The following is a 72,089-nucleotide window of genomic DNA, read 5'->3' on the forward strand; positions in this document are numbered from 1 at the left end:
ATACTTAAACAAATAATCTAAAATCGTAACCAATAACGGTATTTTAACTTTTTATTGCACTAAAACAAAAACTTCGCTAATATACCTTACAAATACCACGTTATCGAAAAAAGCAGTTAGTTTTAACTGAGGTTTAATTGTGAAACATCAAAGATAAGCCGGCGCCGTTTACTAGGCGGCACGTTTGACAGTTACCGTATAGCCGTCATTAACAATTTACCGCTATACAATATTTTTATTGGTTTTCAAGGTTTTTGAGTGAGTATTACAATGTAAAAGGTTTTTCTCGTGGGTTAGGTAAAGATAATTAGTTTTAATGGCGTTAGTGTAAATTTAAAATAATTGTGAAATAAATATGCGATATAATTTTGTTTTCAAACATCTTGTCTTTTTTTCAGATCATATTATTATAAAATGGCTAAAATTCCTATTAATTATAAATTAAGAAAAAGATGCGATTGAAACTTATTAGTCCCTACTAATAGAGTGGAATTTATGAGTAATTAGAAGGAATTTGAAATGTCTAAAATAATTATTTATCTTAGAAAAAAATATTAGATCTGTGTGTCGCAAACCTAATTAGTTGCTGCTATCCTTCACTTTTGTAATCAATAAAATAAATGATTTCGTATTATAATTTAAATGAATATTAAAATTTATCGTTTTAAATTTTCGAAGACTTTGTAGTATATATTTTTTTTTTTTAATATTTGTGGTTTTTATATACCGTCGGCGGACATTCAGCCACGGAAATCGATATACTGTTTTTAATAAAAATAACTATCTTACCGTGCGGTCTATCATCGACGCCGTCGCTATCCACCTCGCTCCTGACACTCCCGGGGCTGGCCCTCTTCAGCTCCTCCTGCTGCCCTCCCTGCTCACTCTGGAACCCTCCCATCCTCTTATCATAAGACATGAAAAACGGGAAATTCGGGACTCGATTCTGCTGAAAGTAATACCCCATTTTCCCATCCCTAACTTTCAATCTTCGTCCTCCGAATGTTCGTTCGTATTAGAGTAGTCTTGTGAAATGCTGTTCTCGATATCGATTTCGGGCGATCGTCGATCGTTTAAGCCGACAATCGATTCAATCGAGAAGTTCTTCGAAGGGAGTTTCGTTTGCATTTTGTTTATTTCCGATTCCATCACTGCACTAGCACTGGCACTCCGCGATTTTTGAGTTCTTGTATTTGGAACGTCCGAATGTCGGTTGTGTACTGACGTGGGTGCGGTGCCAGCCGACGATGAGAACCACGCCTCTAAGTGAGGGGAGGAAATTCATATTATAATCTAAGTGCACACGAAAATCAACCTTATCTTAAGTGTCTAAAACACTTTTTCCAGTAACTCACTGTAGGGTCTTTTCAATAGAGATCATAATCTAAACGAATTTCGACTCTATCAACCTATTTCTAAAGTAGCTTTTAGCGTAGTTCAATCTAAATAAATACGTATTATGATTTGGTATAATGCGACAAAAAAAAATGGCGGCCTGTTATAATAATTTGAGTAATAAATAAAGGCTCGATCATGCGCCGCGCTAACTACTGTTATAAATATCTGTTTATCAGCTTCAATGATATTATTTGATGTAATTCGAATGTTCTTTGTAACATTTCAGTAGTTTTTCATGATATTATGGATTATAAAACTTATAGACAAGCAAAAAAAAAATGCCTCCAAGAAGTTTGGATACCAGCTGTTTATTTTTTTGTTGTCAAATTTGTTCACTTAAAAACAGACTTGCTTGTTAACAAATACACCTATTTTTTGGTCATCCTCATGGACACCCTCTCCCTCGGGGGAGGAAATGGGTAGTGTCAGACCTTACTGACTAAACCTGAACCGCCGTGCTACGTCAGCCGCGTTTTTGTGTCGGTGTATGGAAATGCGTTGCAATTCTTCATACAACCGATCTCTGTAACCTGATTCCCGAAACATTGCTTAACTTGGTTTCTCAGCTAGGTATAGAAAGAAAGAAAGAAAGAAAATATATTTATTTGTGCTAAAAAAGTGACGCATACACACAAAAACAAATAAATTAAAATAGAAAATAGAAGGGGGAAAATATGCGTCATATTAACACAAAACGGCCGATGCTCAGCATAATGCTGAGACCCTACACAAGTCAGAGCCCCAGCGCTGATTTTCAGCACCAGCCGATGCTGACGTATAACGGCTATAGCCGGCTAACGGTGACATCACTAATTAATAAAGATAAGAAAAAGCTGGAATATAATTATATACACACTAATTATAAAATTAAAATGTTTGTAGTGTAAAAAAAAAAAATCCTACCAGTTCCAAGGTACCCAGCTTTAATAATCAAATATTATAATTAAAAACACACAGTTTACACTTCAGCCCAGAAATGGAAAGCCAATTTGAATGAAGCGTAATTTATTTTCGACTTTTACGTGAAAGCGTGTCTTTTGAACTATTTTTTTTTTTTAAGTAATAATAAATGCGGACAACATCACATACATTGTTCTGAACCCAAAGTAAGTTGCGACAGCACTTGTGTTATGGAATTCAGATACAACGAAGGTACCACAAACACCCAGACCCGAGACAATGTAGAAATGTGAATTTTTACATTGACCCGACCGGGGATCGAACCCGGGACCTCAGAGTTAGCGACACCTTGAAACCGGTGCGTACGCCACTCGACCACGGAGGTCGTCAAATTAATTTATTAGCCTTGAAATATTCGTGGAAGTCCATTAAAGGTTTAAACAATTATAACATATGGATAAATTGCAAAAAAAATGTATTTTTAATATTTTTATCATCGACTGTAAGGCAGAACCTACTTACGTAGTTCGAAAAATAAAATAATAAAAATGACAGATTCACAACTATGTTGGGGTCGGCTTTCAGTCTAACCGGATGCAGCTAAGTACCAGTGTTTTACAAGGATCGACTGTCTGTCTGACCTCCCCATTTAATTGTACACTGTCTGTAATTTTGACCAAATGATTTCAGTAGCTTTTGAGCAACAAACATCCATGTGTGTTTAATTTTAGTGGCATAATCGTAAAATAAGTTGGCAAAACTAAAAATAAATTGGATTAATATGTGCTACAGTGAGTGTTCTGCCCCTTAATGAATTCACAATTATTTGCTGAATGCTTAGCAGAATAGGGATGACGACAGTTAATTTTTTCTGTGTCCGCCTTGTCGTTTAATGCATTATAAAGGATACCAATATTTTCTTTTGTACCGCAAACATAAATTGATCAACTTATAGCAAATGGAAATTACTCGTGACGTCACAATATGGTATAAATTTTACGATATCGTTACGTCACAAGCCCCCTCTCCTAAACTTTAAAGCAGTTTATCTGTGTAAATTTTTGTTGTTCAGAAATAGGAAAAAATACATGACGTAAGTACTTTTTAATTATCTAACTAAAGGATTAAGTAGATTTTTTCCACGTTTCATACACTCACTTTCTTGTTTTTATGTTTGTTTGTCGTTCCGGTTGGATTTTTGTAACTTCTCAACAATTCCCGATAAGCTAGCAGGCTGAAATTTTCAGGGTAGCTTCAAACCCGATGACAATGCAATTTACAACTATAAAAAAGGCTGGACTGATTTTGATAGAATTTGAATGGAATGACTTTTAAAAACGTACGGTACATTTAGATGTTTCAATCCATTAATTATACCTATTGTTACAAATTGTTACTATTCTTACAAACAAACGTTTTTTTCTTAGTTCTTCTTTTTTCCTTAATTTTTTATACCCAGTCGTGTACCCTATACGAAAAGTTTCAATCCAATTTCCATTAATTTATCGGCCATTGTTAATAACGGCATTGACGCCCAGGGTCCCAATTCAGCTATTTACATTGGCCGATGAATTAATAAAAATTGTCTTAAAATGACAATTTTTGTGTTTTTTCCTGCAAAATAATTAGAAATTCAGTAGTGAACGGTACACCCAAGGTCAAAACAATTAACTTCCAATTATCGTATTGGCAAAATGCTTAAGAGAATAGGACTATTACCATTCGTTCATCGGCCATTGTTAATAACGGCATCGACGCCCAGATATCTTAAGATACATCGTCAGTATTCTACTCCCTTACAGATATGCCTGACGCCGCTGCTAAGATTAAATTCGGCCAAATCTGAGCAAAGTTTATATCTCGGTACAGTCTATACAATAGATCCTGTTTAGATAACGCCCATGTAGAAATTATTGCTGCGGTCTGCTATGAGTAAATACTGATATTAAATGTAATAAGTATGTATAGTTGACATGACATTTAATCAGTTGCTTCTTAGATGTTTTTTGTATTGTAATTAAAGATATTATATTTTGCCATTATCGTTCTTGCCTATAAGATATTTGTATGCTGGAAACAGCAGAATATTGTCGACCTTGCTTTAAGTAAAAACTATTCTAAAAATATTCTTCTAAATAAATTAATAGATATTTTATTATATTCTACTCGCTATCTTTTACGTATTTACATAATTGATTGAATTGATTTGAGCTTTTCAGACCATGATAAAGAGGTTCTTTTTCGAAGTTTTGCGCTGGTTTTGCCTAATTAACCTCTGGACCGTTTTAAATGTTGTTGTTCGTGCGTTTTGGTAACGCCCTAGATGGTTCATCAGCTCGTATTATTACAATAAATTTCGTAAGGCGGATTTATAATTATTTATTTAATAACAGTTTATTTATTGTAAGTATATAACACATTTTACAAAAACACCTGTAAAAAACAGTTCATCGCTTCACAAACTTGCGTTGAAGGTTGTACGGCTACCATAGTATAATATTCAATTATTAACGCAATAATCCGCCCTCTGCCTTCCCAAGGGACGGGGCAGCGCCATCTAGCGATGCTTAGAACACTTAACCTTTCGGTAATACGATGAATTATTTTTTAATTTCAGACGGCGGGATTGTTATTTATTAACCTTTTACATTGTTTTTAGAGTATTTAAAGTTTCTTGTTTTTTTTTTAAGAAGAAATAATTGTTTTTAATGTTTTAATTTTGGCACATTCCTAATCGTTTATTATTATGTTTATGCGTATGTGTGGATGTATGGATATATGATCTGAATTACCTATTTCTTCTATTTTTGTATTATCTAAATATAAGATAGGCATCTACTGACTTAGGAGTAGTTAGGAGGACTGAAAATGTCTTCTAAAAGTATATTAGTTTAGTCAAGTTACTCAATAGATTAAATTGTTAGGGTTGAAAATAACACACAAAAAATGTTTTTATTATTGTTCATCGTAGAATTGCGTCCACAAATAAGTTTTACTTTAAGCATTTCATCATTTTAATCCGATACTAGCGACATCTATTAGTGAGTAGCGTTCTAAAAGTTTTCTTCAACTGAAATGTTGTAGCAACTCGTTACTAGATGACGCTGTAAACGTAATACAAAAACTGTCGCTAGGTGTTGCTGTAGCTTTCATTGCTCTTAATTAATTTTTATATTTCTTTACGGTGAATTTACTCGCACAATTTGAATATAATTATTTAATTTCAGTTCATACATCTTATTGCTGAAGATTTGTTATCGTAAACTTATATAGAGTTTTGAGCATTCTGGTACCGTCCCGGTCTTTATTGATTTTCATTCGTTCACAGTTCAACTTGGCAGCTGAATCCTGAATCTACTGTGGACACTGTGGTCTTGTCCGTCCTGTGACATTGACGTATTTGCTGACAAAATTCTTCGTGTAGCTAATTTTGCATAAAGTGATAAAAAAATTGTTAAATAATAAAATCTAGTTCTTTTAAATAATGTAACAAGCGCCATTTATATTAATTTATCAAAATGTCTGTGATGGACCGAGTAAACGCCTTCGGCGTTTCAATTATCAGTGTATTACAAGCTAGGTAAGTTTTAAAGCATTATTTACCCACTTTTCTATATTAATGTCCGTGAAAAAGGTATATTGAATCATTTTCCGGTGATTATATTCTAAGTTACGACAGTAGAAAGTAAAAACTATGTTGTACTTCTGGAGTAATTTTTGAGCGAAACAACGTCTAAATATTTCGTTATTATTCAATTTTCTCCTTAAACTTTTCCCTGTGTCCTTTGTCCGATAACCTAAAATAGTTTATGAGTGTCTCTTATACCGATCTTGTTGGAAAAAATGTCTCTCAAACGTAAATACGATTTATTTCAAGTAAAAAACCAAGTTAATAAATTCAATTTACTCTACTTCACAAGTTTAGCTTTTGGGTAAAAATAAGCTTAAAATTACGTTGTTTATTACTTAAAACGTATGAATGTCAAAGAAAATCTTTCTGGAAGGATCCGAAAAGCTTCAGGACTACACAGGTCGGACCAAACCGGGAGTGGTTCTGTACTCCTGTCCATCTGTTTATTTCTCACCTCACTCAGTTTATCAAATGTTATTATTAGGATCATTGATCCCAACACTGATCCAAACACATTGATGTTTACCTGTGTTCACAGTCATCAAGCATAGGTGACAAACTTTTAAAGAACAGAAAACCAAACATTTAATATGTTACAAATGTCACTCGGATCTACTATCAGAGTAATATTTTAATCATTTATTTCAAGTATATGAAGAAAAATTAACATTCCTATATTGCTCCCTTTTAACCGATGCTTATGCTATGGCTGTTCATCATTATGTATTAAATATGAAAATGCGAGAGAAACCGCAGCACAGCTATTGTATATTTGCCTATAAATAATTATGATGCCTTTGCGCTTATGCTTTTTTGAATGAAGCACAGTAAAAATTTATTGCAATGGTTTTTAACAGTTTTTTTTGTAAATCTGTCATTGCTTCTATTATCTTTGGGTCTGCTGGTCATAGGCTGGTATTATTCAGTTTTATCTAATACTTTGACTGTGCAGATTGTGGAGTGGCAGGTTGCCACGGCAATTAACAATAAGAGCGACGTAATACAGGTTCGATCCCCGCTGGGTAAAAGTATTTGGTCACAACTTTCTCTAAGTTGTAGTGTTGTAAGTAGGTACAAGTATTACGTGTACATGATACAGATGGGTTTGCTAGGGGGCTAGAAGAAAAACACTTATTTGTCCTTATTTTACGCATTCTTTCTCTATCAAATAACATAAAATCATCTGAGCTCCAAAATAAAAAAATATCGAAACTAAAATACCAAAATTTTTGTGTAATAACTATCTGTGCTATTTCGAGTTGAACCCCGGGCGGGGTTGAAGCCGAAGGGGGCTCGATGCAACCAGATCCAATCGATGTAATCCCACTTTACCCCCCGCGCCACTTACTCCGCGCGCACTTACCCCCGCGCAACCGCAGCACTCCGCGAACCGTATGACCTCAGGGCTTTCACCTCTGACCCGTGACCTATGTCCCCTGCGCGTTCTTACCCTGGAGGCTCACTGCGCAGCGTATCCCAGTTTGTTCTAGTTTCACGAATTCAGGTCGAAAGTTTATTAATTGAAAACTCATCTGGATTCTAGGAAAATATTGAATTGGCATGTTACGTAATAAAGATTTTACAATTCACGTGTGCTTTCATTTTGTATCAAAAGAAAAGTCGTATTTTTTTTTTCTTTAGGTGTAAATTACTAACATATAAAGCATATATAGTAACGATACCGCGAATAGGTATTTAAGCTTTTTTCCTTTCCGTTTATTTTTGAAAGGTTAAAACTGTTACTAAGGCTCTGCCCTCTGTCCGTCTGTCTGTTCGTTTGAAGTTCGTTGAGGTATGAAGGATACCAAGGCATTGCCATACACTGACACAAAATCGCGGATGACGTAGCACGGCGGTTCAGGTTTAGTCAGTAAGAGTCTGACACTAACCGTTCCCTCCCCCGAGGGCGCGAATAACCAGAAAAAATCCACAGCAATGGAAAATGACTGTATCTTGTGAACCGTGATCGCTAGGCAGTTAAAATTTTCACACATGATATATTTTTTGTTGCGGCGGGGTCGCGATTCAAACTTGCGGGAAGAAATGGTCCTGTTTCTGTTTTAAAGAAACGACTTCCGACAAACATACAAATCACGTGCACAAAGACACCCAGATTCAGAAAAGGCATTCCACACCAATGCTAGTTCTACGCGGGAATCGAATTCGCAACACGAAGCGCACTGTGGGTTTGGCGTGGTGACCTCAACCACCTGGCTATCCGTGATGATGATGGGTTCATATTTGAATCCTAGCTTAAAAAATAGTTTAAAACTCGCGACACCGCCCTTTTATCTCATGGTTAAGGGCAATCCCGATAAATACTCGTGAATTAACCGTTGCATCTTTTAACTATGTTCCGCGGGTAACTGAGTGGTTAAGGTCACCACTTCAAACTCAAAGCGCGCGAGGTCTGGCGGTTCGATCACTGAGTACAATCATAATGTCTGATCCAAAAATGCTTGTCCTGAGTCCGTGTGTCTTCGTGCATGTGACTTGAATGTCTGTAAAACCTTCCACAAGAATCAAATTCCTTAGTATAGGACTCGTTGAAAAAAAAGGGAAATCGACAAAAAAAATCACGATGTAGAGGGCATTCCCTAAATTTGAAATCCCCGCCGCGGAACGTGTAAGCGATATTTGAGTAGTTGCTTACGCTTCCCGCGCGTGGTGGCCAATCATTGTGCTTGATGCCGACGTTCAAGAAGCGTCACCCCGCGCCTCCAATAAGATTTTAATTAACTTTTCAACAAAAGGTTGTTTGCGTTTCAGATAAGCTATGACCACTAATACATTGTTTATTAAATGATGTAACGGTTAACTCACGCGTATTTATCGGGAGTGTCCGACTAGTTTCGGATCCAACTGGAGTCCTTAATCATAGGCTGACGCGGCGGGATCGCGAGTCGAACTGATGACTCGCGTTCGACTCACGATCCCGAGTCAGTCTCACGATAGTTTTTATAAAAATACATTTTTTCCCCAGAGGGTTCAACGAGAACATCATCTACGCTATCAACGAAGCATCGAACCCCCAGCACCTGCTGATGTTCTATTTCCCTTTCGTGGCCGTCATAGACTCCGTATTCGCTGCGCAGCTCCTGCTATGTATGGCTTTCAGCGGATGGCTGACCTCCATGATCAAATGGTAATTGAAAATGTAGGGATTAATAATAATTTCATAGTTACTTAATTGAATTCGTTTTTTTGGACGGCGTCATGTATTGGTAACTTATTACAGTTGCGTTGTGTAATACAGCAAATTTTCGGGTAATGTTTAATAAATTAATGTTTATATTATTAATGTTTTCTATATAGCGCGTCGATTGCGAGCAAACATTAGTTGTGCATCTGTGAAAAAATTTGAATGCCCCATGTTGGGCGCCATTTAATGCGCTCTTGAAATTGGCAATAATTACCCTATTCGTAATGGCAGGAAAAATATTTAAACTAAGAAAGCAAACATTGCAGAAAGCATTCAGATTTTATATGGTCACTGACATAAAGAGATATTTATTAAAGGAAGATTTATTACCATAATATATGTATATTAGTAGACCAAATAATGGCTATTTCACGTTAAATTAAAAAAGGATCAACAAAATCATTCAGTCCGACGTTTTAAGGTGACAAGCAAAAAAAAAAAATAATAATAATTGACAGCAATTTCGATCGATTGGAAAAATTAACCATATCTCATCTTTAATTTGCTAATTGACCCTAAAAATCTGTCCAGGTTATCACTATCAGACCGTCCCTATTGGTGGGTACAAGAGACCCCGTACTACCCGCACGACCAGCGCCCAATATTGACGCAAACCAGTCAAACTTGTGAGATTGGGTCGGGGAATCCCTCTGAACATATGACTTCAGCCGTCATCATCTCAATCCTGTTTTGTATGTGGATGACTAGCTATTTAGACGAATGGTAACATGTGTTTCAAATTATATTTTTTTTATGTTTCTGTACGTACGTGAAGAATAGAAACGTTTACCTTATAGGTAGATTTTGTTGTCTGTCCATCTGTGATATGATAGGCAGTTGCAACTGCACGGATAGCCGAGTGGTTGAGGTCATCACGCCAAACCCACTCTGCGCGAAGTGTCGCGAGATCCCCGCGTGGGACAAGCATTTGTGTGATCCACGAATGCTTGTTCTGAGTCTGGGTGTCCTTGTGCATGTGATGTGTATGTTTGTGAAACACCCCGCGACACAAGGAATAAATTCCTTAGTGTGGGTGTCGTTTATAAAAAAAAAGTTTTCAATGATGATGTATTTCAGTTGCTGTTGTTACAAGAAATTATTAAAATATAAGTCTAGGGCCCTAATTCTGCTACTTACAATGGCCGATAAATTAATGAAAATTGGCTTAAAATGGCACTTTTCGTAGTCTCTTAAGCATCTTAAGCATAAATTTGTGTGATCCACGAATGATTGTTCTGAGTCTGGGTGTCCTTGTGCATGTGAATTGTATGTTTGTGAAAACCCCCGCGACACAAAGATTAAAATTCCTTGGAGTCGCTTTTTTTTAAGAAACATGACCAGTTTTCTAGACCTTAAAATAATCATCTTTTTTGCTTTTCAGTCAGTGTAAGATAAATTGGTCATCTTGGATCATGTTTCCTTTTTGTTTCTACAACGCTTTGATTGTGATGATTGCACAACTGTACACGGCCGTGCACTTTCCTCACCAGTGTCTAATCGGTGCAATGATCGGTAAGTGGCTTTTATCTACTTTCACTACTTGTTGCCCTCTTGCCCGACAGCTATAAATTGAAAATCACACAGGCACGTAAAATCGGGATGGAAACTAAGCTAACTTAAAACTAAGAATACTAAACTAACTAATACTATGTCTTAATCTAGGTTATAAACTATCTGTGTACCAAATTCCGTCTAAATCCGTTCAGTGGTTTTTGCGTGATCGAGCAACAAGCATCCTTACATAATTACAAACTTCTGCTATTCTAATATTAGTAGGGTGACACTGTAGGGGTACTTTAGAATCTAAGGAACGGATTTCGGAAACTGTTTTGTTAATAGAAGACATCATTATTTTTGAGTTTGACACTCAAAAATAATAATAAAAAATAATCCAAAAATATCCAGCGAGAAGAGAGAGAGATTTAAAGTTTACTTAAATTACCGGAATAGAGATAACTCTTCCGTCCCTTCTGGCCCCCGTCTTATGTCTCCTATTTAGAAAGTAAATTTATTTAATCGTTAATGTAAATCAAAAATGTAAAAAACAGACCAAAAGATTTACGAAGGACTGGAAATAAAAATTACTGAGTCATACTTGATAAAAATTGTATGTGACCAAATGACAGCTGTTTCATGTTAAATTATAAAAGAATGAGAAAAATTTGTTCATCCTGACCAAAGTTCTAATATCACAAACATTCAATAACAACCAACGAATTGAGAACCACCTTTTTGAAGTCGGTTAAAAATAAATTATCTTATATCCCATAATTACTGCACATGATAAAAACTTACCCCATATTCATTTCAGGGGCAATTTTAGTCCCGGTGTTATGCGTCTACATCATCGATCCATATATCTGGCAATATGGAGCCGTGTCCAATAAGGATACTGTCGTTGTCAGGGTTTGGTACGTCCTGTCAACTATAGGCATGACTTTGATTGCCGTTTTCACGTACTACTGCTACAAGTCGATCGGGTGGCAACCGTCTTGGTCGATAAAGCTGGTAAGTGTACATCAGAGCCTTATCTCATAAATGAAACCAGGATTGTTTTAAATATAGTGGATTTATTCACGTATATTTGTTCATATTTTTACAACTGAAGTTAAAGTCAACTGTCGTGTTCGCCCTAACTCATATTCAGGAGATACTAAAATATAATCGACTATAATAAGACCTCTGAGTGGCGTACGCACCGGTTTCAAGGTGTCGCTAGCTCTGAAGCCCCGGGTTCGATCCCCGGTCGGATCAATGTAAAAATTCACATTTCTACATTGTCTCGGGTCTGGGTGTTTGTATCTGAATTCCATAACACATGTGCTGTAACAATTTACTTTGGGTTCAGAACAATGTATGTGATGTTGGTTAAGGCTAAGTACGGACAGTACTTAAACTTAAAGTAGTTATTTCTAAAAAGATATAAGCTATCCCATATTATAAGCTAGCGTTTTCTAAGACCTAACTAATATGCGCAAAAAAAAATATGATAATCTGTCGAACCGTTTCGGAGGAGTTCAGTTTTGTACCGTAACACGACATTTTTATATATTAGAGATTACGAATGACTAGCTGGTGCCCGCAACATCGTCTGCGCATAATTCGTATTTCGAGCAGCTTACATTATCGCGGCGTTAAAAAAAGGGTGGGTTTTAGTCAGCATAAGTTCATTATTTCCTTTTTTTATTATTTTATTCAATTCTGCAATTAAGTTTCTATAATTAACAATCGCTAAACTGTTTCGGCAGTTTGCAGGCGTTTCGTTCTTTAACATAAATCAAAGCATCCTTAACAAATGACTCCTTTCGCTGAACCCAAAGCGGAAGAAGTCATTTCACGATTCCACCCAAAATACGATCGGTTTCTAGGTCATATTTTAAACCATTTGTCTAACTTTAAATCAGGTTGTCAAAATGCATTATTTGAATGAATACGACTTTCTATTCCAGGCCTACCGTTACTGTGACAACCCCGCTAATATCACGCGGACCTCCATCCCTCTGTTCTCCATCATGACATCAACAGCCTACATGCTGGGGTGGGCGCTGTTCGTGTCTCCTGCAGTCATCAGGTAAGGTCTTGTGAAATACTAGCTTTTGCCAGCGACTCCGCGCGTTACAGATCAAAAACCACCCTACGGGATGTTCCCTACGGGAACATAATATGTATGACTGCACGGATAGGTCAGTGGTTGAGGTCGCCAAGCCTAACCCACTGAGCGCGACGTGTCGCGGGTTCGATCCTCACGTAGGACAAGCATTTGTGTGATCCATGAATGCTTGTCCTGAGTCTGGGTGTCTTTATGCATGTGATTTGAATGATACTGAAACAGGGACACAAGGATTAAATTCCTTAGGCGGGAGTAAAAACTAATCCAGGTCATAAACTATCTGTCTACATAATTGCGTCCAAATTCGTGCAGTAGTTTTTGAGGAGTCGTTTTTGTCCTCTCTGGGGTTCAAACTTATTTTTCTTAATAATTCTTAATTAACAATTTTCTATTCCAGATACCGTTACTTCACCAAACCTCGCTCGATACCTCTGGGTCTGCTCATCGCGTTACTCTTTCTCAAAATATTCCAACTGATCGAACATTTCTCTTGCAATCTAGACATAAAGACATACTATCTAGTCCAATTCTTAGTCACAGTCTGCAAGCCTGGCCTCTTCCTGCGTGTACTGCCAAGTATCTTGAAGTTGCCATATTTCTGCATCACCTGCTGCGAGCGACTGGCTCTGAAGATGGAACAATGAAATACGGCCACCCGGTGTCCGGGGGAGGGATGTTATTGGTCACGTGACCAGGACGACGTCCGCCGTGTCACCTTCGAGGTAGGGGCAGACCGTGTGTCATTTTGCCGAAACGATGAACCTATTGTGACAATAATCCCCCAGTGCCCAGAGTGTCTAATGGAGCCCGTGTAAATTGTACAAACATTTTGTGTCAATTTTTTGAGCTTAACTACTCTAGTTGTTCGATCTGGGATTTTTTGGTGCTTCCGAAAGGCATGTCGTTCTGTTTGTCTGTTTTTTGGAAAATCCCAGGTCTCAAATTGTATAGTATTAGTATTTAAAAGCCGTTTAGGGCTTATGACTGTCTATCTACTCTAAGTTTTAAAAGTCTGATTGTTCTATGTGTGTAACATATTTTCTAGGAAATTGCGCAAGTTTTTGAGACTGAGTAGTGTGGGAAAGAGATGTATAGTGCCGGAAAGAGAGGGTAGATTTTATTGGCGTCTGTTAAACTTTCATATGATGAATATATTCGACTAAATTCTAAAATATATTAATATATTGATGTTATGTGTTTAGAGTGATATATAAGATCTTAAAAAAAACATAAAACGTAAAAAAAAAGTATCAAAAAATAAAAAATGCAAAAAAAGTAAAAAAACATATAAAATCTAAAAAAATATATATGTGTCCCCTATATGACCATGAGGTCAAAAGATTATTGACTATAGTAATATTAAGATCAAGTATATAAACTTTTTCGGCAGTGTTGCCAGAGTTATATCCCGTTTTAGGGCCGTGTTGCCACTTTTACTGAATTTTGGGGCCGTGTTGCCATATTTACTCGTAAAATGACTATACATGTTCCTATATCTAATAAATCGGCTTTTACATCCAGACTGCCTATATTAGCCCACTTTTGGGCAAAGACATGACCAAACTTTGATGATGACTATCTACTTTTTGATCATAAACGTCTGATCAATGAACTGTTAGGCAAAAGGCCTCTCCCAACTTTATACATTTCGATTATAAATCGGCTTATATCAACCCACTGCTGGGCATACGCCTCTCAATTTCGACGACAATAATTATCTTTTGCTAAATTTCAACACCTCGTACAATGTTGTAATAACACGTCTAAGACTTGAGCAAAACACACGTTAAAAGCAAGAAAATCCTGGTGTGGGGTAAAAAAAACCGAAAGATTTCATAAGTACTGATATCAGATATTTTGTCAAATGGGGTAAGAGAAAACTGGGGTAAGTTGAAAGACTCAAAAACATCTAATACCATCAATTTGTTTGTTAACAAATCTAAATTGTTTATTTAATAATTTATTTAAACAATAGAGTTTTATTAACAAATTATATATGTATCGATAAAAACCATCTCTATTTACCCCATTTGAACTCATTATAGACAAACTTGCCGCGTTATACGCGATGTTGCGACTTTTTATCGAGAAAATCGATTTGACTGTACCTATGTACTTTTGGTGCAAATTATATGAATATAGTCTGAAAATATATAGAATAGTGCTGTAAGATTTTAATGTGCTTTTATCGATGTTTAGCTAGTTTAAATATACTTGAATATTGTTGTTATATACGTACCGTGCATATCGAAATAATAATTACCACTGCCACATATATTTCTACCTCGAGTCAACTCCTTTCTTCCTTTTCCGCCTTATTCCGCCTCACTCCGCCATATCGACGCCTTTCTCCTCCTTATTCCCTACTAGACCCATTTTCCCACCCCAATGCTGTTTTTGAACTGAATTGGGGTAGACGGGAGAATGGGACTTGAATTTTTTTTTCTATCTATCCTAGTATTTTACTTCTATTTTTATCCCTTATTGCATTATCAAAAACGAAAATATTTATCATTGGACTGATGAGGGTTTGAATCTATTAATGATTTTAGACAAAACGACTGAATGCTCAATTTTTATTTTCAAATCCTTTTAATAATGTACATATTTTGATCTCTAAGAGGTAGTTTTTAAATAATATATAAAATTATTGGACAATAAGGTTAAATTAATCCTATTGTTATGAGAATAAAGTTCATTTTAACTAGTCAGTGTTGAATATATCTATTTGTATTTAGATTTTCTGTGATATGACGGTCATAAGACTTTTAAATTGTTATTAAATTTTAATTGTTTACAATAATACAAGATTTTTTAAGTCTTGTTAATATAATTATGTTGTATATTTTATTTATAAAAATAGTAAAATTGTTGAGTTTGTAATTTTTATATTGGTTTTTGGGGTTAAATCTATGTAAATACGATTCTTCCGCCTTCAATATGAAATATATAAATAATAAAAATATATACTAAATTTTCCTGGACTGTTAAATTATATAAATGTTGCCTTTGTAATAAAATCTATTGTAATATATTTAAATAATTGTAAGTGAAATCCACCCAAAAGCTTTAATGTTTAATTTGCAAAACCCAAATAAAAAAAAAAAGAAATTTCGTGTTTCCTTCACCTACATACGTAGCCAAAATGGCTTAGGTCACCAAACCAAACCCATTGAAAGCGACGTGTCACGGGTTTGATACCTGCGTATGACAAGCATTTGGTTGCTTAAAGATGGTTTCATTCACCGTTTTTCAGTGGTATCTAATGGCGCATTTACATTAAGTCGGTTAGACCGTATTCGGTCGAGCTCGTTGTCGGTGTCGAGTGCGCCGTGCCCCGCCCGCCACCCGCAACCTGACTGTTCAATATCAATCAAGTCGCCGAATACGGTTAACCGACCAATGTAAACAACTCATTTTAGGTAAGCGTTTCAGTTAAACCGAATGCGGCCGCCGCCTTCGGTGACCGACCTCAAACCGACCTAATGTAAATGAGCCATAAAAAGAATAAAAAGGTACATATAAAGTTGGCGTGGCGATTATAATGCATAGTTTTATATGCACGAGAAGCAGGTTCGATCCCAACGCACTTAAAGTAGGTAGTACCAATATGACTTTTCCAAAGTTGTATATTCTTTGTTAATTATTGTAAGACACCACTGACAAACGGTGAAGGAAAACATCGTGAGGAAACCTGGATTCCAAATATTGGAATCTGAAATCTCCCGCAGTGAGCTAGCGTGGTGATCAATGCTCAAACCTTCCGTATACGGGAAGACGACAATTCCCATCAGTGCGAAATGAAAAGGCTGTTATTACTGTTACTCAGCAAACGTTGTTTTGCCTAATAAATTATTTCTAGTTTGTATTTTTTAATGCCACATTATAAAAAAATTAAAACCGTCGTCCAAAAAATAAAACATTTTTTTTTTGTGTGAGCAACCCTTAACACTTAGGGTTATGAAAAATAGATGTTATTCGATTCTCAGACCAACTGAATACGCATATAACATTTGCTAAAAATCGGTTAAGCCGTTTCGGAGGACTACGGTAACTAACATCGTGACACGGGAATTTTATATATTAGACTAGCTGTTGCCCGAGACTTCGTCCCCGTGGGTAGAAGATATAAGTTATGATATAACTCATAACTTATATCTTCTAAATAAATGTTCTTACTCTCTTGTGGGTACTCTTTTGGGGATAACTCTTTTGTGGGTTCGGTATGACCTTGCTTACTTACCAACTTATAATAATATGTAGGTACTTCAGACATTGTCCATAGATTTCAAGAGGCAATTACTTTTGGGATGCTGTTGCTGCTCCCTCGCACTCTGTTTAACAGCGATGAGAACCGCTTGCGTATAATGACGTAGACCATCAACCCTAGCCATCGCAAACATGCTAGATGCACTACAAAAACTAAAGCTGAAGGCACGGAGTGAATATTTCGGTATTCCACCGGCAATAAATCTTCTAGCCATCTTTCAGATGCTATGCTAGTCTCCAACGTAGATTCATAAAGATCTTTTCTCAACTAAAAACTCAATAAATCTACCTTCTTTTTCTCCACCCCAAAAACGTCAACCACCAAAACAATCTGACAACCAGTTACCATCAACCAAACAACATTTAAAAATAGCAACAAAATGAAACTATATGAAGAAAATCCGTGCAAAAAGACTGATATACCACTTACAAGATTATTAAGAAATCTTTTACGACGCATTATAATATGTATAAGAGCCGTATGTTGTTTCCCGATCGACAAAATAGTGCCAGCGGAGAGCCTTAGAGGTAACAGAATGAGTCTAAGACCTGGAGTGTCGCAGACTGTTGGCATCTTGCAAGAGAGGAAGGAGGCAACTGACTCGAAGACTCAGCTCAGACCGAGGTCAAGAGTAAGCATAAACGAATACGTTAAGGTCCGAAAAGAAGTTTCGGCCCGGAGTATGAAGAGAAAACGATCGAAGTGCTGCTTCTTCAGAGGGAGAAGCAAAAAGAAGATGGACTTAGATTCCGAATGTTTCGTGGGTAAGACTACGTCGAGAAAGTCAGCGAAAAAGAGCAGGGGATCCCTCAAGGGAGCAGATTCAGTTAAAAGTAGGAAAGATTCGCGGCATGAGAACTTGTGGGGTTGGGTCAAAACGATTACGAAGATAAAGGAAATACAGAGAGAAAGCAAACAGGAAGAAAATCTGCCAAGCACTTACCCCATTGACAACGAATGGGCTGGTGATGGGATAACATTACCCCAATATTCGAAACGACCTGTCTCACACTTGAGAGCGCTAGGTTTGAAAAATAATTACAGTGATTCCTATATAGAATTCATTAAAAGACCAAAGATACTGCAGTCCGATCTAATTCGTTTGCAGTAGCTTGTAGCATCTGTACTGGTTGTCCAATAAAAACAAAAAAGATTTCGTTATTTTATTTCTACTGGCTATTATACTGGTCACTGACTTAAACGGTGGTGATCAACGCGGGTGATTAACTCACATTATTTTACTCACAGTATAGACAAGAGCATAGATCACCATTATGGCGTGATGTATTGTCGTGGAGGGGTGGCGGTTCTATCCCAAGGCAGGCAATTACTCAATGAGACTTTTTCAAAGTTATAATCTATACTAATATATAACGGTGAAGAGTTTGTTTGTTTGTTTGTTTGAACGCGCTAATCTCAGGAACTACTGGTCCAAATTGAAAAATTATTTTTGTGTTGAATAGACCATTCATCGAGGAAGGCTTTAGGCTATGAACCATCACCCTGCGACTAATAGGATCGAAGATACAATGGAAAATGTGAAAAAAATAGGGCAGGTAAAGAGTACCTTCAGCTTTAGTTTTTGTAGTGCATCTAGCATGTTTGCGATGGCTAGGGTTGATGGTCTACGTCATTATACGCAAGCGGTTCTCATCGCTGTTAAACAGAGTGCGAGGGAGCAGCAACAGCATCCCAAAAGTAATTGCCTCTTGAAATCTATGGACAATGTCTGAAGTACCTACATATTATTATAAGTTGGTAAGTAAGCAAGGTCATACCGAACCCACAAAAGAGTTATCCCCAAAAGAGTACCCACAAGAGAGTAAGAACATTTATGACAGTACCAGGAATCTTAGCTCGTGGCTAAGCTATAACCGCATAAGTGATTCGATCACAGGTTAAGCTATGCTTGACGCGGTTGGTCCGTAGATGGGTGACCATCTTTGTCATAACGAGTTCCTCCGTGTTTCGGAAGGCACGTTAAATTGTGGGCCGCGGCTGTTATTGCTACATCTTTCACAGTCGTTACAGGTAGTCAGAAGCTTAAAAAAGTCTGACAGCCAGTCTAACCAAGGGGTATCGTGTTGCCCAGGTAACTGGGTTAAGGAGGTCAGATAGGCAGTCGCTCCTTGTAAAACACTGGTACTTAGCTGAAACCGGTTGGACTGGTAGCCGACCCCAACATAGTTGGGAAAAAGGCTAGGCCGATGATGACCAGGAATAGAATGGATGCGAAGGAAAGGAAACAAAGAAGAGAATGACATAAACAAAGGCTGATGATGATGATGATGATGGTGATGAAAGGAGTGACATGTTTATTTATTTTAATAATGATGTGGACAGACTTGGATTATTCGTAGCTACCTATTACTTGGCTATAACATTCTGTATCTAATTAAAACGTTTTGATCTATGCCAATCATCTATTGGGGCAGTCAATATTAATTATTTATTATCATGAAGTCAAGTGGACTGATTAAGGTACTTCAATCTGTTAATAGTTTATTAAATTAACTAAATACTAGCTAAGCCCCGCGGTGTCACCTGTAATTTATACCTTATTAACCGCGGTTAAAAATAGCTCTAAGAGATATTTTTTTTAATAGGGTTGGGATTGGGCTTTTAGGATCTAGCACTTTATGAAGGTCAAAATACATCAGCACCCTGTTCCACCCACCCTTCTCCGCTTCCGAAGTGCTTTTGCTGTGAAAGAAGAAACGGCGCAACAAACTCCCCAGCAGCACGCTGTCGTTCTGTTAACAATCCTACTACTATTATAAAGGTGAAAGTTTGTAAGTATGGATGTATGGATGTTTGTTACTCTTTCACGTAAAAACTACTGAATGGATTTGAATGAAACTTTACCACAATATAGCTTATACATCAGAATAACACATAGGCTACAATTTTTGAGGTTTCTAATGTGAGGTCGTAAAAAAACTCATTTTTTGCGCTTACATTGCAAACGCTGACTGAATCCTACAAGATAGATAGAAGGCAGATAGATAGATAGAAGGCAGGTATAAATTATAACTTATATCTTCTAACCACGCGGACGAAGTCGCGGGCAACAGCTAGTATAAAATACAATACTTATATTTATAAACGCGAAAAATATGTATAGATGTTTGTTCCTCTTTTACGTAAAAACCACTGAACGGAGTTAGACGAAACTTGGTATAGGTACAGATACTTAGTTTATGTCCAAGATTAACACATAGGATAGTTTAACACATAAGATAGTTAGAAAATACCGTGCCAGACACACAAATATAGGAAGTCGATGTAAGCCACTAACTTTGTTGTAGAAAATGTTATCAGAATCGGTTCACCCGTTGAAGCGAGAAAGAGTAACAAACATACACATTCACAATTTTGCATCCTGTTGTATTACTAGTTTTTAGGGTTCCGTATCAGAAGGGTAAAAGCGGAATCCTATAACTACTGTCCGTCTGCCATTTTTTCACCATTGTGTTACTCATGAATCATGATAGCTAGGTAATGCATTTTGTTGCTGCTGTTAGAAAGAATAATGTATCTAAACATGAAGGTTAAGTTACGCTTGCTAGGTTCATAAACTTAATAGGTTACAACTTTTTGTTGCTCATTTTCTTTAGCCTATTTATACGGGACCCTATGTGTTACAATGACTCGCACTTGACCAGTTTTTCCTAACAAAATTAGTGGTTTTCTACATTCGTTTTATCTCTTGATAACGATATTAAGTATGGAATTAATTCTATTACATTTATTATAAATCTATAGGTGTTAAGTTCTTTTACGTTAAGCTACTGGTAGTAAGCACGTTTGTTTTATTTTTTGTAATAAAATGCTTGGCCCAGAAAACAAATTTTCGCCAACAGATTTATTGGAATATGTAAGTACCTACATACTTATTGACATTTAATAATATTTTCTAACTTTTCTTGTTTTTTTGTTTGTCTGTCGTTCCGGTTGGATTCTTGCAACTCAATTTTGAGGCACTTCCCGATAAGTTAGCGGGCTGAAATTTTTAGGGAAAAGTTACAAAGGTCGTCGCTCTGAAGGATCTAAAGATTATTGTTTGAAAAACTTTCCTCTTCTTCGGGCGAATCGTACGGGCTGTAAACTGTAGTATACCTGGCTAACTAGTCATGTTAACCGTGTGCGAGTCTGAAAAGAGATTTCAATATATTAAAAACATTATTAAATGATGTAACGGTTTACTCAAGCATTCTCATCGGGGGTGTCCAATTAGTTTCGGACCCAACCGGAGTCTTTAATCATGATCTGATGCGGCGGGGTCGCGATCCCTGTTCGAATTCCCCGGGTCCCTATTCGGTTAGGTCCGAAACTAGTCGGGCTACTCCGATAAATACGCGTGAGTAAACCGTTACATCATTTAATAATGAATCAGTCTCACGATAGTTATTATAAAAATATGAAAAACTCTTAAATGGGGAATATGCATGATTTTTTTTTTATTTTTTATATGTTTCTACTAGTTATTACATTACCAAACATACAAATATCACGTCCAAAATATAAACTATTATGCAAAAAATTAAATATTAAAATCGCGATCAATTTAAACGCGGCCATTTTGGCGCGCTTGCTCGCGACGTCACCATTACACGAGTTCGATGTCAACAGCAAAGTGATTGGTTTACAAAATTACCAAAAAATAAATAAAGTGAGTGAATATCGACTTAATTACCATGGAAAAGCACAAAAAACCATATTATAAATATTGTGTCGTTCCTATGTGTCCAAATAACATCAACACTGCACCTGACAAAGTAAATACACTTTGTCAGGTGCAGGTGCCTTATGCCGAAAGGTGAAAATCTAAGGAAAAAGTGGTGCAAGGCGATGAGAAGAGACAATGTATCGTGTTTGAGCTGTTTATACTGTTGTGAAGATCATTTCAATGTAAGTAAGGATATCAAAAATGTAAAATACATATACAAATCATTCTTACTTTTACCTACCTACTTGTTTTGTTTACAAACCTCTACAAAACATAACCTAGTTTACAAAAAGTTGTAAAGATATTATTAAAAATTCTTATTCGATATTCTAAATTTATCTTTATGTATGTATAAGTATTATTCATGAATAAAAACATCTGGATTTGAAGCGAAATACGTGGCCATCATAAACACGTCGATTTTCGGAAGATTATCCGACTGCGCTTTTACGAAACCGGTTTCAGTCATTCTCTAAGTCCTTCTTCACAATTAATTAATATTTTGAACACATAAAACTATTAACTTAAGATAAAAAAACAGCGACACAATACAATAACAATTATTCCTCCAAAAAGAAACCATACAAATAGCTTGTTGACAGCAGACGTCTCGTGTAAAACTGACGTCACGTTTTGTTCCACCAATAGTGTTGCGTTTCGAAAATTTGCGCGGTAATTTCAAAACAGCCACTTTTTGATGATTAAATTTCATTATTAAATCAAAATAAATTCTAAAAATAATTGTTTAGTGTGTTTTCAGTAGCAATAAATATTACAAAAAAAAATATTTTGTCCATATTTAAGTCACGTGCATATTCCCCATTATCTTATATTGCTTACCTTTCGCCTTGCCTTAACTTTTCAAGAAGAAATCCCTGTTTTTTTTTGGTTAGGCAGACATGTTGCTAAAAGCCGCGAACCTCCGCGAGGCCCACATCCATCAACAAGCTGGTAGCTACAGCTGGCTGTCATCCAGGCACCTTCAGAACGAGCACATGAGGAGCAGCCGAGAACTGGAGACACTACGGCCGACGGTGCAGAAGGTAGAACTTAAAAGAGCGTTGCTAGTTTGAGAAAGAACGACGAATAAGAATCAGTGGGAGATAAGAGATGATAGGAAAGAGGGGAGAAGCCATTGTGTTACTTAGTACTTATAAGGTTCATAACTTATTGTTTTGGATGGGAAATGAATGATTACTTCCGCTTTTTTCTGAGCGGAAGTTCTTGGGAAGTGTAACTAATAATTTCAATTCACGCTGAAGGAATGGTATGGGGATATATGTCGACCTTGGCCCGATTGAAAATATCTCACATCTTTCCAGTGCATAGGCCAGAGTAGGCAGGCCTTAAGTCTTATATGATGAATAGCTATGCATTGCCATACACAGGCCGATTGCACGAGACGTTGCAAGGTGGTTCAGATTCAGTCGGAAGAATCTGCCACTACTCACTTTCTCCCCCAAGGAAGAGCTCACCAGATAAACCAATAAAGCAGGAACTTAGCTCTTCTTTAGGGGTGAGTATATCTAATAGAAATAAAATGAAATTGCCAAATGTGTATGAAACTGATTGTATTAAAATAAATATGAAAGGCATTGTAATATATTGAAAATTATTTATTACAAGAGAGATAGAACTATAATGTAATGTAATGTAATAATGTTATCAGTAATAAAGGCTATTTTGATTTTGATTTGATTTTGATATCTAGTAGCGAGCTCATCCATCATACACTTGTTATATAGAACCTTCCTAAACCTACCGGATTCCTTGTTTAGCCTGATCCAAAACATTGTTATTAAACATAACATTGTTTTACAGATGTCACCAGAAAGCTGCGCCAAAATCGCTGTCAAACTCGACAACTTGACAGATGGCGAGGAATCGACGACGGCCATTTTAGATTTACTTAAAAACCTTATCGATGAACAGCATAATATACAGATGATGGATCAAAACGTCAAAAAAGGCTATAGGAAGAATAGAGTGAACAAAGTGCATCCCGAATTGGTACCTTATGGCAGACAACCTACGGTCTCTTTTATATTGTACTCAATGTAATAAATTTTGCTTGCGTGATTCTAAAAAGCTGAGTTTCATTTATCTTAAAACTTCAAGGATAGCCGAGTTGCTGTGGTCACCATTCCAAACCCTCTGTGCGCGTAGATTAGCGGTGTCGGCCCCCGTGTAGGACTTGCATTCGTGTGATCCACAAATTAAAGTTCACAAATGAATGTATTTATTTTTATTTTACCGTTACTTCAGAACGCTTAAACCAATATCACAGAAATCAACCCATGTCATAGAAATCTATGAAATTGTCATATTTTCATATGGATGGTAGCTACTCTTGTGACCTATTTTCATCTGATCTATGTAATGAATATGACCGCAGTTTTTTTAGCGCAGGATTTAAACTTGTAGTCTACAAGTTTAAATATATCAATATATACCTGTTTTACTCCTCTTTATAACACTAAATTATGCGAACCTTTAATAATATACTCAACGCAATCGAAAACCAATAACTTTCATCAAAACCGACCACTTATACCCTGCCTATTAAATTACAACTCATATTTATCTTGATAACAAATGACCCTTTTATTACACTGGCAACACCACCCCATTAACGGGCCGGCTCTCAATCAAGTGTCAAAGTCAAATAAAAAGTAAAAACGTTAATGTTGCAGGAAGTGCTGTGCGTGGTGCCGACCAGATTTTAACGTCAATTGATATGTGACATTTCGAATTATGGTTGTACAAGAGAGGGAGCCAAGATTTTTTTGAAACAATTTTTATCGACTTGTGAATGGAATGCATCTTAGCCGAGGTAGGTTATTTAAAGCGTTTAGAATAGAATGTTCTTTATTACACACTACATAAGTACAGGATTGGATACACGTAAAAAGTGACATGGTGCCACATTGGTCTTTTCGCTAAAAGTGATATTTTACAGACAACCTTTTGGATGGTCTAGTTTCTGAAGGAGCAACATTTGTGCAGGTAGTCCCAGCTGTACACAAAATGTAAAACGGAACCTTATAATTAAGGAAGTGCTGTCTATCCGTCTATAAACAGATGTATCGTTGAAACCATGTTAAGTCAACAGTTGAAATCATGACAGATGGTGCATTTCTGTTACTGTTAATTAATATTCATTTCAACAAAAAATGTCCAAATTCTTTCCATTTTTTATTCATGAGATATTTTTGTATAGGTCTAATTAAATATGTAACCTTAGGTACTAAATCAAATAATAATATGAACCATCAAAACATTTATTAATTTTTATTCTCATAATATTCAACTTTATTCTTGGTTACACGTCACATAACAGTTACCGCCAATTGATATCGGTCGCAAGGCCGAGTCGTTGACTGATGCGTTGAAACAAGATGGCCGGTTGACATTACCCGCGAAATTAATGACGTTCAGAATTTTACGCGGGAATGCAAGAACTGGAAATATAACCTTGATACTGTTGGATTAAGATGAATGGTAGTATTCTGAAAGGATGTTAACTTTTTTAACTGGTTTGGTATTTGTAGGTTAAGAGATTATTATTATTTTTTTTTGCGTATAAAATGCGATCTTTAAACCTGTTTATCTTAAAGGGTCGATGCCAAGTATAGTTGCACGGTTTGATCGATAATTAAAAAACAAAAGTTTTTATTTCAAATAGGAAGCTGTACAGGTACTTAAATTAAAAAGGGTACGGTAATGATACTCGTACGAGGTGCACGATTCCAAAAAGTCATTCCTATGGAGAAGTACCGGCAAAAAGTCCATAATCTTATGCAGCGCCTATTTCCTAACCAGAACTTACCTTAGATACGCTACTGGTCCCAAGTGTCGTATTTCGACAGCCATTAAAGTCAGACAACTAAACGAAAATAGGAAACATTTATTTAAATTAGCATTTTATCTTAGTTTTTTTAATGTTAAGGTTTAATTGGACAGCTCACTGACCGTTACAATCTTTACCACTTCCTAAGTCCCCTGGCTATGGAGACAAAACGGTGCCATAAAGTTACACAGCATTAGGAGTCTCACTATTTTACTATTGCTATTTACTACCGAATTTTGTTTTAAAAATGTCTCCCGCACTAAGTCCTTGTGTCACGGTGTTTCACAAACATTCAAGACTCATAACAAGCATTCGTAGATTACTCAAATGGGGGTCCTACGCGGGAATCGAAAACTCGTGCAGTGAGTTCGTCATGGTGTTCTTAACCACTCAGCTATCCCTGCAACAATATATTAAAAAAGATTGTTGAAAATTGGACTGCCCGTTTGTAATTTTAAAGTAGTCAACCGTTTTCTAAATACACCATAATAACTTTTTTTATATATCTGTCTGTTTGTTCCGGCAAATATCTACAATACTACAAAAGGCTATTACAAAGGCAGGTATCTGATGTAATGAGGACTGAGGAGTAACTTAGACTTACTTTTTATTTTAGAATTTTAGAACCAAGAATTTTATCAATTTAAACGTCGACGAAGTCGCGGTTACAACTACTGCCCAATTAAATCAATCGATTCAGTCAATCATAAAATGATGTGCACTTTCATAACATGCCGCCATGATACACCTGTCAGTTTGACAGCGCGGCAATTTCTCCCGCCCTTGCACTACCAAATATGTGTGTGGATATTTCATTATGATGTGCAGGTCGAAATAAATTATACAGCGTGTATTGATAAATCTGTAGTGTTGAAATTATATTGCAATTATTGTGATTTAAGTGTGTATGAGTTCATTTTGTACTTATAATAAGGTAGGTATATATCGCGCATTGCTAAAACTGCATCGGTGCTAGAAACTAACATGTTTTTTTAATGCACCATTATAACGAGTGCAGTAGGTATATACAAATAGGATAAGGAAAAAATAATATATTGGGAGACCATCTTTTCTTGTTAAAGCGGCAACAGAAATGGATCATCAGTGAATATTTCTACTATCTTGCGAGCATGGTTCACAAGTCTGGTGTCAAACATCGCCGCCTCCATAATAGGGTTCCACTTTTAGGCAAGTAGTAAAGCTCATATTTTCAATTTGGTAAGGTTCAATATTGACCAGTAATTAAAATACAAGTAGGTATAGTTTTATAAAAAAAATATTTTATTTACATAATTTTTACACGTTTTTACATAAAATTATAAAATGCAAAAGCACTATAAGACGAAACGTCTCGTCTGTTTACATTTTATACGATGGCAGTGCTTCAGTTGAAAAACTACGGAAATTTCTGAAACAGCCAATAGTGACAACCCTGGACAATTTGTGCGCACACAATGACAATTAAGCTGCGATAGCCAACGCACACATAGACATTTGTGGCGTGTTTACACACGCACACATTGTGACAGTGTATTGTTATTTGTGTTTAGTGTTCAGGGTTGTCACTTTTATTTGTTAGTAAGCTACTATATCGATTTTGAAGGGTTATTTGTAGAATCACCAGCAGTAGGGGTAGTTGGGGCAGAGCGCGGGGGGAAGGCCGGCGGGGTAGCGGGGGGCGGCAGGCACGGCTCTATAAAAAGAGAAAAACAAATAGAATTTAAAAAACAGTTACGTCGAGTGGGTGGATTGTGGAGGGTGATGATACAATTGAGATGAGATTGAAATGATAGCTTTGAGATTAATTCCTTTAATTGATTAATTTAATTATTCTCATTAAGCATTTGTCAGTGATTTAGAGTAGCCTTGTATTAATCAAGCTCTTTTTCATATTGAACTCGGACCTTTTTGTTAATTTGTTCTTGAGAATTATTTATTGCGAGATGTATTCCTATTATGACACCTGCATAATAACCACATCAGCCTACTCTAAAAGTCGAAACAACTCTTAGTCTGGGGAAAGAAATTATCAATACAAATTACCCATGTATAGCAGGGGTAATCAAAAGTCTATACCCTCCACGCTGGGGTAACTTCTTACCCATGTCTAGTGGCGACATCGAGAGTATTACATCCTTCTTATTAGACTTAGGAGCAAGCTAATCACGACTTTAAGTTTGGGGTAAAATCTCAACTTACCCATGAGCAGCGGGGGCAATAGCGGGGTTGTATCCCCATTGAGGGATGGGCATGCCGTCGGGAGTGTGGCGCGCGAGAGCGTCGGCCGCGCAGAACGGGTAGTCAGGGCATACGGCGGGGTGCACGCCGGCCGGGTACTCCCGAGCGAGGGCTACCGCGACCAGGGCGAAGAACACCAACTATTGGAGCAAGGAGCAAAAAGTATTGTTAAAAAAGGGTAAGGTGAAAAATAAAAATGTTAGAGGCAAAAGGTTTGGTTGAAATGTAATGTTTTTTTTTTCTATATAACCTGCTTAGCGTAATTTAAATACAAGTAAATTTATTTTAATTAGGCTAAAGAGGAGATGAATTAAAGACTGAAATCCAGGATTTTTGCTGATGAGCCAACTGCGTCAGTTGACGAAATAATAACTTTCGACAGAAAAAATAAAACTAAAAACTAAATAGTAATTTGAACAGTTGTCTAGATTGAAAAAGATTCCGCAACCCCTGTTCCTATCGTCATATCTTCTCAGTGTAGTCAGACATCTAAAGAATAAATGATTTAATTCAAACATGTACATTGGATGATTTATATTCACTTTTAGACCTTTGGGATCTGACATTTTAATTAAAAACAATAATTCGTTTGCATAAAGTTATGAAATATGGATGCGAATTGAAAACCTAACTTTACTCTCTGTTGTATTTATGTTTTATTCAATCAAATTTTGCAATACAGCTTTTATAAAAGCATGCTTGAATGCATGGCAAGACATTTCAGACAAATGTCGAAGGAAAAATCGTGAGGAAACCTGACCCAAATATTGGAATCAGAATCTTCAAATCTTTCCTGTATTGGATGAGGCCTGTGCCCACCAATGGTATTTCTTAAATTATATGATACCGTCACTACATCCTGTGAAACTAAGAATATTTTAGAAAGAGATAGTGCTATGTACCGTAGAACGCTTTCTCGCTCCCACAACTGTTTCACTTCAAGAGGCCGTTTTAAACGAGTTGCTATTTATTGCCTAGGGCGTAGGCTTGCGAACAGTGATAACAATATTAAAGGTATGCCAAAACATTATGTAAGTTTAGTTTACTTCCTGATTCTAGGAACCAGAGGTCCGCAACCTTTGGTACCTACCTATGTATAATTTTTTTTATTTTTTTCGTGGTCGGATTTTACGAGGAGTCTCGTATGTAAAATTGTCTCGAATAAAATAGGTAAAACAGGTTGGTCGCATACTCGCAATAATATTGGCAATAAACTGTAATTAACAATAATAACGGGACCATACACTATATTGATAAAAATACTTTGAAAACTGCATTATCCACATAACAAACAATAATACCTATCAATATACACATAGGTAGTCTACACATTTCCAAGATACTATTAATGAACACATTTCCAAATACAATTAACATTCAAGAACCCACTTAAATATGAACAACAACCAAACAAAAAAAGGTTGCGTACCCCTGAAATACTGAATATTACGCCCTTAGCAGTTGATATTGCACCAAACAGGCCGTAACAAAGTAGTTGCAATGTGAGTGCGCAAGACTTATTAATCAATATTTCGCGTAACGGTAATAAAACACGATATTTCTAAACGTCTAAAATTGTTTTAATTGGAAACGAAAATTTAATATTGGAATGCGTTCATTTATATTGTGACAGAACTGAATGTCGAATCAAATCACTAATCAAATTTTTAGTTGGATTGAAAAAGTTTTTGAAAATATTTGTTACAAATGTAATAAATTTTATTTGTAGAATAACGCATGTTACAGGTCGTGGTTTTTCAAATTAAAATTGATAGATAGATACTGAGATCGCATTGATATAGAAATATCTTGAAACGCACATTGTGTACGAAATACAAATACATAATTATGTATGCGTCTCGAAGATATTTATAATACTTAGGACTAGCCTACAAAACGACAAATATTCTTTAAAACGGTGACCTAGGAAATTCTTTGAGGGTTTTAACCCTCAGAGAAGATTTTCAATCAATAAATTACTGATCCAGGCATCAGAAACTTTATTTACATTAAAACATGAATGTTTAAATTACTTTTAATATTCATTTCGGGTTAAATATAAATCGAATCAAGACAAGTTTACAATTAACAACTGTACATAAATTCAAATTACGAAAGTGTTATACGTCAAATATTTGTCATTCCGCGTTTCTATCAGAATTCAAGATGGCGGCAATCGATTATTTTATCTGTGGGCGTTAGAAACAATTATTTTATGCACGAATGTTGCATGTTACTTATTCAAATTAAATGACATTGGCGTGTAAATGATGTTAATATATTTTCAGGCATTGTTCTCTTGATTGTCTATAGATTAATGCCATAAATCTGTTTTGGAATGTTTTGATTAAGATTGGGCGTAAACTTGGAAAATATATTCTAATATTATGTTGCTGAGTTTCGTTGAATGGATCTCAGGAACTACTGGACATTTTTAAGTGTTAGTTAGCGTTTTTATTGAAGAAAACCTTCATTAATATTTATAACTAGCTGTTGCCCGCGACTTCGTCCCCGTGGGTAGAAGATATAAGTTATGATTTATTCCTGCCATATTTTTTCACATTTTCCTTTGTATGTTGGCTCCTATTAGTCGCAGTGTGATAGTTTATAGCCTAAAGCCTTCCTCGATGAATGGTCTATTCAACACAAAAAGATTTTTTTAATTTGGACCAGTAGTTCCTGAGATTAACAAACAAACAAACTCTTCAGCTTTATATATTAGTATAGATATCACGCTTTAACCAAAAAGTGACGTTTGGTTTTATTAAAATTAAAAACAAGTATCATCCTCTAACAAGAATGCAAAAAAGTGCGCCAAAATTGTAAAACAATACCATCTAGTCACATTTTGTTATTATACTTTTTCAATAATATAAAGGATAAGTTGTCATTACTAACTAAACTAAATTTAAACCATTAATTAAGTCAAAATTACTGAATGACATTTTTTGACGTTTGTCAACAAATTTTTTTTAATAAGAAGCATATTTTAGGCACTACCGTATTACCCACGCTATAAAAAAAAATGTGGGTGCAAGGTAACTATAATTGACATATGTATTGCAAGAAATATTCATAGATATCATTATAATCTATAATTTATGGAATTATTCATGATCGAATGTAATTTAGGCGGTAATTTGTAAAGGTGACATAATTATATGTTGCTTGTGTTATGATTAGACGTTTGAAATGACAACTTATTAAGTGTTATAATAACTATAAATTAAAATTGTAACTACACCTGAACATTTTTTTTTGCAAATGGAAAAACACGTTATCGTTTTGCACCGTTCAATTTAAACCCGAGAACGATCTAGGACATTTATTAACTATAGAGAAATGTATCGCAGTCTCTTTGTTCGTTTAAGAGATATGCTACCACAGACAGATGCACACGCAAAGAAATAGGTAAATAGAAAGTTTAAGCTTATAACACCCTTATTTTAGTTTGGAGAGGTAAACTTTTTGGATCATTAAAACGAATGCAAAACCGACGTTAAACTTCATTCACTTTTCGTCTTACACGGGGTAATCTCCGCGAATGCTGTACCAATTTCGATGGGATTTAAACCGACAGGTAGCTCAGATTATGGAACATAGCTGTACAATGCTTTATCAAATTTAACCTTTAAAACATTATTTCTGGACAGGTCGTTAACAATACCAGTATTACGACTAAGTATTTTTTATAAATGAATACTATTTATTAATTATTTTAAATAAATACTATATAGTAAATAACTCACCAATTTAGCGAACATTTTGAATGATTGTTTATCCTCTCGACTGCACAGTGAGACTGATACTGTTTGTTCGACGCTGACCGCTTATATAGTTGCGCAGGAGTTGATTTTGTATCGTATCGGCCTGTATTGTAATGTTTCTCGAAGAAATTCCGTGTAGGCATCTATGTAGATATTGTTTTTGATATGTTTTTTAAAACAGCTTGGAATCAAATGAGGTTATAGTTTTGTGGTTATATATTACATTTTCATAGTTTCTTAGTATTTAATTCGTATTATAATTTGGAACTACGTTCAGCAGTGGACGGCGATAGGCTGAGATGATGATGATGATGATTATAATTTGGAAAAAAATAATAATAATTAAATATTTTAAATTGATAACTAAACTGTCATTTTTACAATTAATTATAAGTGATGGTTTAATTATTGTAATTTTTGATGATGATACAGATTGGTTAAAGATATTAAATATATTTTCTTTAAATAACTTTCGTGGCTTTGCCTGATGCTTCTATTAATTCGTTTGCATTTAGATCTGTCACTTTGTCTATGGGGAAGTGTGTTGCTGTGCTTCCGCAACTACTAAAGCAAGTATCTAATGCTATGAGAGGTCAAAATAACGTTTTTTTTTTATATTTTTCCTAAATTAAATGCTTTGAGAGATGGTGGAGAATGTTCTATTCTCCCAAGATCATAGACTATATTTACAGTCGGGCAGTCTCACCACCGGATTTGGATGAATACCGTATTTCATAATGACTTTATCATCAGTTGATACAGAATATTTTATTAATTAAAAACCTTTAATTTTTTCTTCATCGCCATCATCCACAGCCTTTATCCTGCCACTGCTGGGCATAGGCCTCCTTAGGCCTATTCCCAGGCCTATTATTAGGCCTTTCTTGCCAACTTCTATAGTCCTGTGCCAGACTCATCCAAACTCGACCCGAGACCTTTACAATATCGTTCACCCATATTTCTACCATTTATTCTTGACAAAGACAGACTAATCAGAATAATCTCTTTGATTCTTAACAAGAAGAAATTGCCAAATTTTCAAATTTTCTCTATAATATAAATCGTTTTTTACTGGACTGGTAGTTAGCACGTCGTTCCAAAAGACCCTAGAGAAAATTAATTATTTCTTGGACCTTAAACTTAAGACACTAAATAAAAATAAAACATTATGTAGCTAGTTCTATATGTATATAATACTAGCAGTTGCCGGCGACTTCGTCTGAGTGGTTAGAAGATATATGCTATGACACCTACCTACCCTAATATTTTTGAAATAAATTATAGCCTATGTTCAGCGTGGTCCGATGATCTGAGAAAAGTCGCTGGAGGGGACTGGATGCGGAAGGCGGAGGACCGGGTGTTGTGGCGTAAATTGGGAGAGGCCTATGTCCAGCAGTGGACTATGATTGGCTGATTGATTGTTCAGCGGAGACAGTGTAGTTACTTAAAGAATTTTTCAAGTCGGACCAGTAGTTTCGAAGCCTATTCGTGTCAAACAAAGAAACAAACTGTTTAGGTAAGTGTGAGTTGGACTTGCGAGACCGTTTTTGGCTGTGACAACTATGATGCCCCAAGAGCGATGATCTTTTTTTTGTATAATTGCTATAGCGGCGACAAAAACACATCAATGGTGAAAATTTCAACAATATATACATGTGAAACCCGATAGCTGGTTTCATATGGTGGCTGACCAACAGACAGATGGACGGATAACGGTGCTCCAGTAATGGAGCTAGGTTCTTACCCTCTGAGTACCGAACCCTAAAGAAGAGACATGTACTTTTGTGTGCTAATTGGGTAGGTCTGAAAACCGGCCAACATAATTTTTTCATTCATCCATTTTTATTATTCCCTAGGACTGATTTACATGGCAAAACAACGTTTGCCGGGACAGATATTTAATATATTATTTTCATAATCCCCTTTTTTAGATGTTACAAAATAAACATCAATCAATTAATTAATGAATCAAACCAATAATTCAATCAAAAAGAAATATTTGATTAATAATTAACAAAAATACATCGAAACAAGGATATTCTCGCCTAATTAGCGAGTAAATCATTTAATTAAGTAGTGCATATCATGTTTCAGAATTTGGAAATTACAGTTTTTAGGATTCCGTACATAAATTGAAAAAATTGAACCCTGGGATGAGATAAGATGATGCATCCTGGGGATGGAGGGAGGGATAAGGAGGAGGGATGGAGATGCATCCTGGGGAAAGAGCCGAGCCTGAAGCCTGAAGCTCCGCTCTTTCCCCAGGATGCATCTCGTAAATCGTTATAGCTGCATATTATTAAAAGCAGCTGAAATTGTTATAACAATATTGTATTTTATATCAATATCGAAGGAAAGGAACGGTTGGTACAGTCAAAAACTTAATAGGTGACCATTATTTTTTTTACCAATCTGTACGGAACCCTCCGTGTTGCGAGACCGACTCGCACTTGACCATTTGTTGACATAGAATCAGCAAAAAAAGTAGCCTTAAGAGTCAAAATCATTCGCGCGTCATAAAGCAATAAGGTTCATTTTCCCATACAAATACATTCTGTCAGCTACTAATGTCAACCTTATCGCTATTTTACCTGCACACGATTTTTTAACTTAAACTGTTACACTGTTTTGTTGACCGTACATGAAGCTAATACAATTAGTTACCAGCCTAAGTGCAATATGAAATAACTGACAGATTACCACATTTTAATTTGTGCGTAAAATTAGTGTATCGCGCGTCAATTCGTTAGCGTAGACCGTAGGCTGTTGTACGGTCGGCAAGATAATTATAATATTAACACAATTAGAATATGAGTGTAGCCAAGTAGCATATACATACAAATAATAAAAAATATGTTTGTATGTTTGTAACTAGTAGTTTGTTGCGTGGTTAGAAGATATAAGTTATGATTTATATCTACCCTGTTCTTTCCACATTTTCCGTTGTATCTTCGCTGCTATTAGTCTCAGCGTGATGGTATATAGCTTAAAACCTTCCTCGATGACTGGTCTATTCAACACCAAATAATTTTTCAATTCGAACCAGTAGTTCCTGAGACTAGCGCGTTCAAACAAACAAACAAACTCTTCAGCTTTATATATTAGTATAGATTAGGTGTCATGTAACGTGTTTTAATATAGGTACGTAAGTGTATAAAAAAATACAGCCAACAATAATAGAAAACGCAAAAATGTAAGGAAACGACATTACGTCTTAGGGTGGATATATTGTTAGCCCAACTAAATGTACAAAACATTACTGCTTTTCGCCCGCGGCTTCGCCCGCGTCGAGGTCGGTTATATCGCGTTTCCAAGAGAACTCTTCAAAAGTCCGGGATAAAAATCTTCCTATCCTATGTTCCTTCTCAAGGTCAACTCAATCTCTGTACCAAATTTCATTAAAATCAGTTCAGTGGTTTAGACATGAAAGTGTAACAGACAGACAGAGTTACTTTCACATTTATAATATTAGTAGGGATTCACTGCCAAGCATAAAAATAATATTGAAATGAATATAAAAACTTCAAAAAGTTTTTTTCACAAATGGGACAATACCATTTAAAACATACTAAACACCAATACTGACACGTTACTGAAGGTGCTATCACTTCGTAAATGGTACTGACTTAACAGACTTGTGTTGCTGACTGTACAGAAAACAGCAAAAGTAAATGATGAAAATGGATAAACATCGTTAGAAGATATAAGTTATTAGGAATTTTTGAACGGAGATCTCGAAGATGAATATTTTTCCTTTTTTTTTGCCATATTTTCCATTGTATCTTCGCTGCTATTAGTCTCAGCGTGCTGGTATATAGCCTAAAACCTTCTTCGATGAATGGTCTATTAAACACAAAAAGAATTTTTCAATTTGAACCAGTAGTTCCAGAGATTAGCGCGTTCAAACAAATTAACAAACTCTTCAGCTTTATATATTAGTATAGATATAAAGTATAGATTTGGCAATGTGGCGATAGTCTGTGCAAATATATCTTATTCCTTATACGATCCTTTTTTAGCCTTTTGTCTTCCCTCATTCCACCATTCCCTTTTCTTCTTCCTCTTCTATTTCTAGAAAGAGGACTCTTAGGGGTCTATATCTTCTATCCCCTTTTCCCCTTTCCTCCTCTCCCCTCATCCCCTCTTTCCTTGATATTTAAGGCTAGAGATGTCTCATAAGTTAATTAATTATTAGTCTAAAGATAAAATCATGATAATAAAATCGAATAAATATTATCTGGCTCAGGCACTACAGCTCAATAGATGTCAAAGATATCAGATAATAAGTAATTAATACCGATCGTTCAGTCCTATTTAATTAATAGAACCAACCTTGTGTGACGCATGAAGGACACAGCTACTGGGCCCCGATTCTGCTATTTTATGGCCGATGAATGAATTATCTTAAGCATTTTGCCTGTACAATAATTCGAAGTTGTATTGACCTTGAGTGTACCGTCCCGCACTGAATTTCCAATTATTGTATAGAAAAATGAAGAAGAGTATACAAAAAAAATAATTTTCAGCCAAATTTCTTTTATTCATCGGCTATTGTAAATAGCAGAATTGGGGCCCTGGAAGTGACATAGCATGTTTAAAGTGTACCTGTTATAAATATTTTGGACTCTAAAGATAACAAAGTGGTTGAAGTACACACCGATGACCATAATGGCCCTGATTCTGCCATTTATAAAGGCCGATGAATGAATGGAAATTGGATTAAGTTTGAAATTGTATTGGCAAAATGTTCTGGAGGATTCCTTAGTATATTGCCAACACAATAATTGGAAATTCAGTACGGGGCGGAACACTCACTGTCAATACAATGAATTGTTTGGGAGATACTAAATTGAATATGAATAGTGTAAATTTGGTCCAATTTCTATTAATTCATCGGCCATTGTAAATTGCAGAATCGGGGCCATGTACATGACGAGTCGCGGGTTCGATCCCCACGTAGAAAAAGTATTTTTGTGATAAACAATTTCCTTTCCGAGTCTAGCTTTTTTTTATGTTTTTTACTCTTTGCATGTTTTTTTCAATGTATTTGTAACCTTTTATTTATGAGTTATGTTTCGTAACATTCCATTTAACTATCCCTGACAAGAATTGTATACAAAACAGTCACAAACCACACACCTCGCTACTGTACCGACAGGTTAACAGAATAAATAAATAGAACGAAAAAAAAAGACATTTAAATTCACATCGATTTAATCTGTCGCATCCACTATGTTACATCGTTTATTAAAAATAAAAGAAATGCAAAAATCAGCTCTTCCTTCTATGGTAACAAGTGAACTTCAACCTTATTTGTGGTAAGCTAAAGTTGAGTTTCCTCCAAAAAGTTTCGATTAATTGGCTGACTTGTAGACTCGTTCCAAATAAGGGTTTTTGAAAAGGGCACAAAAATCGTAATAAAAAGATCACAGGATGTACAGATGTGTTATTTAAGGGCTAAATTATTATCTGATCCAATTAATCGTTAACATAATTTATTTTAAAATAATGACATTAATATTATAATGCGAAAGTATCTTAGGGTTTTTGTGTGTGTAGGTTTTATATCTCAACCGCCCAAACGAGTGGACCGATTTCAATGAAATTAGGTACGAAGGTAGCCTTACCTTGGATTAATACTAAGGCTTTGTTAAAGGAGGGTTATGTTTTTGCAGCTATAGCAGACATCCATGGATTATATACGTGACAAAAAAGTGTTACTTCCGTATTAATTAAAATGATAAGTCTGCGTATAAGTATAAGTGACATTATAGCTATATAATAATGATTTCTGTATTTGGCAGATACAATTTAAGGAATATGTTATATACTCCATATTTCAAAATCCGTTTAGATGTTCCGAAGCCTCATTTGGATAAATTAATTTTTATTTTTAAGGACACGTTACCAAGGATAAGAATGTAACCTCATTTCTGAGACATACATGTTTGTCTACCTGTCACTGGGCTGTATCTTATGAAGACTGTGGCTACAAGACTGTTGAAAATTTACAGATCATGAATTTCTATTGCCGCTACAACAACAAATACTTACTTGTAATTATAAGAGCCTATTTAGATGATGCGAGAAATATACGATATTACGTTAGATATCCTATCTGCGCGGCTGCACAAAGTATTGCAACCAGTGGCGCAGCAAGGGTCACCGTCGCCCGGGGCAGATTCACACCTTGCCGCCCAAAGTAAGAATCTAAAAAAAAGACCGTTTAATTTGTCACGAAGAAAAGTTACACCTGTTTGTCTGTTTTGTTCGCGGACGACATCGATATTTTATATGATAATTTGCCGCCTTTTCTCAATTTTGACGCCCTCCTGATGGTGGCACCCGGGGCGGACCGCTCCTCCCTCCCCTAGCTACTACGGGCCCTAACGGTCATAAATTAAGTTGACTAATAAATGTATAGACAACCTCATAATTCACTTAAAAAATATATTTTCTTTAGCCTATTCGCACGGATCCCTGGGCTACAATGTCGTCTTATACGTCCTATTCGCACTGAACCCTGCGCTACCATACGACTCGCACTTACCCAGTTTTTTAGCCATCTAATAAAATCATATCTACTTAAAAATAGCTTAATAAAACATAATATACTAATTAATCAATAGCTACCGAACATTCAAGGTGACATAATTATTGCGTTTGACATCAAAAGTTTTTTTGCCGACACTTTAATTAGAGGTAATTGCTGAGTGCATCGCAACAAGTACTCTTTAGTGCCACGGATGTGGGTAAGCGAGTGTGCTCAATGGATGCGGTATTTTGGTAAAAAAATATGCGGCAAATATTTGTAGTTATGTATGTCTTGCGGTGGAAAATCTGGACAATGAGTAAAATAAGTATCATTTAAATGAATAATTAATATTAAATACATTACACACACACACTTCTGGTACTGCTGCAAGGTAAAGCATAGCATTTTTTTGAGAGAGTTGAAAGAGTTCCAACAAACTCACTCTTTAGAGTACAGACAAAGGATTGAGAACCTTAACTTAATCGCAATCCAATCTGCTCGTTTGCTACCTATCTCATAAAAAAAGTATTCACATTTTTTTTGGCAAGATACCAACTGGTCTGTTTTTCCCACATCCCTTACAATTTGACATTTCCATCTCTAGATCTCATTGCTACAATTTCCGCATACCGAAGTCGGGCGCGGCAGGTTTACATTATAATTGTATTAACATGTATGTATGTATGTATGTAATTATGTATGTAATTGTATGGGCGGGGATTTGTGACGCGGATGGCCAATTTGTATTGACAACTTTGTAATTGTGTGTAGTTGACATTGTGTGGGGATTAAATATTAAAATAGAAAAGAAAATACTTAAGGGACAGCTTAAAAAAAAAAAACTAAAAAAAATATGACTGACAGAAATTATTGGGTGGGATACTGTGGTAGAAAATGGCCTTATATTTTGAACCAAATTAGTTGTAGTAATAAAGCAAACGAAACGAGAAAATAAATAACTTTAAATTGTTTATAAATGATGCAACGGTAAAATAAAATAAAGCAAAATAAAAGCAGCCGCTCTTTATTTTCAGTAGGTATGAATGCTTATGAAAAACAAGATCTCCAAATATTTTTTTTAACAGCACAAAACATACAACCTGTTTCGAAAAAAAAACTACTGACCCAAACTTGACGTTAAATGAACAAAGAATCAGCAAAATAAGTTCATACAAAGCAAACCAAATCACAGATGAATTACGAACCTTCTCCTTTTCGAAGTATCTAAGTAAAATAAAGATTTTTGCACTACAAACATTGTTTAATTAGCCGTACCAAAAACAAAATCAGTCTATTCAGAATCATCATTTTACAATTATGGATATAACACTTGTATGAAGGATTGCAACGCATTGCCATACATCGACACAAAAACGCGGATGACGTAGCACGGCGGTTCAGGTTTAGTCAATAAGAGTCTCACACTAGCCATTTCCTCTCCCGAGGGAGTGGGTGTCCAAGAGGACTCCCCCGCCTTACCAAAAAAAAAATGGTGATAGCAGTTAAACTTACCTTAACAATAACCTCAGTGTACCAGTTAATTTTACTTGTAACTCACGGTTAGCCTGGTTATAATAAAGATCTTACGATCAGACCAGGTATTGGGCCATTTCAATTATATTTATTGGTCCGCATTCTGGTCTGCTGTACATTGCAAGCGATGCGAAAGCGATAATATAATAAAGCAATCCTGTTTATTTGCACTATTATTTTATCGCTTTACTATTATTTAAACAGGCTTGCATTATTATATTATCGCTAAATTAAATTTGATTTTGTGGTTGAGGTCACAACTTCTAAACCGCAGAGCGCGATGGGTCGCGGATTCGATCCAGGCGTCGGACAAGTTTTTTATTATTCACGAAAGCTTGTGTTGAGTTTTCGTGTCGTTGTGTATTTGAATTGAATGTTTGTGAAGATCGCGATGCAAGATAAAATTCTTTAATGCGGGAGTTGGTTAAAAATACCCATGAAAATAGTTTTATTTCAAGTTAAGCTACAAAGTAATATAAATATTTTGGTGGCCAAAGAATCATAACATTTTGTGTAGACAGCACCCCGAATCGGCCGCTCTCTGCCGCTTCCTAAATGTCAATATAAGTAGCGTCCGACATTTTTTTACAATTTTTATAAAAACATCTGGATATTAAACCTAATAATTATGTTAATAAATAATCTGGATTCTTGGAGACCATAGAAGCATTCGAATAAAAAAAGCATAGCTATTACTGACACATAACCTTTATACTATCTCAATGAAATCACCAGCTACCAGCCTTCTGCCGAAGTTTTCCTTAATATTATCTATAACAAACCCGTTCACAATAGCATTATCGAAAAGGGTTTATTATTTTATTATACAACCATCATTTTACTGGCAATGTACAAAAATGTTGCCCTATAGAAATTTCCTGTTAAGTTTTTTATGTATTTTAATATACATGATAATTTAATTTCTTATTTTATTATGTATGATATTATTTTATCACGGATGTGTTATTAAGGGTGTTGACAAGGTTTTTTTAATGAAAGAAGTAAACAATAAGGCCCTATAAGTAACGACATTTCAACAAGTTACATGTCTCCGATCGCTAACGCTGACGAGTCGCTTAAATGTATTGAACTGACAAGTCAAAGTCACGTCACTTGTCAAACGGAATGTCATTCCTAAACGTTAAAAAGTTTTATATTTTAACTAGCTGTTGCCCGCGACTTCGTCCCCGTGGGCAGAAGATATAAGTTATGATTTATACCTGCCCTGTTTTTTCTCACATTTTCCATTGTATCTTCGCTCCTATTAGTCGCAGCGTGATGGTTTATAGCCTAAAGCCTTCCTCAATAAATGGTCTATTCAACACAAAAATAATTTTTCAATTTGGACCCGTAGTTCCTGAGATTAGCGCGTTCAAACCAACAAACAAACAAACTCATCAGCTTTATATATTAGTATAGATGTGATACCTGAATGTTATAGAGCTTATAAAACCGTAAAAGCATCGATTAACCGAAAAATAAACTATGAAAGGAACCAATTTTAAACAATCTCAATTATTCAATACCTTAAATAGGTCAAATAAATTAGTCATAAGATTAATATATTTTTTATAATAACTATCGTGAGACTGATTCATTATTAAATGATGTAACGGTTTACTCACGCGTATTTATCGGGGTAGACCGACTAGTTTCGGACCCAACCGGAGTCCTTAATCATGAGCAGACGCGGCGGGATCGCGAGTCGAACTACCCCGGGCTACCCCGATAAATACGCGTGAGTAAACCGTTACATCATTTAATAAAAATTAATATTTGTAACTTAAAGCTTTGTTAATGAATAAGTTATTTGATTTTGAAAGAATTTGCATTATCATCCGCATAGAGGTAATATTCTAACGAAAAGTCACTTTAAAATTGGATAAAGGACTCCGATTGGGTCTAAAATTAGTCGAGCTGTCCCGATAAATACGCGTGATTAAGCCGTTCTTAAACATATATGAATCTACCTCCTGAAACTTGCTATAAAACATATTGTAATGTTATTTATTGAAGACTTTATACCTGCAGTATACTTGTTTATAATTCATTAAAAACTTTGTTTATCAACATAACAAAAACTAGTTCAAAAAATTAAAACATTAAACGACCTTCATTACGTAACAGTACAGTCGGCAACAAAAGTCAATTTACAAAGTGCCAGTATATAATATCATAGTGGTATGACCGCGATCGTTAGACTGCCAAGTCACAGGAGTTCACAGGACGTAGGTTCGAAACCAAGTCCTAGAAGATATTTTAGAATTCATAGTACGAACGTATAACTATAAAAAAAAGTTTATTTTAAACCCTGCCGATAGCCATCTACAACTTTCATTAATTCATTGTCTATGTAAGTGCTATAATAAGTATTTCTTTAGGATGAGACAAGATAAAATGACTCCAACCTCTTTGGGTTGAGCGGAAGCGTGTGTCAGAATTTTCTTGACAAAACCCACCCATATTCCTTCTTTTGCCCTTTGTATACCGGGGCCTCGGTAACCCCCTTGGACAATCCCGGTAGCCCGGCAGTCTTCTGCCCTAATGTCTGTTCCCTGAATGTGTTTGTGGTGTCAAGGTGTCAAAGTGAGTGTGTCAAGCCTATTTCAAACACAACAGCCATTGAATTCCATTGTGTCATCATCATTCCCCTGCCCTTATCCCAATTATAATTTGTGGTCGGCGCAACATGTCTTCTTCTTCCATACCTTTCTATCTGACGTCAGCTTACAAGAAACACTCTTTGCAGCCATATCGTCTTTTACACAATCCATCAATCGTGACAAGACGTCGTGAAAAGAGTAACTTATGGAATTACTTGCCGTTGCCGATTCTTCTCTATAAGAATGACACTTTGGAACCGTGCAACTAGAGTCAGTAAAGTAACGTTTTAAAAGTGTCTGAGGAACGGCCTATTTGAAATAAAAACTTTTGATTTTGATTTTGAATCGTTTCTTTGGTCGTCCTCTTCTCCTATATCCATCCACATCCATGTTCAACACTTTTGGAATTACATTGTGTATGGTTTTGTAGTTGATTTTGAATTTGAATAAATGGATATTGTTTTCGATTTTTTTTATTGTGTCAAAAGACTTTTGTTGACGAGTGTACGTGCATGTACTTGTAATTACATTTGAATAATTGAATAATTTATTGACATTCATCAGTTTTTAATATCTTTATGGTTGTATGTATATTAATTAATTGGTTTAACTTTGTAATTAAATGTTTTATGAATGAAATTTAGATATGGTATTATACAATGTATAACAGAAACCCGATTATATTGAAAATGTAATTTATAATGGTGTCTTAGGTGTACGCGAATGTTAGACATTGAAAAGAAAACTACTTTTACGGATTTTATCGTGGTTTAATTTTAGATTTTAGCTGCCGACGTTTCGACACCTTTGCAGGTATCATGGTGACGAGCAGACTGTCTGTGTCTGTTCAATGTAATTTATATTCAATTTAATGAATAACTTTTTCAAGCAGTTTGCTTAGACGATTACAATTTTGTCCAAGCCCATTATTTAGTTACCCAAAGGATAAAAACAGCCGTTCTCGCCGTCTGTTCCTTTGTAACCATCCTGTACCTTATGAACCTGATAAAATTAATTATTATAAAATTATTGTGCCATTTGTTTACTTTAGATTTTATAATATTGTTTGCTTGTTTAAGATTTAGTTTATTTTTATTTACATTGATTATTATTATTATTGCATACTTGATACGTAGTTAGTATTAATTTTAGTAGATTTACAGTCGACATAAAATAATGTTGAAAATTTGTATAGATATAAGTGTTTAAATAGTTATAATATTACTTTAACTGTCGCATTAGGTGGTACTTACCTGTAAAGATAGTTTTAAGTTGGTGAACTAAATAAATAAAAAAAAGAGTGACAGTTCTGTAAAAACCATTTTGTCCCTTTTACGAAGTCTAATAAAAGTAGCCTATATGTATGTAAATCTAAGATAACACCTACCTCCAAACTAAATTTCATCGCAAACGGTTTAGCCGTTTCGGTTTCACGGTACCAAACATACCCACACACATATAGACACTCAGTGTGAGAAGTATTAAAACGAATAAATATCATATTCTCGTGACACTCAATCTATCTATACATATAATAAAATTGTAGAAAAGTGAAAACTGTACATTGAATATTTATAAAAAAGAATAATTGCAGGGTGGTCTACGAACGATTCTGATGCCATAAATATAATTTTTTGAATTTTTGTCTGTTTGTCTGTTTGTCTGTTTGTCTGTATGTATGTCCGGAAAGATCTCGGAAAGTACTGGATAGATTTGATTCAAATTTTCAGAGAATATCAACAAAGGGTCCGGTCAACATACTTTTTACTTATTATCTCGCCTTTCGTTACAGGGGGTGAGCAGGAGCCTTTTATATCTATAAGCAAATATCCAATTATCTCATAAACTACTGAATATAATTCGTTCAAATTTTGCATGAACCTTATCGTAGACATGATGCAACAAATATACAAAAACCATAACGCTACTCTGCAGGGGGCATGAGCAGTAAAGTTTTAAATATTTGGACTCACCCGTAACATCGTCTAATACAATTATGAGGTGTATTTTCACCCCATTGAGTAGTAAGCAGCACGGACATCAATTTACACAAAAAAACATCACGCTATTTATCTTAAGACTTGGCAGAGCAGTAATAGGATTTTTCGAAAATAAATATTTTTCACAAAATTAGTCATTTTATTCTCTTTCAAGCCTGATACAGGCCTACCACGACTATTTCACAAGTAAAATAAAAGAAACATAAACTAATACGTTTTTTTATGCAACTGTTACCGTAATCAGTACATTCTTGAAAGAAAGGAACTTAAATTCTTTTTATTTTTATTGCTGTACTAAAATGACTCAAGTTCAAATGTGGAATGCCGTAATATGATTTTGTATTTATTTACGATAGGTGTATGTACCTATGTCTTCAAGATCAAAACATTCGTAGTGACACTCAACCCAAAGATGCATGTAGTTCACATTGATCTCATCTATAAATATGCCACAATAAATTACTGAACGAAGATCTGTACGACCAAAGCTATCAATGAATAAGAGCGTACGCTAGACGGTTTTTGACATTATGTATCTATTGATAGAACAATGCCTACTGAAACCAGAGATTTTTCAATATTTTAACGATTTGATCGGTCTACATCCGCCATTATAGAAACCGCACACGTGGTCCTTCCAAAAAATCCTTTAACAATTTATTGTAATCTCTATTTAATTAAAATTTTCTTCTTTCGTAGCCTGGTAAAAACAGGGGAAGGAACGAGACTGAATGAGTTTCTGAGATCCCAAAGCTAAGCCGACGAGGATTAGGAACATATTTTTGGAAATTTCCCCAATAAGGCTGATAATAGCGTGTAACTATCACCACTTACATCCGTCATACAATGTCTGGAAAATTCATTTTGGTTGTCGGTATCGACAGCGTAACCTCATAACCAACCTCATGTAGTCTTTATTTAAGTTCCATTTATGCAGCAGGGATGACGGTATTTTACTTCAATGATCGTCAGGTAGGTTAACGAATAAAATACGTAATTTTTCTTTGCAAATTGGTACAGTAAATAGAACTCATGCGCATGAAGTCACTTTTATGTTCATATTTTGCTTTGTTGTAACATCACAAATTACACATATCATATAATTTAGACTTTTGTCATTGTCAATTTAAAAAAGGGGTGTCTGATAGTTTTTTCATTATCACGCTATTTATTTATCAGCAATTTAAAGGCAAATCATGATCAAAACACCATGGGGCCAAAATAACACGTTTACCAACTTTTTTATTTTGGAAATATTCCAAATGTTTGTGAGGAAGATCAGTTTTAATATTAAGAGGGCAATCAAATACAACGTGTTTCAAGAAACCGTTTATCTGGGCGCAATTTGGTTTATCTGGAGCCCGACTCTCACTTCACTAGCTCCGTCCACAAAAATAATTTGACATCTTCTTTATATCGTCAGAAAACATCGTGTGTGAAAATAACAACTGTCTGGCTATCACTGTTCCTGAGAAACAGCCAGGAGACAGACAGACGAACGGACACCGGGGCCTCAGTAATACGGTTCTGGTTTACCTCTTTGGTTACAGTACAATAATATTTTTATGATGCCTCATAATTACTGTCATAATCCGTCTAACAATTTCAGGTGTAGACCGTCCCAAGAACAGACTTGCTCGAAAATCATAACCCACCCAATTAGAAAATGGAAAACCCTCGAAAGTAAAACATTTTTAGCAGAAGTGCTAAGACTGAGTTATACCTTCTGTAATTTTTTCCTACTTGCATCCCCCCATTTTAAAACGGCTCGATTTGTCAAACATGTCTTAATGAACACTTGCACATAATTCACGTTTAAATTAAAATAGTTCAATTTCTTCGGAAGCTATGATGTCACAGACAGACAAGCAGGCAGGTATGCCAAAGTTATAAACCCCTCTTTTTGGGATTAAATAAGAAAAAGTCATTAAAACAGCTGTGAAATATTTGACACCAGGATAGTATCGTAAACGATGAAATGTATTTGATTCAAACATTTGATAGTCTTTGGGCCGCTCAAGATTCCTTATAATTTAGAAATAAAAAAGCAAGTTTAAAATGTAGAGAAAAGTGTTTCATTTTCAATATTGCATTACATTTTTGCGATGATCGTTATCTTTAAACTTCATAGTTTTTCACATCTTGAAAATCACGCAGACAAAGTCGCGGGCAACAGCTAGTATTGAATAAAGTGTGAAACATAATTGAGACGTCTCTTTGATTTTATTTTTCAATGAGTCACGAGTATATGTTTGACTTAATAAAATGTGAGTAATCAAAGTATTTCTTTAAATTCAAGTTTCTATATTTTTTCATCTATACTAATATATAAAGCTGAAGAGTTTGTTTGTTTGTTTGAACGCGCTAATCTCAGGGACTACTGGTTCAAATTGAATAATTCTTTTTGTGTTGAATAGACCATTAATTGAGGAAGGTGTAAACCACGCTCGACTAATAGGAGCGAAGATACAATGGAAAATGTGAAAAAATAGGGCAGGTATAAACCATAACTTATATCTTCTACCCACGGGGATGAAGTCGCGGGCAACAGCTAGTAAACTATATAAATTTACTATGTTATTGTAACTACCAACGCCCGATTTATTAGCAAAGCATTAACTTACTAATCTTTCTGATTCAAATGTGTCAGTAATTTCATCAGGCGAGTGATTAGCGGGTGTTGCCACCTTGTGTAATAAAGTGTAACTATATTTAATTGTGTGTTACAAAGCAATTTTTACGTTAATCGTGATTTATAGTTTGACGGACAGTTTTTTTTATTTCGTTTTTAGTCGTTATTTAGGGCTTGTTAAGGATAGGATTGTAAGAAATGAAGGCATATAGAATACATTATGTATAAGTACTAGCTGTTGTTCGCGACTTCCTCCAACGCGACACACACGACTATGAAATAACATAGACTGTCATCATCACCGGCCTAGCCTTTTCCCAACTATGTTGGGGTCGGCTACCAGTCCAACCGATTTCAGCTGAGTACCTGCGTTTTACAAGGAGCGACTGCCTATTTGACCTCCTCAACCCAGTTACCTGGGCAACACGACACCCCTTGGTTAGACTGGCTGTCAGACATTTTCAAGCTTCTGACTACCTGTAACGACTGTCAAAGATTTAGGAATAACAGCCGGGACCCACAATTTAACGTGCCTTCCGAAACACGGAGGAACTCGCTATGACAAAGATGGTCTCCCATCTACGGACCAACCGCGTCAAGCATAGCTTAACCTGTGATCGAATCCCTTATGCGGTTATAGCACAGCCACGAGCTCCTCAATAACATAGATATACACATAACATATCTATCTATACATATAATAAAATTGTAGAAAAGTGAAAACTGTACATTGAATATTTATAAAAAAGAATAATTGCAGGGTGGTCTACGAACGATTCTGATGCCATAAATATAATTTTTTGAATTTTTGTCTGTTTGTCTGTTTGTCTGTTTGTCTGTATGTATGTCCGGAAAGATCTCGGAAAGTACTGGATAGATTTGATTCAAATTTTCAGAGAATATCAACAAAGGGTCCGGTCAACATACTTTTTACTTATTATCTCGCCTTTCGTTACAGGGGGTGAGCAGGAGCCTTTTATATCTATAAGCAAATATCCAATTATCTCATAAACTACTGAATATAATTCGTTCAAATTTTGCATGAACCTTATCGTAGACATGATGCAACAAATATACAAAAACCATAACGCTACTCTGCAGGGGGCATGAGCAGTAAAGTTTTAAATATTTGGACTCACCCGTAACATCGTCTAATACAATTATGAGGTGTATTTTCACCCCATTGAGTAGTAAGCAGCACGGACATCAATTTACACAAAAAAACATCACGCTATTTATCTTAAGACTTGGCAGAGCAGTAATAGGATTTTTCGAAAATAAATATTTTTCACAAAATTAGTCATTTTATTCTCTTTCAAGCCTGATACAGGCCTACCACGACTATTTCACAAGTAAAATAAAAGAAACATAAACTAATACGTTTTTTTATGCAACTGTTACCGTAATCAGTACATTCTTGAAAGAAAGGAACTTAAATTCTTTTTATTTTTATTGCTGTACTAAAATGACTCAAGTTCAAATGTGGAATGCCGTAATATGATTTTGTATTTATTTACGATAGGTGTATGTACCTATGTCTTCAAGATCAAAACATTCGTAGTGACACTCAACCCAAAGATGCATGTAGTTCACATTGATCTCATCTATAAATATGCCACAATAAATTACTGAACGAAGATCTGTACGACCAAAGCTATCAATGAATAAGAGCGTACGCTAGACGGTTTTTGACATTATGTATCTATTGATAGAACAATGCCTACTGAAACCAGAGATTTTTCAATATTTTAACGATTTGATCGGTCTACATCCGCCATTATAGAAACCGCACACGTGGTCCTTCCAAAAAATCCTTTAACAATTTATTGTAATCTCTATTTAATTAAAATTTTCTTCTTTCGTAGCCTGGTAAAAACAGGGGAAGGAACGAGACTGAATGAGTTTCTGAGATCCCAAAGCTAAGCCGACGAGGATTAGGAACATATTTTTGGAAATTTCCCCAATAAGGCTGATAATAGCGTGTAACTATCACCACTTACATCCGTCATACAATGTCTGGAAAATTCATTTTGGTTGTCGGTATCGACAGCGTAACCTCATAACCAACCTCATGTAGTCTTTATTTAAGTTCCATTTATGCAGCAGGGATGACGGTATTTTACTTCAATGATCGTCAGGTAGGTTAACGAATAAAATACGTAATTTTTCTTTGCAAATTGGTACAGTAAATAGAACTCATGCGCATGAAGTCACTTTTATGTTCATATTTTGCTTTGTTGTAACATCACAAATTACACATATCATATAATTTAGACTTTTGTCATTGTCAATTTAAAAAAGGGGTGTCTGATAGTTTTTTCATTATCACGCTATTTATTTATCAGCAATTTAAAGGCAAATCATGATCAAAACACCAGGGGGCCAAAATAACACGTTTACCAACTTTTTTATTTTGGAAATATTCCAAATGTTTGTGAGGAAGATCAGTTTTAATATTAAGAGGGCAATCAAATACAACGTGTTTCAAGAAACCGTTTATCTGGGCGCAATTTGGTTTATCTGGAGCCCGACTCTCACTTCACTAGCTCCGTCCACAAAAATAATTTGACATCTTCTTTATATCGTCAGAAAACATCGTGTGTGAAAATAACAACTGTCTGGCTATCACTGTTCCTGAGAAACAGCCAGGAGACAGACAGACGAACGGACACCGGGGCCTCAGTAATACGGTTCTGGTTTACCTCTTTGGTTACAGTACAATAATATTTTTATGATGCCTCATAATTACTGTCATAATCCGTCTAACAATTTCAGGTGTAGACCGTCCCAAGAACAGACTTGCTCGAAAATCATAACCCACCCAATTAGAAAATGGAAAACCCTCGAAAGTAAAACATTTTTAGCAGAAGTGCTAAGACTGAGTTATACCTTCTGTAATTTTTTCCTACTTGCATCCCCCCATTTTAAAACGGCTCGATTTGTCAAACATGTCTTAATGAACACTTGCACATAATTCACGTTTAAATTAAAATAGTTCAATTTCTTCGGAAGCTATGATGTCACAGACAGACAAGCAGGCAGGTATGCCAAAGTTATAAACCCCTCTTTTTGGGATTAAATAAGAAAAAGTCATTAAAACAGCTGTGAAATATTTGACACCAGGATAGTATCGTAAACGATGAAATGTATTTGATTCAAACATTTGATAGTCTTTGGGCCGCTCAAGATTCCTTATAATTTAGAAATAAAAAAGCAAGTTTAAAATGTAGAGAAAAGTGTTTCATTTTCAATATTGCATTACATTTTTGCGATGATCGTTATCTTTAAACTTCATAGTTTTTCACATCTTGAAAATCACGCAGACAAAGTCGCGGGCAACAGCTAGTATTGAATAAAGTGTGAAACATAATTGAGACGTCTCTTTGATTTTATTTTTCAATGAGTCACGAGTATATGTTTGACTTAATAAAATGTGAGTAATCAAAGTATTTCTTTAAATTCAAGTTTCTATATTTTTTCATCTATACTAATATATAAAGCTGAAGAGTTTGTTTGTTTGTTTGAACGCGCTAATCTCAGGGACTACTGGTTCAAATTGAATAATTCTTTTTGTGTTGAATAGACCATTAATTGAGGAAGGTGTAAACCACGCTCGACTAATAGGAGCGAAGATACAATGGAAAATGTGAAAAAATAGGGCAGGTATAAACCATAACTTATATCTTCTACCCACGGGGATGAAGTCGCGGGCAACAGCTAGTATATACATATAACTGTATATGTATTAAACTTCTCCTAAGATATTAACTGAAATATTATAATGATGTAAAGGGTAACTACCTTCAAAATGGAATAATTGTAACGCTTATGGTATTTATTATAATATTAAGCATTACATATATTGATAAAAAATTGTTCGAAAACAACTCACTTTTTTCCAAACATTTTTTCAATAATTATTTTTTTTCCATAAAAGTGATTATAGTTGCTCACTCTTAAATGCTATTTTCGTTATTTAGAATTGGTTATAACAATGTCATAAGTGTCATTCATGTCAGATCCTATCTTAATATATATAAATCTCGTGTCACAATGTTTGTCCTCAATGGACTCCTAAACCACTTAACCGATTATAATAAAATTCGCACTCCATGTGCTGTTCGATCTAACTTGAGAGATAGGATAGTTTAAATCTCAAGTTATAGTCGCAATTTTTCCAATCACGCGGACGAAGTCGCGGGCAACAGCTAGTATTTAAATAAAAAAATGAGCGACAATTTTTTTTCCACAGTTTGTGTTTCTTATCATTACCTCTTTATTTACTCTTTCCTCTATTCCAATATAATGCCGTTATCGAATAATACTTTAGGTAAAGAACAACCTTACCTTGTAAGATGGCTAATACATTCAGCTATCAAATCGAATGCATAGCAACCCACATTTGGATGTTTGATAGCAAACATTATGCGTGCAATGTCAACGCCCAGCAAACAATGCACAGATTATAACAAACGAAACGTATAGGAGCTAGGCAGCTTTAAAAATAACCATCATTTATTAATTTGAATCCTTATATTTGTTGATTTAATTATTTTTCCACGTTTTTATACACTCACTTTTCTTGTACGTTTCTCGTTCCTGTTTCGTTCTTGCAACTCAATTTTGAGACACTTTCGGATAAGCTAGCACGCTGGAATTTTCAGGGTAGCTTCAAACCCGATGACAATGCAATTTGCAACTTAAAAACGGCTGGAATGGTTTTGATAAAGTTTTAATGGAGTGATATTTAAAAACGGGGGTTTTTGGTTATAGAGAGATTTTTCGGTAACGTTAAACATAAAACAAAACGATTTTAGATATAAAAATTGGCAAAATTTTCTAAAGCCTGTTAGTTCAAGTTCTTTCTATTTTTCTCGTAGGTATCAATTCGACTCCCGCATTAAGGAATTCAATCCACATGTCGCAGGCATTTTCAAAAATATTCAATTCACTTTCTCACGAACACCCAGACTCAGGACAAACATTCGTGGATCACACAAATGCTTGCTCTACGCGGGAATGTAACCCGCGACACGTCGTATTCTGTGGGTTTGGCTTCGTGACCCCAACGACTCGGCTATCCCTGCAGTCAAAGTTCTCCTTGCATTTTATAATAGCACTATTTGACTCGGCAAACGTTGTTTTGTAATGGAACAACCTGTAGCAACACTTGTTTTAGATTTTAGAATATATAAATTATGTATAATTACGGAAAATAACACTACGGAGGATCGGCTTTCGTCTGTTAACGAAAGGAATAGAGTCAAAAATATGTCTGAACAACTGAACTATTCTTTATATTACACGTAACACATTTTTTACCGTTAAAGTGTATGCAGAAAGCACGTAGTCAACTACCAAATACCTTCGTTTGTAAAGTCAATATCTATTACGGCTATTACTATAACTAATAATCATATTTTTGGATTAAAACTAAAAAAAAGCGAGTTTTTAACGATTATTTTAATTTATTTATCTTTATTTCACACAGATAAGTATGTTATAAGTTATTTGTTGCTGTGTTCAATAGCTTTACGAGTAGTTGATTTCGTAATTAGTTTATGTAAATGTAACTAGATGGCGTTGAGATCGAATTAGATGGCGCTATGGTTTCGTTACACGGTGAAATGGAAGTGGCTTTGTTAGTTTGCCATAGTATTGAATTCAAAGATTGAAATCGTATTTTTGTAATTCAACGTATAACCAGCAATGGTTAACGTTGTTGTTATTACTTACCTATATCTGAATTAATATATTTATTAATTAATTTATTTTTAATCATAATTTATTATCGATTAAGATACATTAAGTAGACGAACAGTTATTCATGTAATAGAATAAGCCAATTTAACAGTCAGAAATTCTCTGCAATCTTTTCATAAACTGATCACCAAATATAGTTATTTCATTATCATGCACAAATTAAGAATGAACTGGGCTGATCAATTTAAAAAAATGTTAAGATTATTTTAGACTAACTAACTTTCTCGGCTCAGCGACCCGAAGTGAGTCTTGGCCTCCGAAACGAGAACTCTCCATTCTGTGCGGTCCTGCGCTGTATCCTGCCAGTTGTTGGCATGGATTTCACGTAGGTCCGCTTCCACCATATCCCGCCGGCGGTGCCTCGGGTGACCAACAGGTCTGCGTCCTGTTGGTTGACCCAGATACGCTCTTTTAGCTGCTCGATCCTCCCCCATGCGTTCCACGGGTCCGAGCCAACGTAATCGGTGCGCTTTGGTGATGCCAATGATATTCGGCTCGGCCACAAGCTCTTCAATTTCAGCATTCTTCCGAGCTCGCCAGCTGCCATCCTGTCTTTTGGTTGGACCCAAAATCTTGCGCAGAACTTTCCTTTCAGTGACCAAAAGCTTGATTAAAATTATTGCAATAATAAATTATATAATCACAAAATATTAAAGAACAAACTACTATTGAGCGCAACATATCACTATAACCAGCAAATAATAAACAAACAGTAATTTTATGACTCAAACAAAAAATATCAAATAATTTTAATGAATAATCTAAAAGTCCCCCGTCTCCTGGCCTACGTCTGGTATTTCATTACAATACAATAGCATGGTCGAATATTTGATACGTTGCATATTAATATGAAACTTCCGAGTTTTATCTGTCTGTATATCTATTGAAAAATGTTTGTATGTTTGTACATACTTGGTAGCTGATATAGGCGCGGATCCTTCTTCGTAGCAACCCTAATTTATTTGTGACGTCACAGTTTCATATTCAACAAGATTGATAGATAGTTAATAGTCTGGTCAAGTTAGCTCCTAAAATAGGGGTAAGGTTACATTAATTCGCTGCTGAGAATTTGCATGAATATTGAGGACCCACACAATTTGTCAATTATCCATAACAATCCAGCGCGTGTTGAAAAAAAAATTAATGATATGTTGCACATGTCGGTATTTTTGATTTTTAAAAAACCGGTAAGTTTTATTATAAATTAGATAAAACAAAAATTATTCATCATGGACTTATCTATAAAAATTGTTGAGACAATTTTTTCCTAAGAGATTATTTCGGAAATATAGCGATGCAAAATGTTGAAAAAGTTGTGTCACTCATAGTATGAAAAGTATCAACCATCAAAAGCATCAAACAACACAAGAAGCTTGTAACTAGATGGCGTTGGCTTCGAATTAAATGGCGCATTGTCTAAATATTCTTCAGTATAAGTTGCTTGAAAAATCAGTAGCTTTTGTGGACTACATATGAATTAAAACAAGTGAATTTTCATATGCACATATATTCGTTACAATAATAATATTTTAATAATGTAATATAATAATAATAATTATCTCTTACAACGCTATTAAAGCTGGCACATTTTAAATTGGTTTTACCGCGACACTAATCTTTTTAAATAATAATAACAAATAATAATTATCATAACTCCTAATAGCAATAAGTACCTTGGCTTAAAAACTAAATTAAATAAAGTCTTGAGGCCTATTTACTTTAATTAATTCAAGTAATAATTATATTTATTCATTATTGCTCAAAGCAATTATATAACCACTATTATTATTTTGAGCAATAATTATAATTGCTGAAAATTTAATGTGCTGTGTGTCATTCGAAACGTGTTATAGTAAAATTACATGTGTCTTTGTGTTCAATAGTGCAAAAATAAAAAAAATAGTGCATCAAAACATGAATTAATTAAAATAGATAAAGCCGCTTTAAATATGCATTTCATATGTATTACAACAGTTTTCTGAGGTCCTCTTTTACATCATATAGCATTCTTTCAGATCTGTTTGAAAACATTCACATAGTAAAAAAATAGGTTTAAAATATAAAACCTCTTTAGGCGAGTGACATTTATATAATCGTTAATGTCAATACAAAGCACGCCAATATATAGAGATGACAGATCGAAGACAAGTGATTTATAGAAATAAAAAGTCATTTCTATACATTTGAGAGCTATTTATTGACGTTTATAATTACAGAAATGTCTATTGGCTAAAGTAGCTGTGACTTTTATCGCCTCATTTACTCTATAAAAATGATACTCTTGATATTACACAAAATTAGGTACTTTTAATAATTAAAATATAACTAAGATCTACATTATTCAGATTAAATTGCGAATACAACAGATCTTAAAAAAAAAAACTTAAAAATAAAATAAATATCCATTTTTGTATATTTGAACTATGCATTAAGCTTCTTATATTATCAGATATCATAATTCGATAATTTCTTATGTATATTTTATATCTATAATATAATATTTGCTTAAATGTGTTTTCATTAATTTTGTTAAAAAAATTTGCCGTTTTGAACAAAACGTATCATATTATAGTTTTAATGTAGGTATATTATCTCAAAGATTACATTTTAAGCAAATGTTATATTAGTATTTTAATATTAATACATTTATAACATATAAAATATACTTGTGAAATGGGGCTAGTAAAATTTATATAAAGCATAAGATATCATTTCCTTTCTTGACTCATTTTAATGACTAGGAAATAAAGAAAAATAATAAAATAAATAATTCTCAAATAAAATATTTCAGTAATAATAATTACAAAATTTCTTTGAGAAATAGTAAGAATTATTTTATTTCTTTGAGAAATAATAGTACTAAAATTAATTGCATTTTGTCCACGATTTTAAACACTCACTTTTCTTGTTTGTTTTGTCGTTCATGATTCGTTTTTGCATGTAAACTTTTGGGCACTTTCAGATAAGCTAGCAGGCTATAATTTTCAGGATAGCTTCGAACCCGATGACAATGCAATTTACAACTTAAAAACGTCTGGACCGGTTTAGATAAAATTTTAATGGAGTGATATTTAAAAACGGGGGTTTTTGGTTACAGAGAGATTTTTCGGTCACGTTAAACATAAAACAAAAATTCGGTGGAATTTTCTTTTTACAGCCCCATTTCACATGATCTGACTTTACAAAACAATGCGACGTTTATTTATCTAACTACAATCGCAGTGTATACAATTTAATTATCAAATATATTTTCCATCAAATCGCATGGTTTTGCTAAGTTAGATAAAAACACAGCAAAGAAATGACATAGTTTGAAGCGTCAAAACGTGTGTTTCAAAACATTTATTTTAAAGAATTTACAATGGAATGTATAAAATAAGTGAATCTATATTTTAATTATATCTTCAAACTTCTGCCAACCCATTGACAGTGACATTTCTAGAAGCTTCAACTTTTGAATCGCTCAAATGTGTAGAAGTGATAAGTCAAGCAAGGTATTCACAAAAGTAAAAACGGAACCCTATTACGTGTCTGACCGTCTGTCACCAGGCTCTATCTTATGAAACGTTAGACCGTTGCGGTAGACAGATGAAACTTACACAGATGTCATATTTCTGTTGCCTGTATGAAATTTGACAGGAAAATATTGACTTGATAAATTTGAGCAATTTTTTTCATTGCTACGCTTGTAGAAAGGCCACCGTCTTAGAGGGCTATAATAATCATATGAATATTAATTAATAATGTTTCTTGAATGTTATAGTGATGTGGATTGCATTCGACTTGAATCTTTGGAAAACAAAAGAACTGAATTTTCAATCTGACTTCCCTATCCCAGTTGCCTGGGCAACATGATACCCCTTAGTTAGACTGGTTGTCAGACTTTCAAGTTTCTGACTACCTGTAACGACTGTCAAAGATGTAAGAATAATAGCCGGTACCCACAATTTAACTTGCCTTCCGAAACACGGAGGAACTCGTCATGACCTGGTATCAAGTGCAGCTTAACCTGTGTACGATCAACTTTTGCATTTGTCGTTAAACCACAAACACAAACTTAGTTTGTGACTTTTTTTTTTCATTATAACAAGTTAAAATACAATCCACATCACTGTATAAACAATGTAACTGAATACACATTGCCGGTACGATATGCTATACATTACACTATAAGCACCAACACAGACACAGACAGACAGTGGTATATCATATGTATTTACATACATAAACGTGGAATTAAATTTATACAATAGTCACAAATAGGCCTTTTGTAATGACATTGTATACATTTTACAGATTTTTTTGTATAGTTTATACAGAAATTGCGTGTGTTGTATAAATATGTGGACTTTGCCGATTGATGATTAGGCCGTGGATTATTGTAATAAATAATTTAAGCCCATTATTTGGACTTGGATAGTCAATAATTGACTAGTTTCTTGTAGTGTAGTTAGATGTGGGTGGTACCGTAATTGGAAATAATCATTATTTATTGGTTGAGAACAAATAGCCTTAATTGTATTAATTGTATAAGTTGAAATAAATAAAGATGTCTCAAAAGAGAAATGAAAATTATGTTTATAATAATAAAGACAATATTTTTGCGAGTCAAAGATAGAAAATTTAATTCCACGTTCTTAACTAATTAAACTTTTGGTTTGTGATGGCGCGTTTATCCTAAATAAATCTATTTTTCCTATAAATGGATAAAATCTCCTATAGAAAAATATTTACAAAAATGCTGGCTAGAAATTTAGGACGTATCCAATTTTCTTGGCACGACATTGATATTATTTTTTGTTTGTTTAAAATTTATATTTTAAATTTTAGTCAAATAATAAAATTTATTTTTCCTTCAATTGTATAAATTATTCGCTAATCATATTTGTGTTTGAATACGCCAAAACGAATGTCGTAGCCAAATTATAATTATGAATTAAGTACTTATAAATTAAATAAATATTATTTAAATCGGTAGTGGAGCGTTATAGTGACTCTAAATTAAATTTATTTGCATCTTAATTACGACAAAGCACTTTCATAAACACGACACAAAATATTACATTTAACACCATAATTATTTCATTTAAAATGAATAAAATGTCAGATAATTTAAACCACAAGCCTTAAATGTAACATCTTAAATTAATACAACGAATTGATAATGTCTTAAATAGTTTTTAAACATTTTATAACAATAAATTTAACATTTTATTATGATAAACACAATTATACATTTATTATCTAATAATATTAACATTTAATTTTACATTTAATACGGATACATTTTCGTTTTAAATAAATAGATGGGACGTTTATTCAAATGCGCGAAAATCATTACATTGACAAAATAATTTTACGGTTTTTTCTTGAGAAATTAGCAGAGAAAGTTATATCCGACGAAATGTTACTTTTATTAAATAATAATAACTCCTAAATTGTAGATATTTAATTACATATATTCGACAAATATGAACACGCATAACAAATATAAGATAACAGATTTTCGTCTCGAGTTACATTTATTTTGACTTCATTCATTTATTCGATTTTATTTTCATTTAATTTTCAATATATGTATTACTAAGAGCCTTTTGTTCTTTAAGTCTTAGGTCTCCTTATTTTGGCCTTTTTTGAAAAATATTACCGAGTTTTGGCATCATATAAAATTTCGAAGTTTCTTTCAACTTGCAAATTTTAAACTTTAAAGTAAGAATCATATGAAATTTCAGCTATGCTGTTGAATTTCAGATTTTTATATTTCTTTAGTTTCATTTCAAGTCAATCGACAGACTACTCAATTAAACATCGCATCAGATTGTCACTCGAATCCAGAACTTCTGTCGTGACGCATAAGGCTGAATTTCCCATCACCACGTAGCCTTTGTAAGTTATTGATAGAAGATCGAATGTTGAATTTCACAACCTTTTCTTTTGCTTTTTATAGTCCACTGGCATGGAAATATACACCTTATGGCACTTGCAAATAAGGTCAATTTCTTTTTGTAACTTCATTTCGCAATCCTTAAGATATTAGATGTAATACATTATAATCTCTACTCCTCAATATTCAAATTTAAGAGAAAATACAGGGACGTACTTTCATTTCACATCGCGTACATTTCAAGGACGTATTTCATTTCATTTCAATAAATAATTTATTGGACGTCAAATGTTTTATACGGTTCATATAAATATATTTATAAATGTATATTTATATCTAATTTAGCAAAAATGGACGTTAGGGTTACGGCAAGAGCATTATTTAATGCATTGAAGTTATATCAGACTAGAACATCGGACGCAAATTTTAGGAATTTAGCAGGATTATAGCAACTTATAAATTGACTTTAATATGTGCTCGCGAAGCACGGAAAGCCGTTGGTCCCGGCTTATAAACTTTAACTTTTATACAATTCTGCCAAACACTAACTAAGGGATAATGGATTGCTACAACATTTTACACATTACAGTTAAATAGGTTTTGTTTATATCCACCAAGACAGCTCCTCTAGCCAAAGACTTCTACAATCTTTAATGTCACTAGAAAACGATCGACTGTATGAAGATGACAGGTCAAGGTCACGTGAATTGTCGAAACGAAAATGTCATTTGAGTTATTATTTGACGTTAACGACTTTATAAATGTCATTTGGCTACAGAAACTGGTAACTATGGATTAGATAGGCAAAAGCTTAGACAGAAGCTAGAAAATATTTATAGATATAAAAAGCCCCTTTTTCATCAATTAAGTATTATTTGTATAGTAAAATATCGGCGCTATTGTTAACTTCTTTAAGCAATTATTTCAATTAATTATTTTATCAGAAGTATGCAAATAAATAATTGAATTGTAAATATATTACTGTAATAATTATTATATTAATCAAATCCTTGTATGAAAATATTATTATTACGGTCAGAAAATACTTGATTTATATTCTTAGATGTTAAATTTACTCGTAATCTTTGTTTCAAAGTACAATAATATTGATTTTGTATCAATCAACACACATATTTTTGTAAAATATTTGATGCCAATCAATCAATGGTTATTTTGATAGTAACTATCGTGAGAACGATTCATTATTAAATGATGTAAAGGTTTACTCACGCGTATTTATCGGGGTAGCCCGACTAGTTTCGGACCCAACCGGAGTCCTTAATCATGAGCAGACGCGGCGTGATCGCGAGTCGAACTGACTCGCGATCCCGAAATAGTCTAAAAGTCGAGCTACCCCGATACATATGCGTGAGGAAACCGTTACATCATTTAATAATGAATCAATAGTTAAGCGTAATTTTCTGACTACTTTCTTAAGCGAAAATTACTCATAATTAAATTGATTGGATGACTAAAATTGAAACTGATTTTTCAATTAGTTGTCATTGAAAACATTGGTGGTATACGAACTTTGATTGATAAATATTTTAATGTGTTATTAAATTTATATCACTTATGAATCGGATAAATATGTTGTATAGTTTGATGTTGTAAGTTGAAGTAGGTATTTGAGTTGATTGATTGATAAATCAGTTGATTGATTCACTGAGTGAAGTTAGCAGTGAGTGAAGAGCTTGAAGAATCCTCTCCCTTTCTCCGGCGCTGGTCCCATCAGCATTGGAACTTGGTTCTTATGAGTTATAGTAATCTGGAAATTAAACATCATATTCAGCTAGTTGACTTTAATAATTTGGTCATGACAGATGTATTAATTAATTGTAAAATGTTAAAGTTTGTTTAAATCTGAAAATCCAAAAAAAACACTTTTTGAATGTCAAAAATTTACATTGGACAATAACAGCACCTAGTTTTACCACCCTTCATCGTTACCTAAGTCCCTGGACTGTGAGAGAAAAAAACGGCGCAACAAACTCCCCAGTAGCACGCTGTCATAATTAGTTATCTCAACATTTTGCCGGGATTAAAAGTAGCTTATAATATTTGATATTCTAGACTATGATCTATTATTGTGCGATGTTAAATATTGGTCCATTAATTCCTTCTAGCGTTATTGAGTGCAAAAACCTCCCTCCAAAATCTTGTTAATCTTTCTGCCGCGACGACTTTCACAAACATTCAAGTCACGTACACGACTGCAATTGGACCGTATTAACTGCATTCGAACTGCAAATTTGCAGTTGAAATGCAGTCTGTCTGTGTAGAGCCTTAAGGTTAAAGGTTACCTTGCAAGGAGGCTGCATCCACGGCTCCCCATCTATTTGCATGGGGAATGTCTTTTTGGTTGTCAGAGTGATGGAGCTGCACTGAGCCAGCCGTCGGCCTGATGCCCGGAGACCTACATACGGAGTAAAATAAGTAAAATATAATTAACATTATCGACATCATCGGTTCTTCTCCATAGGAATGACTTTTGAAAGCGCAAAACTAGAGTCATTACTGTAACGTTTTAAAAGTGAAATTAAAAAAAATGGTTTTGGTTGTAGCGCATTTTTTTTAAAGCGACTATGTTTTTCCGGCATTAAGGATCTGTATCATTGTGTCCCGGGGTTTCACAACATTCAAATCACGCGAATAACGACTCGGACTCAGAACAAGCATTTTCTTATCACACAAACACTTTTTTTACTCGGGGATCGAACCCGTGATTGACGTGGTGACCCCAAATACACAGTTTATCCCGACTGTGTTGGGGTCGGCTTCCAGTCTAAGCGGATGCAGCTTAGATTTCCTGTGTTTTACATACATAATGTAATGGCTGACTACTTTTAAGTGATATACCCTATTGCTACGAGTGAAGTTAGCTATTTACCTGTTCTGACTTGTCCCATATGTAAGCAATTCTCCAAACCAATCACTTCTATTAGTTTGTCGCCGATATCTGAAAAATAAAGGATAATTCATTTAAAAGGAGACGTAGAAAGTGCAGGTTGTTTAGCGAAAATAACTGGTTGCAATAATAAATTGTTTTAGAAGAGAATAAATGAGATTTCTGTACAGGAAGTGTTCGAAACTAGTCAGACAACCCTGATAAATACGCGTGAGTAAACCGTTGCTTCATTAAATAAAAAATAAGTATGTCGAATTAATTATCAAAATCAGTATGTCGTTAGACTAAATCTTTATTCACTTATGAACTTGTACTTCATTTTGGCTCCGATTCTGCTTTCAGCGTTCAGCGTTCATCCCCGTACTGAATTTCCAATTATTGTGTTGGATTTGTGCAACTCAATTTTGAGCTACTTCCCGATAAGCTAGCAGGCTAAAATTTTCAGGGTAACTTCAAACCCGATGACAATGTAATTTACAACTTTGAAAGCGGCTGGACTGATTTTGATAAAATTTCAATAGAGTGACATTTAAAAACGTGGGTATTTCGATTTTTTTTAATCTCGTCATCGGCCTAGCCTTTTCCCAAGCATGCTGGGGTCGGCTTCCATATTTCGATTTTTTTATCTATTAATGATTAATCCAATTTCCATTCATTCATCAGCCATTATAAATAGCGGGGCCCTGGATATTCTAGACCATACATGAACACTGGTTACTATGTTTGTACAAGTGGTCCCACAGACCTTGCTGCGCGTTGGGGAAGCGCCCCCGGCGGTGCGCGGCGCCGGCGCCCCACAGGTTGGAGCCCCCGTGCGCGTACGGGATGTTCAGCAGCGCCACGCCCTGCAGGGCGCCGCCCTTGCTCAGCTCCAGGGAGGAACCGTCGCACTGTCGGGAAGATTTTATTTATGTATTAAAAAATAAATTGGCACAGCCGTGGCTCTTTACACAAAACTAAAAACAGAAAACATTTTGTCACTCAGCACATTCACAATATCGCAAGTATCCTAACAAGAAGAATTCTGGGCCGTGTCGTGAGAACTCTTCGATGATAATATTTATAAAAAAAAAACAAAAACGACTCCCGGCATTTAATACTTGTTTCAAGGATTAATCGAAATCAATCTAGGTCGATCTCCCGCACTCGCGAGGCGTCTGGTTTCGTGAATGCAGGCGTGCTTTGAGCATAAATGCTGGGACCCGAAAGATGGTGAACTATTCCTGATCAGGTCGAAGTCAGGGTAAACCCTGATAGATCACACAAATAGTCGTCCTAAGACAGCTTTTTCAGTGGAACAAAACCTTTTTCGGCGGTGCTCAGTGGGTCCTTATTAAATAGACCACAGATCAGGAAAACCCTAATCCCTTTACCACGTAACTCTCAGTACACCTTAAATGTCCTGCTCACCACAATATCAATATGCTCGTGTAGATTCTTGCAGCTGGCTGCGAATTGCTCGGAGGTGGCGAACTCGAAGTACCAGAGCTTGTTCTTCATCCGAGAGCTGAACTTGTCCGGGTTCCGCTCTCGCTCCGTGTGGAACTTTACGCAGATCGCTGCATCCTGGTGAACAAAATGGAGGTTTGTTTACTCAATATGAACAAAAGTGTGATAGGCGTGTAAGACACATGCCATGTCAAAGACTTTTTGAATGTTGTCTTTATTATCTCATATCTCCTGAACCGCTGAACAGCTTTACATATTTGAGGATTAGTCTTTACAGCCCAAGTGTTCTTAAATGAGTGGCTTTAGAAAAAACATGGCAGCTGGGTGGCGCCATTTAATTTGATAAAAAAGAACTATTTACTATAATATAGAATTGAAATTGAAGGGTCGCACAAGGACAAGGCGGATTTATATCTTAAAAATTGCCTTGTGAACGTATTTGGGGGTTGTCTAGAAGTGATATGACCGTAGCTATAGTTAGGCTCTTCGCGATCAACCAAGAGTAACAAACAGCAGTAGTATACTCACAACCCCGACGGAGAAGTAGTTGTTGATGATGTTGTACGGGACGGTGGTGGGGTGCGGTGCAGAGTCTGACGAGAACAGCTGGGGCTGCTCACACTGTGGGGGGATAAGAAAAAGTGGGTTCTTTAGTGGTTTCTTAGGTTTACGCGAATGTTAGACATTGAAATGAAACTACTTTTACGGATATTTCGCGGTTTAATTTTAGATTTTAGTTCCCGACGTTTCGAAACCTTTGCAGGTATCGTGGTCACGGGACCGTGAAATTAAACTGCGAAAAAATCCGTAAATGTAGTTTTATTTCAAAGTGGGTTCTGTTCAATATAATCCTTCGGAGTCTTCTGGTAGAAGTATTATTAATGATAATAAGGAGGGAGGAAAAGTAGTTTTATTCAATAGAGGTTATTATTCAATAGACTGCTCCAAAGAAGTAACAATATTCCACAACTTTCAAACAACGCCATCTAGTCTCAAACTAAGCAAAGCTTGTATTATAAGAACTAGACAAGTGATAGACATTCTTATAGATTCTTAATACATACATAATATTGATAAATTACTTCCAGACATAGAACAAAATGATCTTGCTCTTCGCACGATTAATTGTCGTGCGTGGGAATCGAACCCAAGACCTCTGGTATAGCAGTCCGGGGCACTAACCACTACACCAACAGCCCAGCCAAAACTCTAATTATAAGTGTTAGTTTTACCACCTAAGAATGAAAGTATTCAGTTTTGATAATTCTACTTGCATGCATCACATCCTTGTGAAAGAACAGCCTAACTCTTAAAAATTATGAATGTCCTTACATCAGCGGTGGAGTTCTCGACGTGTATGTGCCATCGGTCCATCATGACGGTGCTGGCGCGAGCTATCTTGTCCAGGATCTTGTGGATGGACTCGCCTTCATATCTGTGAAGTAATCAAAATAATATAATATTCCACAACTTTCACACAACACGAGCTAGCCTCGAATTAAGCAAAGCTGGTATTATGATTACTAGACAATTGAGAGACAAACTTAATTATGGCTTACTAGCTTTATTTGATGTCGATTGTATGCTTTTGTTGAAAATATTCTACTTAATTAGTGAGCACTCAACATACTCAGTTAAAAGTCGACAAAAAAGAAATATGGAATCATCATCATTGGCCCAGCCTTTTCACAAATATATTCGGTCGGTTTTCAGTCTTACCGGATTCAGCTGAGTACCAGTGTTTTACAAAGAGCGAATGCCTATCTGACCTCCTCAACCCAGTTACCTGGACAACACGATACCCCTTAATAAGACTGGCTATCAGACTTTCTAACTTCTTACTACACGGTAACGACTGTCAAAGATCTGACATAGCACCCGGGACCCGCAATTTAACCTGTCTCCCGAAAGGTACGCAGGATTATTAGTAAAGAGTGTATATGAAGTCTTCAATTGTTTTAAGTGGATTTCTAAGACACATACACTCAAGCATCATTCATCGACAATCTACTTTCATTCCAACTCGTTCACTCATTGACTGTCAAAAATTCTATTTTTCAATTCATTGCATACGCTGTGCATTCAAGTGATTACCAAATTTGTAAAAGCCCTTAGAATGTTAATATTCCGTTATCAGAGTAAAAATCCTAGTAAATCTTTATTTGATTCATTGCAAACAAAATTGGCGATTGTGTATTGACTTACCCCCCGCCCCACCGCAGACAGCGCGCCAGGTCGTTGCCTGTCCCAAGTGGTATCACTCCCACAGCTGGTTGGGTTTCCATCTGAACTTTATCTGAAATCCAATATATGTACATGCTTAAGTTAATAAATTGGTGAATATTAATATTATAAATGCAAAAGTAATTGGGCAACGGAAATGGACGGGAACAGAGAAAATTGACAATTTGTTCCCACGTTTTTATAAACTCATATTTTTTGTTTGTAGTTATTTTGAGGCACATCCCAATAAGCTGGAGCCCTGATTTTGTTCAGGGCGGCTTCAAACCCGATGTCAATGCAATTTACAAGTATAAAAACGACTGGACCGATTTCGATACATTTTAAATGGACATTTAAAAACGTGGGTTTTTCGATTAATTATTTATCTTTAGCCTCTTTGTATGAAATCTGAGTCACTAGTCCAACTTGCATTAGACCGATTCTTCACTATTATTTCCAACTAGCTTCACTATACCCATAGTCTCCAGCACCCAGCCGACTGTTCCGTCACCTCCGCAGCAGATCACGCGGTAGTTCTTCACGTCTTTGAACATCTGGAGACCTGGAAAATGGTAAATTGCATAATACATGGAAGAGTGCAATTATAACTTTGTTTTTTTTTTTAACACACCTCTTTAAGGTTCAATGAAAATTCATGTAACATGCACAAAGACACTCCAACTCAGGACAAGCATTCATGGATCACACAAATGTTTGTCCTACGCGGGAATCCAACCCACGACAAGATCGAATCGACGGATTTTGCGTGGTGACCAATACCACTTTGCTATTCATGCATACATCTTTATCAACCTTGCCTTCCTGATAACCATTTCTTTCAACCCCAAAACTCAACCACATCTTAATACACCAACCTTGCGTCGGTCCTCCCTTGGCTATGTCATGTACTTGTCTTGGATTCAGAATGTACTGCAACTTCCTCAACACTCTGGACCCCTGCCGGCCTCCAGACTTCGGGTTGATGAAGACGAGCAGCGGGCATGAGCCATCGGGAGGAGTGATCTGGAAGGAGATGGGGGGAGCCCGAGGTTCTCGCTTCTCTTTCTCCTCTTTTCTCTCCTCGGAGGTCGCAGCTATTGATATTGGGAGGGATATTGAGGTGGGGAGAGATTGCTGGAAGAAAATATGAGTTGTTGAATGAATACATTTTTTATGGAGTTTTTAACAATCTTTTGTATCGAGATATATCACTTGTATGTGAATTTGCCTCTGTGTTTTGGTATTTCTCTTTGAATTTGGTGTCGTTATTTAAAAAAAAAATGGTTGCCTGTAAAGTCGGTTTTACGGGCGAAGATTTTACGTGACAACGTCTTTTTCTCGGTAGAATATTTATTGATATGAATATAATTAAATTGCACAATAGGAACAAGGAATTGAATGAAAATAAGAATTGCACAAACTTTAACTATAGAAATATATTTTGTTTACTGAAACATTGTACATGTAAGCGCCGATTCAATGCGCCTAATTTTCTAGTGCTGCGCGCGCGGCAGACCGATCATAGTTGAGTGGGAGAGAGACGCAAGGCATTCGGCGGGCCTCTCTCTCCTTCGGTGACTCATCGTAACCTTACCGGGCGTTACACTTTTTCATAAGTGGGGAGTCACTTATGAAAAAGCCGCAACCTAATTTAAGACGTTGTCACGTCAAAATGTGATGTGAAAATACTGAATAGAAAATGTTTAATATATTTTGTTTTAAACAATTTTCTCCTGTTTAAACGAGAAGTACACACAGCACAGTCTCTGGCACAGCCTTTCGACTATCCTAGGGTTTAGGCAGACTCGGAAGATTTCCAAAGGTATTTCAATTTATACCTGGTCATGATGTAAAAGTTGTTTTACCTGGTCGTGATGAGGACGATGCGGCAACGAGCGTTGTCGGTCGAGCACAAGCGGGCGGATGGCGGGCGGCGGCAGGATGTGGCGCGCGTGACGACCGAGCGAGCAGGATCCACCTGCACTGCCCACGCAGCGGTTGTGGAGCTGGACAAGAACATACATGTTAAATGTTATACAAACAGCCTTAGTATCTAAAAGAAAAGGAAGGAGGCATAAAGAGGGAGGCTCTTTGGATAAGGGGCTTCTAGATTTTTACTGACTAAAGCCCACAAAAGTTCCCTTTAGACAATCCCGTGGGCTGGGCAGGTATGAGCTCCACTAAGCTTGCTGACATCTCTTTAAGGTACGCGTGGAAACCAAACGCGCCGTCCGTCACATACCTGGTCTTGATACTCATCACTCATCAAATTTGGGAGGGGAATCCAGTAATAGATTAGAACGCTGGTCCACCTGCCAGCCGGGAAGGAGTTATGAGGATATCCAACACATTTGCTTGAAGATTTCTACCATTAATTTGACTATTTGAGTTGATCGTGCTCGCTGCCCGAATATTTATGCACCGGATTCTGGAAAGATGTTATGGAAATATAGTATGGTTAACACAACTCACAGTGATGTGACACCATCGGCAGTGCAGTCCAGTGATACCATTGTAGCCCTTGATCTTTTTCCGACACCGAGCACATTTGCCGTGACAGTTGCCTGAAATTAAAAATAGCAATTATTTATTTAATTTGATACTTCCTTTCAAATTATCAATCAAATCAAGTTATAATCATTTATTTGCGAAAATGGGTAAAAAAGATCATTTTATATTGGTAAGTATCATCATGGTCCATAGATATTTTTTATACCAATAAAAAGCAGTTTGTAATATTAGAAAGAAAGAGAACTTATTATAAAAAACAACCTTGGTTTTGTTCTCTTACCCTCAACCCAGTGATGCGCCAGCGTGGCGGGCGCGCGCTTGGACTTGGAGTAGGTCGCGATGCACGACGCCGGCGCGCGCTGCACGCATCGCTCGTGCACGGTGAACTTGCAGACTGTCGGACATAAGAACTGGTTATCTCATGGTCATAGTGAAATCACTGTAGAAATAGCTCAGTTATGTTTAAAGTTATGAGGATTTGAGGTGGTTTTGCAATTTTGTCCTTTTAGATGTAATTTTTTGTATCCGACACTTAAGTATTACTTATATCCTTGTGTCAAATATTCAAGTCACATTCATAAAGACACCCGGACTATATACGTCTGGGATATCCGTGCATTTAAACCATAACTGCTCCAAGCTTAACTCGATCAAGATGTAAAAAAAATCCATTTGCTTTTATAATTGCTTTAGAATAAAACTATGGCCGTAGGACCATTTTGGTTTGGTGGAGGGCCACATTCGGTGCTATGGATGTGGTCCCAATATAAGGCGAGGAGGCTACAAATCACGAGAAATGACCCTCCGGCTCGACACTACCCATTTCCTCCCCCGAAGGATTGAGTGTCCACGAGGAATCCCCCGCCTTAACAAAAAAAAGGACCATTTTGGTTTCAAATCGGGAAATCACATAATCATTGTAATATGTCTTTTAAACATAATAATCGGTGGTTCCACGGGTTTGATGTTTTTCCAACTTCTGGGTCTCGTTCTACCTAATATACTTACATATACAGCAGAGTCCCTTCTTGCCGAGGCCAACCAGCATGTTGAGGCAGAGGTTGCAGTACGCGGGCCTGCTGAAGTGCTTCAGCCTCCACGCGTGCTCGCCGTCTTCTTTCACGTTTGTGTCCAACCCGAGCAAGACGAGAAGAGGGATAGTTGTCATGCTGGAAAAGAAGATTAATGGAAACAATTTGAAAAATATTAAGATAGAGCAAATAACCAGCCGGGCCAGCAGGATTATCCGAGGGAGTTACTGTAGCCCCAAAACTCGAATAGCAGAAGAAGGAACATGGGTGGGTTTTAGCAACTAGAAGTCTGAATCTCCCTACCGCTCACCTCAAACTCAAACCCAAATTTAATTATTGCAGGGATATTTTACAGGTTTTGGGTAAAGCGTATAAAACCCAGTTAACCCAGGTCTAGTTGTCTATCAATTAAGTACACAGAACTTTTCAAAACAACAATTGATTAAAACTATTTAAAAATAAAATTTGTTTCAGAAGTTACTGACCCTCCTCGTTTCCACTCGTCGAGAGACACGGTACCGTCAGCATCGTAGTCTATCTCCACCATCATGTCTTGTAGGATCTGCAAAAAAGTGATTTAATTTTCATCAACAAATAATTATTTCATAGGCATCAACAAATAATCCTGTCATTTCACCCAGAACATGGAGGGAGTGGAAAAGACATCATTATATTCTTAGAGTCCGTCTCCTATAGTCTATTGCGTTCTTCAGTGATCTACTAACAGCCGTAACTCAGATCACTCCTAGCCCAGATGCTCAACATCTGACTGCATCTGTCTGCATCTGAATGCAGACCATCTCGTGGGCGCCTGTGTTCTTCTGCGGTCTACTGCATTCGAATATTGCAGACTCCTTTATTCTGCTATGGTCTACTGGCTACTAATGTGGGAAACCAAACGCAACCGGAAGACTGCGAGGTGTCAGTGGAAAGGTGGGATGAAGGAAGACGGGACAGAATATATGAAAAGACGATCAGTTTGCAATGTGGTGTTTGGCAGGACAAGAACCCTACATTCCACACCAATATACCAAACACACGTGAGTAAACCGTTGCATCATTTATGACTCACTATAGTGTTACTATCCTCACTGATATTTTCTACTGTGGTCTACTCACCGGCCTTAGCTCCGACGTCTCCCAGCCCAGGTACTCGGCCACCGTCATCATCTGGTTGACGATGCAGTCCATCTCGTTCGTGTCGAGCACTCCATTACCATCCGTATCGTAGAGGCGGAACATGACTAGACAAAAGAAGATTTTGGTTATTCTGGGATAAAAAGACTAGGAGTTTGTGTTCTTTCTAGCAGGTGAATTATCTGTTTTTTAGTGCAAGCAGTTTTTCAATAGGCTTAAAAAAGGGAGAAGGTTCTCAATGCGCACTTCGGACTTTATGAACCGATTTTGTCATAAAAAAAGGCATTTGTCCTTGGCTGAAATCAAAGAAACAACCTCCATTATACCAGTATGGGCTACTAACCACTTGACCAACAATCCAGTCAATTATAAGCTTAGCCCTAACTTTCCAATTTACAGTGCATCTACCATGTTTTATGTCTGCATCACCCTAAGGTCGACTGGTAGAGAATGTTTAAGGCATTAAGTACGCTTCTGTACACGTTGTGCATAAATGTAATATATGAATGAAAATATAAAACTATGAAGAATAACTCACACTCCAACTTATCCTCAGGTCGCCCAGCCTCTAACAGCGACAGGTAGCAGACGATGTCCTTGAGGGACACACGCGCGGTGTGAACCTCCAGGGTAGAGGAGCGACGCATAAGGTGACGGAAATCTGAAAATAGGGAAAGCGTATTATGTATTAAGATTTTTGAATATCTTGTTAAAACCCTTATAGCAAGAAAGCAATAAACGTAATATATTGCGCAATATATTGCTATGCTTACCTTCGATCTTAGTGGACTGGTTGACCCTGAGCGAGTTGCTGCTCTTCCGGCTAGAGTTCCGAGACATCTGGCTGTGACTAGGACTGGTCTCGTTACGCCGGTCTAAGCACAGCTCGTGGGAAGAGTAGGATGGGTGCGTGGTCACCGTGAACATTGGGTGGACGCTTCCTAGAAACGTGGAGGATTTTTTTTTAATAAAATATAATATTCCACAACTTTCGCACAGCGCCATCTAAATGTGCATCTTATGTTAGTGCTGTGTATGTGTAAGCAGTAATAGACAACTGATAAACATACTAACATTTTTCTAAGTACATAAATATTATGGACAAATTACAAGTCGAACCCACAACCTTAGGTGGAGTATCACAGCCAGTAATCACAGGACAGTCAGAATGATTACGATACCTTACATTTCTATCATTATTAAAGCGAGACACCACTACACCGAGTCCAGTGCCACACATTTTTGAATAAATCCTTTTCATTTTGACAGCGTGACACTTCTTCTATTCTCCTCTCACCTGTTCGACTCCGAGAACCCTTATCACTTCCATCGACGGAGTCCCCCGAACTCTTGCCCAGCTGTTGCAACCTCTCAGCAAGGCCGTGGATCTTAGATGCCAAGCTTAGTTTGCCCTGTAAACATTTTGAGATACGTACATTGAAATTTTCAGGTTATTCATGATTTAGCAGTAGGCTCATAGAAAAATAACAGAATCGAAGTAATGTAGCTATGCTTTGACCGTAGACCCGAATCCGTAGTTCGGGTCTACAAAGTATAATTCCTTCATACAGTTACCCTAATTGAAATGCTAAAATAAGTCAGCCGCATGGACAGTGACCACTGGACAAAAGTCAGCATTGCCTGGTATGTGGTGGCGGGATGATCAAAGCGCAGACAGCGTAGGCTGGTGTCAAGTGGCCCATGTGCGATAATTGTTTGGCTAGATAAAAAAATAAGTTGAAGTCACGTAACCTTTCAAAAGGAAATGTAATTTGAATACATTTGAGTCAATCAATCAGGATAAACTCTTTTGAACTGAAATTTATATCAGGCCGCTGCTCTTAGCAAAACCTTTTGGTTAATCAGTGGAAACATTATAGACATCCACCACCTCGGGGGAGGAAGTGAGTAGTCTCAGACTCTTACTGAATAAATCTGAAATCATAGCAATTCAACACGTAAGAAATCCAAGACTTGGTAAACTTAAAGTTACAACTAGCAAAGCAATAATCAAATGTATATAATCTCAAGTACCTGACGTACCTGGTGATCAGCGTGCGCGGTGACGGCGGCGCACGCGGCGGTGGAGCTCGCTGCCGCCATCTCCCGGAGCGCGGGTCGCCGGTCTCGACGGACGAATGATAGGAACAGGTGCCTGGGGGATTTTATAATAATTATATCAGCTGTAAAATGGGGGGGGGGGTGTTTTTTAGTCAGTAAATCACCGCTTGCCAATTTGAATTAATTTTCCTGTGAAAGCTTTCATCTAACATAATTCTTAAAAA

General features: G+C 35.8%; 4 protein-coding genes across 5 annotated transcripts; 2 read left to right on the forward strand and 2 right to left on the reverse strand.

Moving 5' to 3' along the window:
* The first annotated feature begins 5,651 nt into the window (after window positions 1-5,651).
* LOC113504288 (glucose-6-phosphatase-like) lies at window positions 5,652-13,607 on the forward strand. Its single transcript, XM_026886528.1, has 7 exons — window positions 5,652-5,878; window positions 8,913-9,074; window positions 9,663-9,854; window positions 10,513-10,643; window positions 11,443-11,639; window positions 12,581-12,702; window positions 13,139-13,607. Exons 1-7 carry the CDS (start codon window positions 5,817-5,819, stop codon window positions 13,383-13,385), a joined length of 1,113 nt encoding a protein of 370 aa, XP_026742329.1. The 5' UTR covers window positions 5,652-5,816; the 3' UTR covers window positions 13,386-13,607.
* Window positions 13,608-20,819: 7,212 nt separating this feature from the next.
* LOC113504233 lies at window positions 20,820-23,828 on the forward strand. Of its 2 annotated transcripts, XM_026886409.1 has the most exons (3): window positions 20,820-20,888; window positions 22,634-22,783; window positions 23,562-23,828. In XM_026886409.1, exons 1-3 carry the CDS (start codon window positions 20,841-20,843, stop codon window positions 23,799-23,801), a joined length of 438 nt encoding a protein of 145 aa, XP_026742210.1. In that variant the 5' UTR covers window positions 20,820-20,840; the 3' UTR covers window positions 23,802-23,828. The 2 variants fall into 2 exon arrangements, with proteins under 2 accessions (XP_026742210.1, XP_026742211.1); XM_026886410.1 differs by lacking the exons at window positions 20,820-20,888; window positions 22,634-22,783 and adding an exon at window positions 22,979-23,256.
* A 3,022-nt stretch (window positions 23,829-26,850) lies between these two features.
* LOC113504194 (cuticle protein 1-like) lies at window positions 26,851-31,649 on the reverse strand. Its single transcript, XM_026886362.1, has 3 exons — window positions 31,578-31,649; window positions 27,790-27,968; window positions 26,851-27,283 (listed from the first exon to the last, which is right to left on the reverse strand). The coding sequence occupies exons 1-3, from the start codon at window positions 31,590-31,592 to the stop codon at window positions 27,208-27,210; spliced, it is 270 nt and encodes an 89-aa protein (XP_026742163.1). The 5' UTR covers window positions 31,593-31,649; the 3' UTR covers window positions 26,851-27,207.
* Window positions 31,650-59,987: 28,338 nt separating this feature from the next.
* Window positions 59,988-71,911, reverse strand: LOC113504256 (diacylglycerol kinase 1-like). Its single transcript, XM_026886472.1, has 20 exons — window positions 71,848-71,911; window positions 71,102-71,216; window positions 70,578-70,745; window positions 70,343-70,465; window positions 69,787-69,911; window positions 69,153-69,229; window positions 68,645-68,805; window positions 67,917-68,030; window positions 67,598-67,689; window positions 66,991-67,131; window positions 66,001-66,259; window positions 65,601-65,687; window positions 65,108-65,198; window positions 64,235-64,337; window positions 63,431-63,517; window positions 62,864-63,019; window positions 62,199-62,343; window positions 61,436-61,504; window positions 60,849-60,961; window positions 59,988-60,313 (listed from the first exon to the last, which is right to left on the reverse strand). Exons 1-20 carry the CDS (start codon window positions 71,905-71,907, stop codon window positions 60,221-60,223), a joined length of 2,379 nt encoding a protein of 792 aa, XP_026742273.1. The 5' UTR covers window positions 71,908-71,911; the 3' UTR covers window positions 59,988-60,220.
* Window positions 71,912-72,089: the final 178 nt, after the last annotated feature.

This window comes from Trichoplusia ni, chromosome 21 (assembly GCF_003590095.1).
Source record: "Trichoplusia ni isolate ovarian cell line Hi5 chromosome 21, tn1, whole genome shotgun sequence".
In the NCBI taxonomy this organism is placed as follows: Eukaryota; Metazoa; Arthropoda; class Insecta; order Lepidoptera; family Noctuidae; genus Trichoplusia; species Trichoplusia ni.

Coding starts and splice junctions, on each gene's coding strand:
- LOC113504288 (XM_026886528.1), top strand. CDS start 5,817: ATGTCTGTGATGGACCGAGTAAACGCCTTCGGCGTTTCAATTATCAGT. Junction 9,855..10,512: donor ACTAGCTATTTAGACGAATG/GTAACATGTGTT, acceptor TTTGCTTTTCAG/TCAGTGTAAGATAAATTGGT. Junction 11,640..12,580: donor CGTCTTGGTCGATAAAGCTG/GTAAGTGTACAT, acceptor TTTCTATTCCAG/GCCTACCGTTACTGTGACAA.
- LOC113504233 (XM_026886409.1), top strand. CDS start 20,841: ATGCTTGGCCCAGAAAACAAATTTTCGCCAACAGATTTATTGGAATAT. Junction 20,889..22,633: donor CAACAGATTTATTGGAATAT/GTAAGTACCTAC, acceptor TTTTTTGGTTAG/GCAGACATGTTGCTAAAAGC. Junction 22,784..23,561: donor TACGGCCGACGGTGCAGAAG/GTAGAACTTAAA, acceptor ATTGTTTTACAG/ATGTCACCAGAAAGCTGCGC.
- LOC113504194 (XM_026886362.1), bottom strand. Junction 27,284..27,789: donor ATTGCCCCCGCTGCTCATGG/GTAAGTTGAGAT, acceptor CTCTTTTTATAG/AGCCGTGCCTGCCGCCCCCC.
- LOC113504256 (XM_026886472.1), bottom strand. CDS start 71,907: ATGGCGGCAGCGAGCTCCACCGCCGCGTGCGCCGCCGTCACCGCGCAC. Junction 68,806..69,152: donor GACGAGTGGAAACGAGGAGG/GTCAGTAACTTC, acceptor CTTCTTTTCCAG/CATGACAACTATCCCTCTTC. Junction 60,962..61,435: donor TATGGGACAAGTCAGAACAG/GTAAATAGCTAA, acceptor CTCCGTATGTAG/GTCTCCGGGCATCAGGCCGA.